This window comes from Solanum stenotomum, chromosome 2 (genome assembly GCF_019186545.1).
Source record: "Solanum stenotomum isolate F172 chromosome 2, ASM1918654v1, whole genome shotgun sequence".
Lineage (NCBI taxonomy): Eukaryota > Viridiplantae > Streptophyta > Magnoliopsida > Solanales > Solanaceae > Solanum > Solanum stenotomum.
In genome coordinates, this window is record NC_064283.1 from 36,863,030 (window position 1) to 36,928,418 (window position 65,389).

The following is a 65,389-nucleotide window of genomic DNA, read 5'->3' on the forward strand; positions in this document are numbered from 1 at the left end:
TCCACTTCCCTCCATTTAATTCCACAACTGTTTCATAACCTCCCAAACTCCTTCAACCACTCAATAATCACTCCATCACTCCCCAAATTTAATTCCCTTTCCTCTACAAAAATTCCCACAAGGTCTGGTGTTCAGTAACCAAGAGGTAGTTCTTTGGTCTTGAAAAGCCTAGTGTCGTCACGCAATCACCCCACTTCTCGTTGCTTTTAAGGTAATAGACTTTCCCCTCACTTTGAATTTCGGTTCATAGATTGAATATAGAAACTCGGGAGTCGGGTCTTGACCTTGGGTAATTGGTAGATGTAATTGCATGACAAAATTGGAAGTTACAATACCCTTGGAACAATAGATAGTGATTGTGTTGCCTTATTGTATGTGATTATAAGTCTAAATGTAAGTTTCGACTTAGGGTTCCAAAGTTTGTCTTAAATACTTGGTTAAAATGATTAATCGGAATCTTGAGAATCACAAACTAGCATGATTCAATGTTGAAATACATAGTTAGACTAGGATATTATTGAAAATAGTCTAAGATGTGAACTTGAAAATAGAAAAAAATTGGCTGAAACCTGGCACAGTTCACATCCACGATACCCCGTCTACGGACCGTAGACTAGATTCGTGGTTGGATACATTTGTAAATTTCACCAACTGTGAAACCATATATGTGGACTACGGTCCGTAGATCAATCTACGGATCATTCTTCACATCCATGGTTTCCATCTGTAACCAATACTGTTGGTCCTCTGATCCACGGAAGGGTTCCACGGACTGTAGATCAATCTACGGACCGTAGGTCTCCTTCGTGGATGACCACTGTAGCCTCTGTCTGAAATTTTCATGGGACTTCGGTACTATTCGTTTATAGTTCTAAAAAACATTTTAGTGTGTTTATGGTTAGTTTTGGAACTAATATAGCTTCCACAGGTACGATGGCACCCAAGAAGCTAGTCACCTACTCAAAACAGGGCAAATCAAAATCTGTTGCCCCTAGCTTCAGGTTAATTGATGAGGACAGGGACATAGAAAAGGATCCAGCATACGTTCCTCCCAACACAAGGAGTTCTCCCACTATACCCCGAGCCACTAGAGGCACCCCCCGGAAGGTGGTTCCCGACATAGTCACTGTCCCCCAGTCTGATGAGGAGCACACACAGATTGGGTCACCAACTGGGGATGCTTCCAGTGCAGCTGAGGGGTCCACGTCTGGCTCTGAGTTTGTCCAGGCTTCAGGCTCTGAGTCTAGCCATGCTTCAGGGTTCGAATTTGCCCATGCTGCAGGTTCCAGTGCTAAATCAACCACAGGGTCCGGTGAGAATGATCAAGCGGCCTCGTCTGATGAAGCCACTAGCTCGGAGTCTATACCTGCACCACTGAATGATGATCCTACTCCAGTAGCTGGCGAGCTAAATAGATGGTATGTAGAGGGCCAATGGCAAATTTATCGGGATGCCAAGATGACAAATGACAAACAGAAGATGGCCCGACTTATTACAGAGGAGCGCAGAGTCCTCATGGGGAGGTTGCATACTGTCCCGGACATCCACCAGCTTTATAACCTTCACAAGTGTGACTGAATGGCTCGAAACCCAGGGACATATAGCGAGGAGATTATGCGGGAATTCTACACTTGTTATGCTGCCACTCTCTGTGGTTCAACTTCCAAGCGGTCAAAGCCCCTAGCCCAAGATCCTCTCACTTCCACTATGGTCCGAGGTTGTCCGGTGGACATATCACTAACCACCATCAGCCGCTTTCTCTATGGTCCTACCACGGGTCACCCTTGGTCACTAAACACAGCGGAGTTTGATTACAGATGGGACATCGTGAGGAGTGGAACTTTCCAAAGGAATGCTGAGCAGTGAGAGGTTGTTATATTATGGTTAGCTAAGTACATTGTTGCAGATGGCGAGCATGCGGAATGGGTCGCCACTCCACGGTTGGGTATCCGAAAGGCCACATTAAATTTTGTGGCCAAGTTCTTCTGGTTGTTGGTGCTTAACAGGGTGTCACCTACAAAAGATGACAACCAACTCACATGGGACAAACGGTCATGGTTGCAACATTGGTAGCAGGAGTGGAGATTGACTTTACCCGTATGCTGCTGGCAGAGATTCACGAGAGGGCATTCAAGACCTCCACTACTTACCCCTTTCCATGTTTGATCTTTCAATTGTGCAGGGACTCTGGAGTGTCGATCTGGCATTGTGATAGGTTGATCCACCCTACAGGGACTTTGGATAAAGGTCTCATTCGTGATGAGGCAAACGTGGCGACACCTCACAGAGAGCCCCAGATTGAGGTACCTCCCTTGGGTGTTGATCTTGCAGACACGGTGAGGCAGGCACAGGGTGGCGATCCTAGTATACCAGATCACGCCGATACTGTCCCGGCCTCCTCTTCTCAGGCAATTAGTATGGCTCCTAGCTCATCCTGGTCCATACCACAGTTCGGGGCTTCTGTTGTCCCGTTGGCCAGAGTACAGAAATTAGAGGCTCAGATGGCCACACTGTTGCATCACATCCAGCCTTAGATGCAAAAGTCGATAGCAGAGTCCGAGGCCAGAATCGAGCGAAAGATGGAGGGCATGATGGACCGGAAGGTCCAGGCCATCAATAAGCGTCTTGATGCCTTTGAACTGAGAGTCCTTGAGCGACCAGCCTCGACAATAGATCTATCCTCTTTTCAGTGTGAGTTAGCCAGTCTCCAGGCCGACATTTATGCCATTCTTGCTAACCCTACAATTGAGCTCACGCTACACCTACTCTATTGGCTGATGAAACGTACTGGATGTTTTATTCAGTGGAACCGCTGAGAAGGAGCCTGAGCCTACACATACTAAAGGTAAGAGGCACCGTTCTAGCGAAGGCAGGAGAAGGCGGCTAGGAAGGCTTCGATTTTAGATGAAGAGTTGCGCCAGCGGAGGGTGCGTGAGAGTGTTGCAGGGGCATCGAGCTCTGCCCCAGTTGTAGAGGTCCCCCCAGTTGTAGAGGTCCCGCCTGTTGTGAGGGACGTTGTGAGCACCACTGATGGTGCGGTGAGAGTGATAGAGAGCACTACTGAGGTTGTTATGATGGATGATGTGGGGACTACTGATGGGTGACCCAACTATTGTTCTAGCGGGCTCCGAGAAACTAGACCTACCCTCTTGTTGATGATTCACCGGCGCTATGCATCATAGGTTTGCTTCACCCAATCCGTTTTCTTTTACTACTTTTGTATACATTGGCAATAATCGCATCTATTTTTGTTAGGGGTGGGGTCAATGGATTGTGAGTGATAGGGTGAAGTCTAAGTAAACCAACTCACAAATCCTCTCTTGGGGTTTTCTTTCCTGTGTTCTTTTTGTGCTAAGAGACTGTTTAATTTATGTTGAACCGGCATGTGTTAGGATCATATGTGTAGAAGCATGAAAAAGAAAGAAGCATGATGGCTTGAAAAATGATACCCGTCAGATTTTGTGATGTGTGCTAGAATTTGTAGGCTACGATTAGTTGAATGTGTTGGCTCTGAGTATTACATAATAATGAATCAACTTAATGGCATGACTTAAGCTAAAACTTGAACTGGGTAATCTGATAATCTGATAATGAAACTATGTGTCAAGAGTGTGTAAGAATAGTTGAGTGTTCAAACAGTTTTGTGTAAAACTAGAACTTGCCCGGTTAGTCCTGCTAAGACAATTCAATCTAGAGGTTAGGAAGTGATCATAGGCCATTGTTCTGATAAGTCCACAAATTGCCTAAAAGAAGGATCCAACCAACTGAAAAAAATGCTCCCTTTGATCCAAATACTTTGAGCCTAAAATTAAACCATTTCTTTCTAAACCCCGAACTCACCTTCCTATAATCGGCTATGTTGGCCCCGATCCCTCCTTGGACATGTGCACCTCGACTTAGGCCAAAAGCCTAAGTTGAGGGTGGCTAATGTAAAAAGTAACTTCAATCTTGGCCCTGACCCGACATCGTGTATTGTGCACCTCAACCAATGGAAAATCCATAAGTTGAGGGTGGCTATGAAAGAGGAAACCGAAACAAAAATGGGTATGAAAAGAGTTTGATGTTGAAAAAGAGAGGAAAGGATGTGACTTGTTGAAAGCTAAAAGAAAAATAAAATAAAAGTAAAATAAGAGCTACAAAGTCTGAAGTCACATCCGTGGTTGAAGAAAATCAAGGGAAAGAAGGTAAAACGGTAGGATGGCAAAAATAGAGCAAAAAGAGGTTGAAAGCCTAGTGTAATGTCAAGGAAGGAAGAAAGTCACTAAGAACTACCCAAATGTACCATACCTGACCCTGAGCCTACGTTACAAGCCAAGAAAGTCCTATAGTGATCCTAGAGTCTAGTTTGGAAAGTCTAAGCAGTGAAAATAAAGGCAAGCCTATGGTACTGGGCACTAACTGTACTTGAAGTTATTTCTGAGTGTGAGTGTTGAATGAATCCTTGTACTCAAATTCATAAGTCATTCTGCGAAAGAAAAGGGATTTCGTTTGAACTAAGGGCACTTAGTACATTGTTGGAGAGTTGATACTTTGGTGATAGTGAAACAGTGTATGTTGTGTGTTGGTTGCTCAATCGTTCTCATGGGTTGATCCGCATGAATTAGCTTATCGAGTCTAAGAGAACAAATTTTGTACCCACAAAGAGAGTGGGGTAGAAAGCCATGTGATTGTTTGTGCTTGAAATGCTTGTTTCTATACAAGTGTCGTTTAGAGTCTTAGTGCGTCCCTTGAGGACAAATTACGAATTTAAGTTGAGGGTGTTGATATACCGTGAGTTTACGATATTTCTAATACATTTCACTTACAAGTTGTGTGTGTCTAGGGCCTTTTTGTATTGGTTTTGATGTGTTTTTATCATATTTTGCAGGAAAGATGTTCAGGCGCAGAAATAAAGAGACAGCTGAAAGAAATGCAGAAAAAGTGTATTCACGGAAGTGATCTACGGACCATAGGTCCATCAACGGTCCGTAAGTGATGGTCGTAGATTAGAAGGCAAGGCATGGAAGGCAAATACGGACCGAACTGTTGATCCGTAGATTGATACTGCGAGAGTTCCAGTACCTAATTTTTGAAGATTCTAAGTGTGGAGCCACGGAGGGGGATTGACGGACCGTAGATCGATCTACGGTCCGTACTGCAGTTCCGTCGTTTGCTTCAGAGAAGTTGATTGGTGGAAGCTGAAATATTTTCCAAGTGCTGGCTGACGGAAGGGACTCACGGAAGGGACTCACGGACTGTAGATTCATTGACGGTCCGTGAGTCAGTCTCGTGGAATGAAGACGCGTGCCTGAACAAACTTTCCTTAATTTGTTTCCTTTTTAACTTAGGACTTGTTTTCTATAAATAGGGTATGTAAACCTTGTTTTAGGGGGTTAGACATTATTATTCTAGTTTTACTTTATAACTGGGGAGATTAATTTGCAAACCTAGCAATTATTGATTTCCTAAGTTCGTTTTGAAGATTTTGGTTTTGCAATTCAAGTTGAATTTCTGGGTTTATTATTCTCCTTACATAAGTTCATGATTTCTTCGTCTAAAACTATGAATTGTGTTCTTACTAATATGGGTAACTAAATCTACAGCTAGGGTTGTGTGAACCATGCGGGATTAACAAAGTATGAATAGTAAATAAGCAATTCTTGACTTGTATTTTGCATGCATTGATAATTCTTTCATTTAGAAGTCTTCTTAAAGGTGGCCAACGTTAGAACTCGCCTTGTTACTACTTGCCGGACCAAGGAGGAAATTAACAAAAAAAGAATTATCAACATAGATTTAGTGTGATACTATCTAATTGTCTAATGTCGATTGGTGGGAAGTAATAAATAAGCCAAACATCGATTATGATGGCTAATATGAGGTATAGGTAAGGGTTAGTAAATTATACACACGTAGTTGGACCAAGGTGCGGGGTGAAATTCTCTAGATGTCGGACCAAGGATTAAGAGATACATAACTTACCACTTTGCATGTGATATACTACGAAAGGATTGTTATTACTAGGATTACTGCGTTATGAGCTTGTGGGAAACACGTATACCCTAGTTAATTCTCTCATCTTGATAACAAAAAAGATTGACTTTTGTGTATTGATCACTTATTGAATTTTTACAATTTGTTTCACAAACCCCCCCCCCCACATTTAGTTACTTGTTTCTGGAAGTAATTGACTAATTGAATATAATTGTTGGTTAAAGTAAGGTCTAAACCATTTTCCTCGTGGGATCGACCCCAACCTACAAGTTGGGTTCTTTACTTGATAACGATCGCTTATGCTTCTTTAGGGAGGTGTAATTTGAGCGTATCAACCATGCCTATACCATGTCTACAAAGGTGTAATTGATGTAATTGGGTTTAGGCCATGAAAGAGAAATGGTGGATTTAGATGTATTCATATAGAATTGATATGGTACACTAGAATTACTTGTAATTGAAGCAGATATGTTGAATTATGATTAGTAGGGCTTTGAGAGCAAAGCTTATGTTAAGATTTGATGTAATTCTTGTGGAAGGGAGTAGTTCCCATACAAATTGCTTAAAGTATGAATGTATGAATGTGAAAGGCTTTCTCCCATTGAATGATTCTAGGTTGAAAGGATTGCTCCCCTAAAATGAATCTAGACTAAAAGACTATGAAATCGCATGGCTAGAGGCGACTACCCTTGACCTCTATATGAGAAGGATATGAGGTGCTTTCCCATACTCCTTAGAATTTAACAAGAGGCGACTCCCCATGTTTTTATTATGTAAACTTGAACTAGAGGTAATTATCCTCATTCCTATTATGATGATTGGACATGGAGGCAAATCCCTGTGTCTTATGATGATGGACATGGAGGCGAATACCCGTGGGCCTAAAGTATGTAAGGCAAGAGGCGACTACCCATTCGCCTTTAGAGCAAGGAAAAAGGCAACTCTCATTAGCCTTTATAAGAGGCAAAGAGGCGAATCCCCATGCCTTTAAAAGTAACTATGAATAAAGGGAATGATGTTATGAAAAATGAATAAGATCGGATTGTTGCTTGAGTTGCCTTCCACGATGTAGGTATGACTAGAGGCGGATGACCCAAGTATTGACGAAGGATAAGTTGAGATTACTTAAGGAAGTGTTCCTCTTTTATTATGATGATTTATATGCATTGATTATGCTTATGACTCATATTGTCTTACCCTTATGTTTATGTTGTTTATGCAAACTATCATATTTAGTACATTCTTGTACTAATGGATATCCTTGCCTACATTCTTATCAAATGTAGGGTCAGGGGATATCGACGCTCACTCTTGTGGCTAGGATCTTAGTAGAACAAGGATTTGAAGATTGGTGAGTCCTCATAGGGTTCGAGAATTTGACCAATATTTTCCCTTATGTCTTTTATTTTTATGTTTTGAACTCATGTATGCATTATGTCCCAAGGATATTCATGTTTTAGATTGTTTGAGAAAAAGTGTATTAGACCTCCACTTTATCTTATAAAGACTTTGATTTTGTTGAAATTTTTTAAATTTCCGCTCATTTCTATTACTTTATGTTATGATATGCTAAGTGGCTTGTATGAGGCCTCTCGGAGTCTTGTACACCATCTTACATCTAGGAGGTACCCTTGGGTCATCACAATCTTGGTAATCACAGAACAAGGTCTAGAATGGTTCTAGGATGTCTCAAAACCACGTCTAGTAGAGTCTAGTTCATAAGTGTGAAGCGCCACATTTATGAATGAGAAGCTACTAGATGCTTAGGAAACTTCACTTCTTCATTTCTCTAATTTGTGCCATGGAGTTTAACTCTATTAATTCTTCCTCCTAATCCTTTGGTTTACAGGATATAACTACTAGAAGGGCAACTACAAGGAATGAGGGAGACAATGTGGGTCAAGAAGCTACTCCTCAAGCTGCGATTAACCCTTTGGCTTATAATGTAACAAATACCGAGTTTAGATCGGCTTTCCAAGTGTTGGCTCAAGCCCTGACGGCCCAATCCAATAGAGAGGTGGTAGTCCCGGGAACCCAAATGTGGGTACGGAGGCATCAAGAGTGAGGGACTTTACAAGGATGAACCCTCCTGAATTTTATGGCTCCAAAGTTGAGAAAGATCCTCAAGAGTTTATTGACGAGGTCTATAAGGTACTTGCTATCATGGGAGTGATGCATGTAGAGAAAGCGGAGTTGGCCGCTTATCAACTCAAAGGGGCTGCTCATATTTAGTTCAATCAGTTGAAAGAGGCAAGGCCGATAGAAGCGGGGGCCATAGAACGGGAAAGGTTCAAAAGTGCTTTTCCTGATAGGTTCTTCCCTCTAGAAATGAGAGAAGCTAAGGTTCTTGAGTTTATTAATCTTAGGCAAGGAAATATGAGTGTGAAGGAATATGCTATGAGGTTTACTCAATTGTCAAAATATGCTCCTTCTATTGTGGCTGATCGTTGGCTAAGATGAGTAAGTGTGGATGTCAGGTGTGTCTGATATAGTAGTCAAAGAATATTGTACAGTTATGCTTGACCATGACATGGACATCTCTCGTCTTATGGTACATGCCCAACATATTGAAGAAGAAAATCTCAATGACAGGTCAAGGAGACTTAAGAGAACAAGAAATGATAATGGTAACTCTTTCTATCCTAGGTCTGATGGACGTAGTTGTTCAAGGTATCGACAAAAGTTTCTTGGGCAAGGTTTTTCCAATGCTCCTCCGAGGACTCACAAAGAAAGGGTGTCAAACCCTAGGCCTTAAAGAGAGAATAGTGGGGTTTTAGTACCCATTTGTGGTAAGTGTGGATCTAAACATGTGGGTGAATATCTAACAGGCTCTAACGCTTATTGCGGTTGTGGTAAAACGGATCACAAGATAAGGAATTGTTCTTTAGTTACTAAGAATGAAGGAGACAATCGCTGTAGGGCTCAACCGTACCCTTCATCCGGTCCAAGTGGTTCGGGTGAAAATGCTTCAAATAAAAATAAGTTCTATGCTTTTTAGACTAGAGGTGAACAAGAAGATTTCCCCGATGTGGTTACCGGTATGTTAAAAGTTTTCCAAATAATGTATATAGTTTACTTGATCCCGGTGCTACTTTATCTTTTGTGACGCCATATGTGGCTATGTGATTTGATGTGTCACCCAAAGTTTTATTAGAACCTTTTTTTGTCTCTACTTTGGTTGGTGATTCCATGATGGCTGAGAAGGTTTATACAGAATATCTTGTCTCCTTACCCCATAGAGTTACTCTTGTTGACTTGGTAGAGCTTGATATGTTAGACTTTGATGTTATTCTTGGTATGGATTGGCTGCACTCTTGTTATGCTTCTATAGATTTTAGAACATGTGTGGTCAAGTTTGAATTCCCTAATGATCCTTTCCTAGAGTGGAAGAGGGGAAATTCTATACCTAAGGGTCGGTTCATTTCTTATCTAAAAACTAGATTTGAACCATTTAGTAAGGGTGAGAGATGTAGATTCTGAAACCCCTTCCCTTGAGTTGGTCCCCGTTGTAAATAAGTTTCCTGAAGTGTTTCCAGATGAATTACTCGATATTCCTCTCGAGCGGGAAATAGACTTTGGTATTGACCTTCTCCTAGATACGCAACCTATCTCTATTCCTCCTTACCGTATGGCTCCAGTAGAATTCAAGGAGTTGAAAGAACTGTTGAAAGATCTATTGGAATGTCACGACCTAGGAGTACCCCTAGATGTAACAAGGTGTACTCAACCCCGAAAGGTCTCATACAATCCCCTTAGCATATCATAAACATATGATAAAAGAAATGATGTGGAATTTAAACTTTCATCCATACAATCGAAGTCTTTTATAAAATCAAGCAGAAGTCTAACTTGTCTCAATTAGCCATCTAATACAACCTTTGAATAAAAAATAGGGTCACAGCCCTTTCAACATAATCCAAAAGTGAAATAACTAGAAAGAAACTACAATTGACTCATACGTCCTCGAATCTTGAGGACACACCACAACCTAGGAGAATAGTCGATCCAAGCTTGAACCAATAGAGAATCACCTTAAGAACCGGAACCTACACTTTGTGAAAAATGTAGAAAATATGGGTTAGTACAAAAATGCACTAAGTATGATAGCCATGCATAAAAATCCTTGAAAACATTCTAAAAAGGACATTTTAGTTGAAAAACATGCATTTACCAAGTTTGAGAATCATCGTGCACTTTTGGTATCAAAGAATAAGTTACATGCATATTCAAACTATAAATTATCATAGCATAATCGAACCATTCATCAATAACCCTAAGTTATACTTGTGCAATGTATAGATAAAGATCCCATAATCCCATCTACACTAAGTACCACTTTTAGGCCACTATAATCATGCTTACCATTCTTTATTATCATCTTTAGTTCATACTCATAGACAAGGAACATTCAGATTTAATAAGTCATACCAAGGAAAAGAAACCCATAGGAACAGTCCACAGTAAGCATACTTCATTTTTTTTTTCCTTTTATGTCAACATACTTATTAGCATCATCATAAGCATATTCTTTTCATAAATCATCATAACATTTAAGGAGCACACCATAACCACTCTCAAAGCCTACTTGTGCAATGCATGGAGGAAGTCACATACCCCTACCCACACTTCATAGAGCTTCTTGAGTAACCATAGTACATAACTCATATCCTTGTTCATAGTGGGAATAAGCCCTAACCGACATAGACCATGAGAGCAAATCATGGAATCCGGTGTCATGTCCCACACCGAATAGAGTTGGTCTACTTACCTAAGGTAGAACTGGTAACACTTTAGCTTAGGTGGATCCACTAGCTAATAACCTAGTTGGGCACATAGTTATTGGATAAGGAGGTTGTTACTAGAAACCCGGAAATACATAGGGAGAGCTTTCACCTCACTATATCCACTCGGTGCTAAGCATTAAATTCCCATGGAGTAGTTAATTCTCTTTTTAACATCATTACACATGAAAAGGATGCCATTGGCCTACCGGTTCAAGGTACATCATTAAGATAGCTCATTGAATCATCATGAAAGGGGTACCATTGCCGATTCAAAGTTCATCATTATAATAGTTCCTTGACTCATCATGAAAGGGGTACCATTGGCCTACCGATTCAAGAAAAAGCCTTAGAATACTTCATCAGACACTCTTGAAAGGGATGGCATTGGCGTACCGATTGAAGGTTCATTAAGTCAAGATAAATTTTAATTACACATGAAAAGGATGCCCTTAGCCTACCAATTCAAGGTATATCAATCAAGATAACTTTTATTCACACATGAAAGGGATGCCATTAGCCTACCGATTCATTTAGGTGAGGAAAGCCTTTCACATCATGGCATCATCATTCATAAGTGTATAATTTAGAATATCCTTTCAACAACACCACAATTACATGATAGTCATAATCAACTTACTTTCAAAGTATTCATAAAACATGTACATAAACATCATGATCATACAAAATTCTCATAATTTGACCTTCAAGTACCATGGATCACACTCAATAAACACACCTAGAATTACTACATTAGGCATGGATAATGACATGATTCAAGTAATCAATTCATAATATTCATAATTCTATAGCATTCTACAATCATCAATCAATACCCACACTTTAAGATCCAATTTGGGAAAATAGGGTAATACATGGATTCTAGAGTAATTCACTTAAAATCATATAAAATCATCAATATATTCATAAACAATCATAATTCAATCATTAAAAATGAATTTGAAAGAATCCATGAGATTGAAGTCAAACCCTAACTTTTGGGTTTTCTAGTTTTGAAATTGGGGGTTTTGGAAGGGCTCTATGGGTGAAGGTTACACATAGATGAAAAGCTACAATACCTTATTGAAGATTCACCACGAAATGGAGGAGAAAATCTTGATTCTTCAACCCTAGATTCACCTTTCTTCTTCTTCTTCCTTGGAATTCTAGAGAGAGTTTATTTGGGGAAAAGTTGGTTATGGATTTGGTCTTGAGATTTATGAGGAGTATTAGTTAGTTAATGACTTAAAAATTCTTATATAGGTCTATTAAAACAATACAAAATGACCCCACATCAAATTTACTAAAAAAGGAAATTACCTAAAAACCCTTACCTTGGCCGAACCTTGGGCAGATTACAAGCCCCATCCACGACCATGCCTCACGGACCGTGAGTGGACTCACGAGGCATCCTGCAGGTTTGTGTATTGCGGTTCTGTAGCTTGAAACTTGGCCTTGACCCACGAGGCGTGGACGGACCTATGCTCCGTAGGTCCCATCTGTGGTTCACCTTATTTGGGCAGCTTGGAGGTTAGGCTTTAGGGTCATCCTCAAAGACCCTTGGTTGGTCCTGGGGAGTTTTACCTTGACGTTTAACCCCAAACCCTTCATTCTAAGTTCTATAAGGAAGTTTTACGACTCTAACACTTATGACAAGCTCTAGTTAAGCCTACTAGTTTCTGGGGTGTTACATGGATAAGGGTTTTATCCGACGGAGTATCTATCCATGGGGTGTTCTAGTTTTGTTCATTAGGAAGAAGGATGGTTCTCTTCGTATGTGCATTGATTATCGTTAGTTGAATAAGGTGACCATTAAGAATAAATATCCTCTTCCGAGGATAGATGATTTGTTTGACCAACTTTAAGGGGTAAATTATTTCTCTAAGATTGATCTTCGATCCGATTATCACCAATTGAGGGTTAGAGGAAATAACATTCCGAAGATGGCTTTTTGAACTCGGTATGGTGATTATGAATTTTTGGTAATGTATTTTGGGTTCACTAATGCTCCAGTGGCGTTTATGGATTGATAAATAGAGTGTTTAGACAATACCTTGACATGTTTGAGATTGTGTTCATTAATGATATTTTGATCTACTCAAGGAGTGATAATGAGCACATTGACCATTTGAGGATTGTGTTGCAAATCCTTAAGGAACAATAACTCTTTGCAAAGTTAGAAAGTGTGAGTTTTGGCTGAGGTACATAGCTTTCCTTGGTCATATTACAAGTGAGGGTATAGAGGTAGATCCTAAGAAGATGGATGCGGTCAAGAATTGGCCTAGACCATTATCACCTTCGGACATTAGAAGTTTCTTGGGTTTGGACGGTTAATATCGATGGTTTGTTGAGAGGTTTTCTTCTATTGCCTCTCCATTGACGGCTTTGACTCAAAAGAAGGCTAAGTTTATGTGGTCCGAATTTGTGAGAAAAGGTTCCAAAAGTTAAAAGATAGACTTACTACCGCTCCGATTTTGATTGTACCGGAAGGAGCGGATAATTTTGTTATATAATGTGATGCCTCGAGAATTGGGTTGGAATGTATGCTTATGCAAAATGTAAAGGTTATTTCCTATGCTTCAAGGCAACTTAAGGTCAATGAGAAGAATTATCCGACCCACAATCTTGAATTAGAGGCGGCGGTTTGTGCCTTAAAGATATGGAGGCACTACTTGTATGGTGTTCATGTAGATGTGTTCACCGACCACAAGAGCTTGTAATATGTGTTTAGCTAGAAAGATTTGAATCTTCACCAAAGAATGTGGCTTGAGCTATTGAAGGATTATGATATGAGTGTTCTCTATCATCCGGTAAGGCGAATGTAGTAGCGGATGCTCTTAGTAGGTTACCTGTGGGTAGTGTTGCTCACATTGATGACGATAAGAAGGAATTGGTACGAGATATACATAGATTGGTCTGTTTGGGTATTAGGTTGATGGAATCTACCAAGGGTAGTGTGATGGTTCATAACAATTTCGAATCGTCTTTTGTGAGTGATGTGAAAGCTAAACAATGTCTACATCTGACTTTGGTAGAATTGAAGGAAGCGGTGCTCAACAAATCCATGGAGGCTTTCTCTCAAGTGGGAGATGGAGTACTTAGATACCAAGGTCGATTATGTGTTCCAAATGTTGAGGATATAAAGGAACAAATCTTGACGAAAGCCCATAATTCTTGGTATTCCATTCACCCGGGAGCCACCAAGATGAACCATGACTTGCGGGAAATTTATTGGAAGAATAGGATGAAGAAGGATATTGCGAGATTTGTGGCTAAATGTCCAAATTGCCAACAAGTGAAGGTTGAGCATCATAAACTGGGAGGTTTATCCCAAGATATTAGCATTCCTACTTGGAAGTGAAAATATTTGAATATGGACTTTATAGTAGGGTCGCCACGTACCCGACGATAATATGATTTGATTTGGGTCATAGTAGACCGAATGACGAAATCGGCCCATTTCATTCCCGCCAAAGTTTCTTAAGCAATGGAAGACTATGCTAAGTTATATTTGAGGAAAATGGTAAGGTTGCATGGGATACCCTTGTCCATTATCTCTGATAGAGGTACTGAGTTTACTTCTCAGTTTTGGAAGTCATTCCAAAAGGGACTTGGCACTAACGTGAAGCTTAGCACGACTTTTCACCCACAAACAGATGGTCAAACGGAGCAAACTATCAAAAATTTAGAAGATATGTTGAGCGAATGCATCATCAATTTCAAGGAGAAGTTGGGATGATCACTTGCCATTTATAGAGTTCGCTTATAATAATAACTACCATTCTAGTATTGGCATGGCTCCCTTTGAAGCTCTTTATGGCAGGAGGTGTAGATATCCTATAGGATGGTTTGAGGTGGATGAAATTGCTTTGGTAGGACCCGAGTTAGTTCATGAGGATATTGAGAAGATTCGGCTTATTAGAGAGAGGTTGAGGACAACCCAAAGTCAACAAATGTCTTATGCCGATGTTAGAAGGAGAGACCTTGAATTTAATGTGGATGATTGGGTTTACTTGAAAACCTCACCCATGAAGGGTGTAATGAGGTTTAGTAAGAAAGTGAAACTTAGTCCCCGTTTTGTAGACCTATATCAAATTTTGAGACGTATTGGTAAAGTTGCTTATGAGCTTGATTTTCCAAATGAGTTTGTTTCGGTGCATCAGGTTTTCCATGTCTCTATGCTAACGAAGTGTGTTGGAGATCCGACATCCATAGCCCCCTTAAGGCTTGGGAGTGAAAGAGAATCTTTCTCATGAAGAAGTTTCGGTTGAGATCTTGGACCGACAAGTTAAGAAATTAAGGAACAAAGAAGTTGTTTCTACAAAAGTGTTATAGAGGAATCCTTTAGTTGAGGGCACTACTTTAGAGGCCGAGGCTGCTATGATGTCCCGATATCCTCATCTTTTTGCTTCTCCTACTCTAGCTCGAGGTAATGAATTTCCTCATCATTGCTCTTTGTTGTGATGTCATGTCTGTTTTAGATATTCCCATGATTTCCTTATGTGATGCATGTTCATGAAAAACTTGTTTTTTGAAAGAATACTAGTTAGGTGCTTTATTTTCCTCATGTTGTAGTGCATTGATTATGAGTTGCCTATAGACTTCATAAGAATAATTGTCGAACATGCTTTAGCTTGGAGTGGAGATTTCCTCCCTGGTTATATATGTTGTGAGTGTTGATTGCATATAGGCTCTATGAGATTGTATTAAGCATGCTTGTAATTTGGAGATGGTAGTTCCTCCTAGATGATAAGAAGTCTTAAAATCTCATGCATATCGGTTGCTAGATGTAGTTGCTACCTTCCTTAAGATGCATTTAGTAAGTATAGTTAGGGGTTAATGTTTACTCCTTATTTGTGTGCATTTAAAAGAGTTGCATGCATGAGGGATTGCTAGTTTAAAGTCCTTTTCTCCTAGTAATGCCTAGAATTACATTCGAGGATGAATGTTCCCAAGGGGGAGATAATGTAACACCTCGAAAAGTCAAAGGAAAAAATTTCCTTCCTTATCCAACTCTGGGAAGTGAAGTTCCATCGCCAAAGTGACTTGGAGATCCGCCAAGTGCAACCATCTTGCCCAGTGGCTAGTCTCCAAGGCCTTAGCTACTGGAAATTTGGGCGAGCTAGGTCAGGCTCACTGTTCTAGTCGGTGTATCGCCAAAGGTCCCTCCCCATCGCCTAAGTGGTGTGCCTCCTATGGTGGCTTACTGGAAAATTAAGTGAGCCAAGGGCTCACTTGGCAAGTCGCCAAGTGCCTTTGGGCGAGCCTCAGCGTGCAGCAACCTTAGGACTTAAGTTAAGGTCATTTTTGTCTTTTCAAGATTTTCCCAAGACTATACTACATCGTTTTACCCTTCACCTAGAATCGTATATAAGCATTATATTCCCAAAATCCCCCAAACTTAAATCATTCTCCTAAGAATTTAAAAGAAAACCCAAAGCTCTTCTTTCAAATAATTCTCTCTCTAGAACTTGAAGAAGAAGAAAGAGGTCAAGATAGGATCAAGTTCAAGTCTCAACTCCTCAAGCAATGGTGGGAATTGTGATTAAGGTATGATGGCTTTTCATCTATGGAATCCTTTATTCCATGGACTCCCATGATTCCCCAATTTAAATGATGAATTTCCCCAATTTGAGTTAGGGTTTCTTCCAATGTTACGGGTATTGATGAATGTTGATCCAATTGAGTGGATTATGATTATTTATGCTTGAATTGAGTAGATTCAATGATTGAAGGATGAATTTACATGTACACATGCTTATCCCATGTTTAATAAGGTGAAATTAATGTAATTAGGTTTAGTCCATGAAAGGGAAATGGTGGATTTAGATATATTCATATAGGATTGATATGGTACACTAGAATTGCATGGAATTGAAGAATATATGCTGAATTGCGATTATTAGGGCTTTGAGAGTAAATCTTACGTTAAGATTTGATGTAATTGTTGTGGAAGGGGGTGGTTCCCACATAAATTGCTTAAAGTATGAATGTATGAATGTGAAAGGTGTTGGGTTATGAAGGGTGATTAGGGCGTCATGCGGAAGCTTACAATTTACAAATCATATAGTTGATAAATCACATAACAAAAACTTATACTAAAAAATCAAAATATTATTATATCAAAACTAATATAAAGAAAAACATTGAAACTTTAGAGAGAATAAATCTCCCCATAAACAAGACTCTTAGACGACTACATTGTGGATATTATTGTTATTGTATTAGAAGAAACAAACCTATATTTATAGAGTCCTAAAACCTTTCCTACTAGAAAAGGAGTCCTAAAAGGAGAGAATAAACCAAATATAAAATAATATTATATTTTCCTTTCAAGAAAAGTAAAAACATTTATGGTAATGTTTTGTTTTTTCTTTAAGGAAAAATAAATCTTTAATTATGGTAAGAAAATAAGGGCAAAACTCTAACAAATCTCCCCTTTTGGCTGGATTTTCTTGACAAAACTTGATCTGTCTTCTTCATTGCATGATAATCTTGTTCTTCACAAAATCTCCATCACTGTTGCTTTCCATGGTTAAAAATAAAGTTTAAAATATATGGGTTAAAAATATTTTATTTTTATTCTTAAAAATTGCAGCAACAGGAATGTTGAAAATATGTTGAAACTTCTTCTCCACATGTAGCTGGACAAAAAATAATCTTCATCATCAACAAATTGATTACAAATTGATTTGAAACCATCTTGAGCCTGTCTTCAACCTTGTTGAACCATAGGACCACCGGATCTTTGAACCATGTACTCTGATACTACTTGTTGGGTTATGAAGGGTGATTAGGGCGTCATGCAGAAGCTTACAATTTACAAATCATATAGTTGATAAATCAGATAACAAAAACTTATACTAAAAAATCAAAATATTATTATATCAAAACTAATATAAAGAAAAACATTGAAACTTTAGAGAGAATAAATCTCCTCATAAACAAGACTCTTAAACGACTACATTGTGGATATTATTGTTATTGTGTTAGAAGAAACAAACCTATATTTATAGAGTCCTAAAACTTTTCCTACTAGAAAAGGAGTCCTAAAAAGAGAGAATAAACCAAATATAAATAATATTATATTTTTCTTTCAAGAAAAGTAAAAACATTTATGGTAATGTTTTGTTTTTTCTTTAAGGAAAAATAAATCTTTAATTATGGTAAGAAAATCAGGGCAAAACCCTAACAAAAGGCTTTCTCACATTGAATTCTAGGTTGAAAGGATTGCTCACCTAAAATGAATCTAGACTAAAAGACTATGAAATCGATGAGGCTAGAGATGACTACCATTGACCTCTATATGATGAGTATATGAGGTGCTTTTCCATACTCCTCAAAATTTAACAAGAGGCGACTCCCCACATTTTTATTATGTAAACTTGAACTAGAGGTAATTATCCTCATTCCTCTTATGATGATTGGGCATGGAAGAGAACACCTGTGTCTTATGATGATGGACTTGGAGGCATACCCGTGGGCCTAAAGTATGTAAGGCAAGAGGAGACCACCCATTAGCATTTAGAGCAAGGCAAGAGGTGACTACCCATTAGCCTTTGTAGGAGGCAAGGTGGCGAATCCTCATGTCTTTAAATTAAATATGAATAAAGGGAATTATGTAATGAAAAATGAATAAGATTGGATTGTTGCTTGAGTTGCCTTCCACGATGTAGGTATGACTTGAGGCGGATGGCCCAAGTCTTGAATAAGGATAAGTTAAAGTTACTTAAGCAAATGTTCCTCTTTGATTATGAACATTTATGTGCATTGATTATTCTTATGACTTATATTGTCTAACCCTTATGTTTGTGTTGTTTATGCAAGCTATCATATTTAGTACATTCTTGTACTAAAGCATACTCTTTCCTACATTCTTATCAAATGTAGGGTCCGGCGATATCGACGCTTACTCTCATGGCTAAGATCTTAGTAGAACAAGGATTTTAAGATTGGTGAGTCTTCATAGCATTCAACGAATTGACCATTATTTTCCCTTATGTCTTTCATTTTTATGTTTTGAACTATTGTATGGGTTGTGCCCCAAGGATATTCATGTTTTAGATGATTTGAGACAAAGTGTATTAGACTTCCGCTTCATCTTATAAAGACTTTGATAGTGTTGAAATGTTTTCAATTTACACTCATTTCTATTACTTTAGGTTATGATATGCTAAGTGGCTTGTATGAGGCCTTTTGGGATCTTGTACGCCATGTTACATCTACGGGGGTACCCCTGGATCGTGACACCGGCCTCCTTCTTTCCATTGGTTAAACCAAATTTGAGCCACACCCTTAAGTTGATAAGACGCCAACTCCGCCTTTTCCACCGGGGTAACTCCCATGATCATCAAAACCTTGGCTTGGGCCGCTGTGAAGTCCAGAGGATTCATCCTAGTGAAGTCCCTCACTCTAGAAGCCGGTCTGCCAACATTTGGGTTCACGGAAACCGCTACCTCCCTATTGTCTTGGGTCGTCACGGCTTGAGCCAACACTTGAAAAACAGCCCTAAACTCCGCATTCATCACTTGTTCGGCCAAAGGATCGACCGAAACTTGAGGAGATTGGGGAGGAGCTTCTTGTTCCGTATTTTCCCTCACATCCCTTCTAATAAAAGCTCTTCGAGTAGCCATATCCTGCAAAGCATCGGATAAGAATTAGGAGAGAGACCTTATAGAGTTAAACTTTATCACACGGCTTAAGAGTAATGAAAGAAGTGGAGTTTCCTAATCATCTTGTAGCTTGTCATTCATAAATGTGGCGCGCTTCACACTTATGAAAAAGAATCTACTAGATGTGGCTAATGAGACATCCTAGGACCATTCTAAACCTTGTGCTCTGATTACCAAGTATGTCACGACACAGGGGTACCCCCTAGATGTAACATGGCATATAAAACCCTGAAGGACCCCATACAAGAAACTTAATTTTCATAAAGGGAAAAAGGACGGATTTACCCCCGAACTTTAATAAATAGTATGTATATGCCCTCCGTTATACTTTGCGTCCACATAAGCCCCTGCCGTCCAATTATAGGTACACATATACCCCTCTCACTAACGGGCCCCTAATTTCTTACACGTGTCTTAATCTTATTGAACTATCCGTTTGACCCTTTTTTTTAACCCATAACCCAACTATCCGCCCCATAACCCAATACCCACCAAATTTCCTCTAAAAGGATCCTAATTAAAACACCCAAATTAACACATCAAAATCCGTCCCTTTTCCCTAGTCGGAGGTCCCCGCGTATAAATTTTTTAAGGCTGAATCCATAAATAATCAGTAAAAGAACAAAAATTTAACAAAACCCATTTGAATTCCAGATCACAAAATTCAAAACAGCACCAATAATCTCCAACCCTTTTCATCATTTTCCAAAAATTAATTGAAATTTATCAAAAATAAGAAAGAATTGAAACTAATCTGCAAAACCCATTAAACCTTACGTTGCAGAGAGGTAATGGATGAAAAGTCGAGCACTTTCAGAGAAAGCAAGGAGCGAGTCACGAAGAAGTGAGATATCAGTATCGATAGATAGCTGAGAAAGCTTTTCCTTCACAAGCATGCGTACAATAGTCTTGGGAAGAGGGACGGATTTTGGTGTGTCAATTTGGATGTTTTAATTAGGATCCTTTTAGAGGAAATTGGGTGGGTATTGGGTTATGGGGCGGATAGTTGGGTTATGGGTTAAAAAAAGGGTCAAATGGGTAGTTCAATAGGGTTAAGACAAGTGTAAGAAATTAGGGGTCCATTAATGAGAGGGGTATATGTGTATCTATAATTGGACGGCAGGGACATATGTGGACGCAAAGTATAACGGAGGGCATATACATACCATTTTTTAAAGTTCGAGGGTAAATCCGTCCCTTTTCCCTTTCATAAAATAAGAAATAAAATAATAAGAGTAAAACAATAATCCAAGTCCAATAGTTTTATAAAAGAAAATTGGAAGTCTAAAACACTTGTCTCAATATAGCCATCTAGTACAATAGAATGAAATTGGGTCTAGCCCATACATCATGTCCAAAGGAGAAATACATCAAAGAAAATGAAATAATGAACATCCGTCCTCGAAGCATGAGGATTCACCAAAGCTCGAGAATCTCGATATCAACTACTAGCCCAAAATTGATAAACCTGACTTTCGGGACCCTACATTTGGGGAAATGTAGGCAAGAATATGCGTTAGTACAAAACAATATATCAAGTATGATAGCTATGCATAAAACATTTAAATCATGCTAAAAAGGGACATTTCATTTCATGACATGATATTGACCAAGCTAAAACATGATATAAGAGAGTTAGAAAACATAAGTCATAAAACCATGGTCAATGCAAGCTAACATCATTTAGAGCCTTTGAACACATATAACATACTTCTTGAAGTAACCTTAGTTCATTATTAATGTGGGGGAGTAGCCTTAACTGACATAGAGACTGTGTGAGCTATAACATGATCCTCCGATGTCTCCCACACCGAAAAGTGTTGTCCTACTTGACAAGGTAAGGAGCATAAATCTATGCTAAAGTGGATCCATAAGATAATGTCTATCTAGAAAATCATCCTATGGGGGCACATAGGTAAGGGATAAGAGATTGCTACTAGAAACCTCGCCTCAACTAACGGGAGAGCTTCCATCTCAATATCTTCTCGGTGATAAGCATAAATCCCACGGAATAGTCATTTCTTCTTGTTCTTACTATGCATGGAAATGCATGTCACCTTGCCTATCCAAGCTAAGTCATCATCAATGGAAGGGTATCTTTCAATAACCAATCCAAGCTAGGTTCATTAGGATAGCTCTTAATCTTTTATTCAATTTGATGAGAAAGCCTTACAACCTTAGAATCATTATTATGTGAGAAAACATTTCACATCTTACTTTGTCTGTTTATGAGAATGTCCTTTCAATAACACAACAACAACATCATTGATACTTTACTCTCAAAGCATCCTTAAAACATTTGCATATATTTCATAAGACAATGCATAAATCCAGAATTTACTTTTCAAGGCTCAAGACCCACTTCCAATCATCAACATTTAGCAATCATAAGTTATATATGGATTTCATCATAAATTCATCTAAAGCTAGCAATACATGCTTAATTTCATAAAACTCTTCCTTTATAGTTAGAATCCTATATCATATGATTCATAACTTGAAAACATGGTAATTGCATGGGTTCATAGGGTAAATCATCATAAAATCATAGTACTTCATCAATTCAGGCATAAGAGATCATAATTCAATCTTTTAAATCAATAATGAAAAGAACCCATGACAAATTAAAGAAAACCCTAACTCAATTGGGGAATTCTTGAAAAAAAGGACTTTGGGAACTCCATCTATGGAAAGAATCCATGGATGAAAACTATCATACCTTAAAGCCAAAAGCTTATCTTCAATAGTGAGAATGGAGGCTTGCCTTGAAACCCTAGGTTGAACCCTTCTTCTTCTCAAGTTTCTAGAGAGAGAAATATTTTGGAGAGGAGAATTGATCTTCTTTTGTGAATTTGGAAGAATGACTTGAATGGATTGAATTTGAAGGTTAAAAACACTTATATAAGGGTCTTAGTAAAGGGTAAAATGACCTATTATAGGAGATAATTAATTAGGAAAAGACCCAACTACCATGAAATAACTGTCGAACCCACCACCAATGGATCCTGGTCGACGGACTGCGGACTGACCCATATCCCATCCTGGTGGACTGTTGGCTAGGTCAGAGACCTGATTTTTAGGCCATCGAATGATGGGCCCTAACCACGGACCGTGGTCTGACCAACGGTTATTGGTCAAGCCATGGTTCTTGCCTTCATGGTCTGTTTTGGAAAGCCCATCCACGAACCACCCCTACGGACCGTGGTCCCATCCACGGACCATGGGTGGTCCTCGTGGGTTGGCACCTACAGCTCACTAAGAGTGTTATTTACCCTATTTTGGATCCGGGTGTTACATTGGCGCATAAACATAGGAAAAAAATTTCTCGGGCCAGGAAGGCGACATGCTGGCGCGTTTTGCCTATCCTCAAACTACAAAACACTTGCCCTGGTTCACTGTAGGCACGCCACACCAGGGTTTCCCTAGGTTTTTGTACTGCAGGCACACTACTCCAGGCCTGCAACTTCCATGCGTCTTCATTGGCGCACTTCAGGTGCGTCGCTCCATGCCTGAAGCTTATAGGAACTTTTCCTAGCTCCATGTAAGCACAATGTTCCCCAAACGCATCAACCAGTAAAACTAGATGGGTTTGGGGGCCAACCAAATTAAACCTTGAAAATTTTACCCTCAACCCTTCGAAACCTATTCCTATCAAACCATTTTCCCCCACATTAAAAAAAATAGCCGCTCCACCATCGTCCTATCTCTCCAAAGAAAATATTTCTTTCTCCTCCATTGGCATCTTCTCCAATAGCTTCGACACTCACCTGTTCAAACTTTATTTCTCCATTTTCCCCTATAAAAACACCCCACCACCCTTTCTTTTTCCTTCTCTCCCAAAATTTTTACCCATTCTCTAAAAATGGCACCAAAGAGAAAGCAAGTAGAGGGTGTAGCGGTTAGCAAGAAGTCCCGAAAAAGTGATGCCACCAGTTTTTCCGACCAAGCAACTACTCGGTTACCACCTTCCCCCTAAAAATTCAGAAAGCAAGTCGTAGGATATTATGAGGAGGACATGTTTGAATAACTAAAGAAGGCGAAGTACTTGGGCGATAAGCATGTATATGAAGGTCGGATGCAGCGGAGTTTCCCCAAATTCATGAGATGGTCTACAACTTGGGCATCTAGTATATTTTTCTGAATTAAGAATGGCCTCGACATTTCAAGAGTCGAAGGATGATAATGAGCCTATTGTTCATGATGCTTTTGATGATGAGAAGGATTTGGATGATGATTGTACATCGCTTATGATAGTTGATGGAGCCACTGATATGGCCGATGAGAATGTTGTTGATGAGGACGACGAGTCCTAGAGGCCCAGGGAGTTCTTTCTTTCACTCTTACCTTTTGTGTCAAATTGTTGCACAAAGGACAACGCTTTTCTTAAGTGTGGGGTGGGAGATTGAATTATGAGTATGTTCTTCAATTTTATTGAGTCTTTTTATTTTTTAGGACGGGTTCCTCACCTTTTGTTTTCAGTTCTTTTCCTGAGGATAGTCCCTTGAACCGAATATATTTTTTTTTCTTTGTTTGGGTGAATCTAAGTCATATAGTAGTGACTTGTCTCGATGATGGATGTATGACAACAGTCTTAAGGGAAAATTATTCATAGGTTTGTTAGAATTGGAAACCCGACCTTTGGAACTTTGAAGCCCCACTTGGAAGTTAGCTAGACATCATGGGTATTTTATGCATAATAAAGTAGAGTAAAGAAGAAACTCTTGAGAAACACATAGGTTCTTTAACTAGACTTTAAAAATAAAGAAGTTGGGTTTAATTGTGTGATTTCACTCAATGTATTTGTGTATGAGTATGCAATAAGTGTATTCATGTATATGTATCATGGTGCCATGTCTAGTGAGCTTTTGATTGGTTTCTTGCATAGAATAGCATCTACAACTTGCTCATGTGTGTGTGTGAAAATTGAGTTGCATAAAATTGTAAAGCATGATTTAGGCATTTCCTTGTATAGCATGTTCAGTTCTAATTTATGCCTCTTTGACATTATCCCTAGTGAAGCCCATTAAGCCTTAAAGTTTATTTCATTGTTAGCCGCATGATAAGCCTAATCAATTTTTTTGACACCCTCTCTCAATTTGATCCAAAAATATGTCATTAATTCACTATGTGGTGAAAAAAGGTTGAGTAAAAATAAGAGTGACTCAAAAAGGAAAAGGTGAGTGTAGTGAAGAATAGACGTGGAGAAAAGATACCATGAATTGATTACCAAAGTGTTGGCAGCATATAAACAACATAAAAAAATTGATGATATATTGAAATAAGTGAAGTGTGTGCTAGCGGTAAGTGCTTTGACTACCTAAGGGGGGAAATCAAAGGATATAGAGGCAATTTTCTAAGGGTGTGAGCAAAGGATAAAAGTATGGATAAGAGAGGAGAAAATGGTAAAGTGTAGTGTTGTGAAACTACTATATTAGGGAGGAAAGTTACTATAATATATATACCCAAAACTGTCCTCCCGTCCCGAAGCCGACACTACAACCAAATAAAGTCCTTTTGATTTCATGGTAGAATTCACAAACCTATGGCATGTTGTGATATGTTAAAATATTCTTTTGTCAGAGTGAGCGCTTAAATGTCAAGAAATTGTCCCTTTGAAGTGAATGCTTATGAAAATAAAGTGTAATGAGAGAAGGGTTTTACCAAAATAGTGAGGGGACTATTGATGCATGCTTCGGTTTATTGTTGCTCACTTTGTGAATACATGATCACATTGGCCTGATAGATTTATAAAGAGTTTTTTATTGAGGTTATGTTGTGTCTTGTGGAGTACCTTGGTTCTAAACGAAAATGTGTATTATTTCATGAGAGGTGAACTAAAACATGATTAAAATAGTTTGGTTGACACAAGTGCAGGTGGACTAGTCTTTAGGTGTTAATGGTGAAGTGATATCAATTTTGTAGAGAATTGTTCGAAGACGAAAAAAGGTTTAAGTGTGTGGTGGTGATCATGGGCGTATTTATATGTCCATTTCTTTTTCTTTTGCCCGCATGTACCTTTAGTTTAAAGAGCATTCTTTATTCTAATTGTTATGTTTTGATTGGTATTACAATGATTGTGCACTAAGACATGTGATTAGACGATGCAGGGAGTTTCAAGGGAAATTAATCACTTGGGAGCTGAAGTAGAGGAGGAAAGTGTGGAAGCAACTCAGAGGAGCATGCGAAAGAAAACACAAGAAAAATTTGTGATGGGATGCACTACAAGCGCGTCGCCCAGACCCATGATGCGTCCATGATTTGGACTCATTTAGGGCTCTATTTTATTAGATTTAGTGTCCTCAAATGCATATTTTGTCTCAATAACTGATGTAAAACCTTGAATTTCGGGTATTTGGACTTCGGGACAAAGCATGGACACTATTCAGCAACAAGGAACAAGGCGGCTCAAAGAACGAAGAAATGAAGGACTAAGGATCACCTAACCCATTAGGCTAGTCGTCGAATGGCCTTGGTCTCGCCTAATGTTCCAGTGTGCCAAGACCTGAAGGAGAAGATCTAGTCGGTGAGATAAAAAAGTAGTCGGCGTTTCGCCGAATAGTTCCACAATGCAGTGCTTTATCACCCAAAGGTACAAGACCTCAAAGATGCTACAGGCAAAAGCAAAACGGCGATACAAATGACCAAAGGGCGGATCACCGAGTGGATCGGTGATCCCCACTTACTGCGCCGAGTGATCCTTCGAAGCACACTTTTTGACAACTATAAATTCTTGTTAAATTTTTAGTTTAGCATCAGTTTTATGCAATCAGAAACCATTTTTAAAGTTATTTAGTTTTAGAACTTGGTTTTTGGAGACAATTTTCCTTGGCTTTGGAGTTTTTGAAGATTCCCATTTCGAAGAAATTGGAAGTGGGTATTGAAGATTTTTCATCTTAGACGTTTGTAAAGACCATATCAATCGTACCCAATTGATGGAAACATATTTCGGTATCAATCTCTACCTTTTTACTATGTCTAGCTAAAACCCCAATTCGTGGAGTGTGATTATGCGATTATGGGTTAAATTAACTGTTGGTTATTGCTAATTGATTGTTTATTCGATGTTTAAAAGTGATTTCGCTCAGTAATTGTGGTTGAATTTAATGGGTTGTAGTTGCAAATACAATCTTAACTTTGTGTTTTTGGCTTGCTCGAGAAGAGGTCATAAAACAAAATTATTGAATCGATGGTCTGTGGGTATTGGGTTGGCATGGGTTCAGCTCGAGAGAGTGAATCCTAAACTCTTTCCCACACATTCAGCTCGAGAGAATGAATGGACTAAAGTGAAGGTTGTGTTTCAATGCGGCTTATTGGTGTTCGAAAGAAACCAATTCGATTCGAGGTAAATTGTTCGAGAGAAAGTTTACCCCCACTAAAGTCTAGCTTATTTACTGATTTACAGCGGTTTACTATTAATTGCAATTACCCATTTGTTTACCTTATCCCATAATCCTATCACATCCCAAGAATTCCGTCTCCATATTCGTGTTTTCATGTTAACTGTTGTTTTTAGTTGCTAGTTGACTACAACCCCCCCCCCCCTTTTTGATACTTGACACTTATGTCACCCTTTTATTATCATGTTTTTCTTCATAAATGTTTTTATAGATTTGATTGACTTGAACACATTTATGTTTTTCTATTGATTCTCAATTACAAACCAATCCCTTAGGACTCGACCCCAACTCACTAGTTGGGTTATATTACTACTCACGATCGTTGGAACTTGATATGGAAGTAGTATCCTGATACATGAAATCAACCCAAAACTGTTGATGCCCAAGATGGACACAAGGTTGGTGAGTTGTGCCAAGGCCAAAACTATTGAAGGTCAATGCTAGCGCACAGCGCCAAGCTCCAATCTATTGAAGGCTAGTGCTGGTGCACCACGTCAGGCCCCCAACTAATGCAGTCCAGGTCAGGTGCTATGGTGGTGCACCACCCAATTATTGCCCCGATGAAAAATCTAAATTTTAGGATTTCGAATCCAAGAAGAAAAGAGATTATTTTCCCTAACCCTATAAATAGATCATTATGCCTCTTTTGTAGGGTTCCGTCTTCTTTTTGAAGTGTATCAACAAAGGAATAGAATTCACGTAAGGTTTCTTTTCTTCTACTTTTTCTTAATCATTAATTTGGATGAAAACAATTCTCTTTATGTTTTTTATTAACATGAGTAGCTAGAACCCTTGTTCTAGGGTTGCGACTATGAATGATGGTTGAATGTTCGTTTATTGGATAAAGTTGGTTATCAGATAAAACTCTTGTGTTCTTGAATTACTATTTTCATGCTTTATCACCATTAGAATAAATTTATTTTCTTTTTCTTGAACTCGGTAGATAAATAGAGGGATAGAATGTGAAATACAAGGAGCATTATAGTTTCTTACATAAAACTAGAAGTGATTTGTATCTAGGATAGGTAATACCTAGTTGTCATGCTTGATTATGAAACAAGAAGAGAGCTTAATTTTCCATAGTTTATTCAATCTATTACTGTTCAACAATGTAGTTAGACTGTCAACTAGGTAGGTGAATAGAGGTTGAGAGATCATGATCATAATATTTACCTTGTAAATCAGTAATTTGATAATCATTTGAAATCCATAAAAGTAATACGAAGCATGAATTCTTAGTTATGTTACAGCTCTGGAATTGTCCCAAACTATTGTTACCATCAACTGTGAAGTATGCTAATTCTTTAATTCTTGTCTTGTTAATTTACAAATATAAATCAAACTTTTGTGGCACACTTGCATTTAATTGTGGGTTTAGTGGAATTGAATATAAACTAATAAGTCCTTTGGGTTTAACAATTTGGCTCCGAAAGAGTCACTATATTACTTGCGTGACCATGTACACTTGTGTATAATTTGGGAGCAACAAGTTGGTGAGGTCTTTAATATGAAAAAGCTAAAAGAGTTATTGTTTTAAATTAGTGATGTCATCTTGGTCATTACATGTGATAACGATATCTTTAACATAAATTACCAAATAAATACATAGATCTGTAACATATGCCAACAAAACAAAAAGTGATAAGCTTTACTACAAGTCATGACAAGCTCTTGAATAATCGTGCTAAAATTTCAAAATCAGACTCGAGGATAATGTTTCAAACCATAGAGCAGTCGACATGCAAGTTCACTAATCCCCCATACACAAAAAAAAAACATGTAGTTGTTTCATATAAACGTTTTCTTCAAGGTTCATGTCTCCCAAACTACACCCTTTTACAAAATTAAAGCAGTCGACATTAACCCAACTAGGTTGAGATCGAATCCCACATAGAGTGTTGTTAGAGATATTTATAACTTTCTATTAAAATTCTATTTTGTAACTATTATTGGAGAATTGAATTTTTTATGAGAATTTACTGACTAATTTAACTACTTAGATTCTTATCAATAATACATGTGAACTAGATTAAATTCTTAGATATCGGGACCCAAGAAAATACTTTAATATCAACTCTTTAAGGTGTGTTCATTGTGCAAAACTAACGAATATATAAGTCTCCTAAAGCTTTTTGGCCCAATGAAAACAATATCACCCTAAGTCCTTATCGACACTTGAGTGTCGAGTTAATTTTTTCATTCATCAAAAGTTTTTAGTTATCCTCTCTCAAGCTCAAGCTATTAGATGGAGGTTGATAGCCCCAACTCACTGTTAATGATCCTTTTTTTCTTATCTTAACATCATTTGTCAAACATCTCTTCATCCTTCATTTTTATCTCTATTCCAACCTTAATCTCTTTGTCCTTGCTGCCAAGGTTCTTGGTTAGGACTTTGATAGTTTGAACGGGAACCCCCCATGTGATTTTTAACATAGTGAGCCTCTTCCTCATAAGTTTGGAAAGCATCCTTGATCTATATCTTTCCACAACATTCATTTTCTGTGTTGAGGTACCCATCACATGCTTCGTCAATACCTCCATTTGTGTCATCAACTTTGTCATCATTTCTTCTTTGGCCTCTTCTCTGAGTATCTCTTCCTTTGACAACTTTTTAGCTGATGCACTACTTATCTTTCTAGCTTATCTGGTGTGCCAAACATTGTTCGTCTTAGTCACTTGGTCAATCATAACATTGTCCTCGTCATAAGTGTGGTCCATCAGTGAACCATTTACATCATTGTTGCCCACAGACTTGTTTATTGCATCTAGAGATATGTATAAGATTTCTAGCAACACTTCATTTGGTAGCTTGTGATTCAAATAGTAACTACCTTCTACTAGATCTAATTCAAGCTTTGTGTAGTGCTTTACTTGGCGCTTGTCTGAAGTTGTGGTCTCATCCTTAAGCTTGATGTGTCTACTTGGAGGAAAGAACCTCTTCAATAATGCACTATGAGCTCTGGCCAGGTAGTGATGGATGCCTTTGGTAATTCTCCAATTCATGTAGTTGCTTTACCAAAATCACACACAGACAAACACATGGAGGCCCATAAAACCCAACAATAATAGACTAACAAATATACGTGACATACACTTCCTATGTGAAGTTTTGGTGCGAGAGTAAGATGCCTTTTTTTTAGCTCTTCTAACTATGCTTTCGAGAATGAGAACAACCTCATATGATTCCTTCTTGATAGATACATAGGATGTTGTAATGCAGACAAACTCCAACAAAGTCCTTAAGATGTTTTGTTAAGGTCTTCCAGAGGTAGATCATTGGACAAGCCTTTCATGTCTGGTAAGTATAACATCATACTAGTGATGTTGAAAGTTGCATTTCTAACCGGTGGTGGAGGTCTAATGGTACTAGCATGGCTCACTTGTGTAGTAGCTTCTGCAGTGGCAACCTTCGCTACCAACCTATGGTAGTTCTCATCACCCATTACAAAAGTTAACCTTTGACATCAGAATGTTCTTTATATTTCTGAGTTAATTGGAACCAAGGGAAGATCTTTGACTCCTAGTGGGACATAAATTGTGGAAAGTCCTGCAATGGACAAAAATTATCAGTGTAATTTACAAAAGAAAATAATAGCTACTTATTGAATTTATACAAATTATAAAACTCTAAACTACACTCCCTTGCAACGAGACTAGAATTCTAATGTCGCCCAAACTACACTTTTTTACTGAATTAAAGCCACAGATTATAAAATACTATAATCCAACTAGGTTGAGGTCGAATCCTATAAGAGAGTTTCTAGAGATCTTTATAACTTGCAATTGAATCTAATTTGTAACTATTATTGAAAATTTAGGGGTGTTTATGAGAAATTACTAACAACTTTAAATAAAGATGAACTAGGTTTACAATCCTTAAATATCGAAACTCAAACAAATACGTTACTGTCAACTCATTTAGGTGTGTTCATTGTGCAAAACTAACGAATCCATAAGTCTTCTAAAGCCTCTAAGTCTATTTAGACCACAAGTAAAATTAATGCCTCTATTTAAAATAAGAAAACTAGTAATTTGAGGGTAAAATCTCTATGAAATTGAAATCCAACAAAAATGGTACAATCTTTCGTAAAAATCCAGTTTAATCAATAAAGTAGTAAACGCTCCCTAAAAGCCCAAATCAAGTAAAAATTGAGGCATATTAGTTTTAAACTCAAAAATTCATATTTTTTTGTCTTTAACCCATATTATGATCAACTATCAGTGCAATGCGTGTGAATGCATACCAATCATAAATATAAAAACCATAATACATATTTATCCAGCATGATAAGAGATAGACACCATCCAAAGTACGAGCGTACTAACTTGGAACTCCTACTAGTCCAACTCCAAAGTCTCAGTCCCATAATCACAATATAAAGGGAGATAAAACAATGAATGAAAACAAATATGACACAAAATTACTAATCCAGAACTCACCTACTTCTACCACCAACTTTAAATTCCCCAAGGCATTCTAAGGATTCTATAATCTAGTCTCAAGGCGAAGAACGACCTAATCTAAGTCTCAAGGCTAAGCTACTAATTTAAAGTACCAAAAATGTCAAAAGAGTATAACTAAGATCATGAAAGCCTAACATCCACTCTAAATCCTTCATAACGATCATAAAACTCATAATATATAGAATTTTAACTAAGATAAAATCTAAATAAATTAAGTCATAACCTACCTCGAAGATAATTTGCAAACACAAACTGTCACTCGAAAGCACTCCACTTTTGAAGAGCCTCGAATCGTTGCACGTATAAAAATAGAATCTACGCATCAATATGGGACTAACAACACTCATATTGGCAATATGAAATTTGTACAAAAAATGAGTAAAAAATTGACCCTCAGGCTCGACATCAAAAAAGAAAATAACTACATCATCACGTTCCCCTTGAGATTCGGATCACATCCCCCGAAATTGGGCAAAGATGGGAACGAACTCAAACCTCAAATGGTCTGAAAATGTTACTTTAAAGAAATGGAAATCAAGGATTTTGAGACCCCAAATGAGAAGAAATTTCGAAAGTGAAGCCTAAATACGTAATAGGAAGCACATGGAAAGAATCTAACCTTGAAATCACTTGAAATGATCAAGATATAAAGAAATCCTTCTTTGTCCAAGCTTACTTAATTATGTTTAAGTCTAGGATGTCTTAGGAAAAAAATGAAGAAGAAACTTAAAACACTCAGTGATCATTGCTCTTGTGGAATGTTGTCGCATGTGTAGATGCCACCACTTTCCTTGGGCTCCATCAGAGTGGCCATAATCTCGTAGCGGTGGCAAAGCTTTGCAGGTGCACTATCGGCGCAGCGCCAAGGCTCTACAGCTCTGGCTACCTACTAGTGTCATCAGGCTTTGCTGGTATGATTAGCTCATTATAGGAGTGGCTATGAGATTCCATCCAAGCTCCGCGGGGAGTGAATGCCTTAACAACTTAGAGTAAAATACCAATGTCTCGAATGGACCCTCAAGATTTATCCACAGTCCTGCAAACACAAACTGAATATTCTACCTAACCATGTATGACATTTTGAACTCAAAGGAATTTACAAAATAACCAACAAAGGTTATCTCAATGAAATGTTGATCGAAGTCAACACTACAACAAAAAATAACTAAAAAACTAGTAAGCAACCAAACATTACAATGGGACTCAAACCAAAGGTCTTACTAGATCAAAATCAACGTTTTGGAGCTAAGGACACTAATTTAAATCTCATTCCAAGATTGTTTACCAAGAATGTTGACTGCAGTCAATCTTTTTCAATTCATAATCCCCAAATAGGCAAAACAACTCACCCAAAACTCTTACAAACACCTTGGGGAGAAATCACACTCCTCGACAAACCACACATACAATACATATGCTATGAAGAAGGGAAATATAGTAAGAAAATACAAAAGCAAGAAAATAACCACGAGGGTCATTATATTATATCCTAAGAAAGTAAGCCTTTCGAGTATACAGAATATTGTGGTAGACTTGAAGCCCACAAATTTGCAGAATTGCAAAAGGTTTGATCAACTTATGTTGCGTTACCTTATTTATATCTAAGCTACCGAGATGAAGGTCACACAAGATATAGTCCTTGATACTAAGACTTCTGATGAGGATAAGTGAGAGGTTATAACAACTCAGAAAATGATAGGTTAAACTAGAGCCTCATCGTGTGGGTTAGTGTAACCTTAAGTTGATGTCTAGGCAGTTATAGAAATAATTTGAGCAAGGAGGAAGCCTAGGGTGCAAGCAAGGGCCTAAGCTAGAAAGATAAAGTGGAAGAAGCCTTGTTCTTTGATGGGCCTTTTGGTGATAGGGCTACTTGATCGCCCAAAGGGTTGGGCGAGTCGCCCTTGTGCCCTTGTGATCACCTAGTGGGCTGTCCCATTGGCCTAGATTCTGGAGCAAAGGGCGAGCCAAGTCGTAGCTCGCCAAGCAAGCTGGCGAATCGCCCATTGGTCCTCTAGATCGCCCAAAGATCTATCTATTTTGTGAGCCTACTGGAAAAATGGGCAAGCCAAGGGTGCACTTGGCGAGTCACCTAGTGCCCTTGGCGACCCATGAGGTCCAAAGGGCAAGCTTAGTTGGGTAGGGTGCAGAATTTTAAGTTTAAACTTTGTGGGTCCTTAGTTCTTTTACAAAGATTGAGTCCTCATTATTCTATTCTTTTCCTAGAAACTATATAACCCTTTTAAATTTGAATCCCTTCAATTAATTCACACCAAATAGAATTAAAAGAAGACCCATTTTCTCTCAAATATTTCTCTCTCTAGAAGAAACCCCATTGAAGAAGAAGCTAGGGCTTGAAGCTTGGGTCAAGAACAAAGTCCACTAATGAAAGCTTTCATTAGGGCTTTGATAAAGGTATGTGAAGCTCATTCATCTATGGGTTCTTCCACCCATAGATCCCCCTTAGTAATCCCCCAATTGTGGATCAGAAACCCAATTCAAACTGGGGTTCTTCTTACATTGTGGGTAGGGTTTGGGTATGATTCCAATCTAGTGAATAATACCCAATTATGATTGAATTAGCTTTGTTTAATGATATTATGATGATTTCATGTGATTGCTATGGTAAACCCCAATCTAAATTGATGAATGTGATATTTGTGGGTTTATGCCATTAGAGGTGAAATTGAAGGTTCATGAGTACTCTTCCTAATTCAATGTTATGTGTGGTAATCGATCAAAGTTACGATCATATAATCATGAATTGAAATAGACTTTATTGTATATGATTGATCTTGACTTGTAAAGTTAGAATTGAACCTTTATGATCAATTATGACTAAAACCACCTAGTAATGATGAATATGATTAGATTTCCTTGAAATCTAGGTATGAATGAAGGTTACAAGAAGTAAAGCTTGAATGTAAAGCTTGTAGTAATGAATGTTGATCAGTAGGGTTCGAAGGTAAATCCAATATGATTGAACTATGAATGTTAAGGCTTGAGAGTAAAGTCTAAACATGAGATAGATGATTAAAGTATAGAATTGTGGTAGAAGTCCTATACCTACTTAGTTTACATTATGAAGGCTTAGACACACCAAGTGATAGACTCACTTGAGTCATGACGATACCAGTGTCTAATGTAGAATTCTAGATATGGTTTTAGGCATGGGTATGCTATGACATGAAGGGTTCTGTCACATAGAATGATTCTAGGTTGAAAGGTTTTTCCACCTAAAATTAATCGAAGTCTTAGGACTATTAAATGTGATGAGTCTTGTCGTGACTCCCCTAAATGACCTTTACATGATAGGAATGTGTGGTGAGATCCCTTACTCCTAATTAATTAAGAATGGGGGAGTGTGGGGTGATTACCCGTTTGTAGGTGTGACTCCAAGGCAAGAGGTGATTACCCATTAGCCTTTATATTGATATGGAGGCGAATACCTATATCATCTTAATATGAATATGGAGGCGAATACCTATATTCTTCTAATAAAGAATATGGAGGCGAATACCTATATTCTTCTAATAATTAACATGGAGGTGAATACCTATGATTCATTGATATGTATGACTAGAGGTGAATACCCTTGACTTTATGATTCCATGATATGCATGCCTTGAGGTGACTTTCCCCTTGCATTTATGAACATGAGCATAACTAGTTTGGGATAGTAGGTCTAGATACCTCTCCACTTCATGCATGACTAAGAGGTGATTACCATTGTCTTTATGATGTTAAGAGATGATGAATATGAATGATGAACCTAAGTGTCTAGCTTAGCATGGGTAGGATTATGGGGTCTTGTTCATGCATGGCACAAGCTTGCCTTAAGATGACTCATGAGATGTTTGCTCTTATAGGATGTATGTTTATATTGGATTGTGCTATAGTTGCCTTCCATAACATGATATGATTGAGTAAGGTGGTAGTTCCCTTGTCTATATGAAGTAAGCTAATAGTAAGACCAAAATGAGGGTGAATGTGACTAATATGACTTCAAGGCTATGCTTTGTGTGAAGGGTAGTATGGGATGCCTTGCATGCATTGCACAAGTGTGTCTTAAGGTTACTTAGGAGTATGGTACCCTTGTGGTAGAAAAGCTTAAAGACTTAGACCATGTATATAGACTATGATTAAGATGACCAAAAAGGGATACTTGGCTTGGGTGGTATTATGGGATGCTATTCATGCTTTGCACTTGTACGCTTTTGAGGTTACTTGAGAATGGTGCTATTATGGTCAAGATGACTAAGAGTCAATTATGCTTATCTGATGACTATGATGAAGACTTGGCTTACTATGATTATGATTTATCTCTTATTCTCATTAACCATGTCTTATGTTGACTTATGTTTATATGATGCTTATGTTGGAGATTATGCTATGACTATGATGACTATGCTATGACTATGATGATTATGCTATGAATATGTTACTATCTCTTATGCTTATGACTTCTGTTGACTAACCATTTTGAGATGCTCTTATGATGTTGTGCTAGCTTTCATACTTACATTTTGTACTAATGCATATTGCCTACATTCTAACCAAATGTAGGGTTGGAGACTTGAGTTTCTTTGGAGGCTAGGTTCTAAGGTTCAAAAAGACTTGAAGATTTGGTGAGTCCTCATAGCTTCGAGGACGAACCCACATTATTCCTTTATGTCATGTCTTTATGTTTTTAGACTTTGTTGGGCTGCGTCCCAAGACTTTTATTCATGAGTTTAATAGATGGTTTGAGACAAAGAGTATAGAAAGACTTCTGCTTTCATTTATGAAAGATGACTTCGATTGTAAAAGTTTTAAATTTTTTCGTATTTTTCTATTATCTTATGTTCAGGATATGCTAAGGGCTTGTATACGACCCCATCGGGGTCAAGTACGCCATGTTACGTCTAGGGAGTACCCCTGGGTCGTGACAAAGGTGGGGTTGTCTCTCATGCTAGGGCGTGTAGTCGGTGGCTTAGTAGTACCTATTGATGGAAGGGGGGGCTCTAAGCGATCAGAAGTGAAGACGTGTTGAAGTGAAAGCCAAGATATTTCCTCATACTTGTTGGCATCTTTGGAATAAGTTGGAAAAAATGAGATGGCAATGGAGACAAGGATGCAATACAAGTTGGGGAATAAGCAAAGTATGAGCCTAAGGGACAATCACGGGAGATGGGGAAGTTGGTAACAAAATATAATACTTTCCTCTTTGTTCTAAGAAACTATTGTGAGGATTGGAGAATACTGAAATTCTTGAAACAAGATATGAGTAACAATGCTAAAGGTAGAGGAGTATTTATAGGAAAAAACTATAATATCACCTAAAAGGACGCAATTTAAGTCGAATGATGTATTAGAAGATGAATGAACAAGTCACAAATAATGAAGAGACATATAAAGTAAAAATAAGAAAAGATGGAAAGTAAATATTTTGTTAGGATTTTCAGCTTCCCTTAAGATGCTTTAAAAGACAAAGTGAATATTTTATAGGGATTTGTTATCATCATTATAATGCTTTAAGAATTGAACCACTCACAAGAACAAATTGCATGTAGCCACATATTTCTAATAAGACGAAAATGAATGATTTGTGTCAACACAATAATGAGAAATGATATTTCATTTCCTTCTAAAACAAAACACATTTCATGTTTCTGAGAAGAGGTTAATACTTGAGATTTGTCGAACAAAGAAGAAAAATCATTTATGCTCACTAGACAAAAGGAAAATTTTGTCTAAAGAACATGGGGACTATCTGTATTGAAAAAAAATAGACAAGAACATGGTAGAGTTATACGCTAACACTTGGAAGGCCAAGTCAAGAATAGTCCTGAAGAAAGATGACACACTTGACTCTGAGACATGAAATCAAAAAGACTCAAGTGAATGAAGGACGAGTCAACTGACAGTACTAGCTGTTATGAAATAATCATAGAGACAATGTCATACTTTACTTCTTTAGTCTTAAATGCTATTTAATTTGTCATTCAATGAGAGTTACAAGGGAATAATTCTAGTCTATTAGATCTTGAGAATTTCTCCCTGTAAAAGGGGTCAGCTCTTCTTGTTGAAGGACACTTGATTTTTACTTATTCAATACTAAATTCTTACATTTAGAAAACACATTCTTACTTATTACTTACTTGTCAGCTCTTGTGTACATCAAACTCATCTGCAATCATCTTGATCAAGGATATCATCGAAATTGGGCTAACATGCTCTAATTACTTTATATTGTTAATTTATTGAGTGTTATTTAGCTTATCAATTATTTACAACATTCTTATTTATCATTTTGTTATTAATCAATTCAATGCATGTGCTCTTTAAATTTCACATATAAATTTAACTGTACCTTTTTTGGGTAAATAGTACCACAATTTACTAGCAGAGAATCAAAGAATTGGATGTTGGTACTAACATTTGTTGTAACATGACTTGAACTTAATGTAAAAAAATTTACTAAAGATTTTAGGAGAATAATGGATTATTTGTATTTATTGGTGAGAAAAAAAGCCTTATAAGAGTTGTTGAGTTTTTGGTTATATATATGACTTGTGCTTGTAATGTAAGAGAATGTGCTTGGGAATTAATATGACAACTAAATTATGACAAATGAATAAAAACATGAGCTAGATCTCTGATAAGAATTGGGTTGCCAGAATAAACAAGAAAATAATGCAGAAGCAAAACTATAAAGATTAAAGACAAAAACCGAAAGATATGCAAAATTCAAGAATAAAATCCCCAATTTCAAGATAAAGTACTTAGAACCCTAATTGATTTTAGTATTTAAAATTAGCGGATTAAGACTAATTATGATACTAATAGAGTCAATTCAAGAACTTAGATCAAAAGTGATCTAGACCCCTATTACGATGAAATTAGAGACAACAATTAGTATAAGACTAATCACCTTCTTTAATTTAGAATAGAAACCAAAGATATCAAATTAAGAATTAATCTTACCACTTAAAAAATTGTTCTTATAAGGTTGTAAGATAAATCCATAATCACCACACACAAAGGTGTAAAGAAGAGAAACCTCTCAAATAATATTAAGCATGTATGTTTGTCTCTTAAAATAATAAAATCAACCCCTATATATAGGGAAAACCTATCCCAAATAGAATAGGCTTTAAATCCTACTTCTATGAAAACTTTAAACTAGGTAACTTTTAAACTAGGAAACTTTAAACTAGGAAAACAAGAAAACTTTAAACTAGGAAACTTTTTAAACTAGGAAAATTTTAAATTAGGAAACTTTTAAAATAAGAACTTTTGACTTTAAGCATTCAACTCTTAGGACTCTTTTATTGGGCTTCATGTAACCCAATCTTCTTTCTTTTGGGCTTGAATTTGGACATCTCTTTCGTGATAAACATATTCTCGATTTTGTATTTAAGCCTGTCAACTTTAGTACAAGTAGGATGACATGGATGCTATCATTCCCCTCTTCTTGAAAACAATTCGTCTTCGAATTTAAATCTCTCAAAATCAAGACGACATGAATTAGCAAATAACATCCATTACTCGAATGCAACAATGGTAGGAACAAAACAAGATAGTGACCATGTGTCCACTTAATCCAATTAATCTTGACATGTATAAATACACCCCTATAAAGCATGTGAACATCATTATCCCAATAGAAAATTCTCCTACTTATATAAACACAATGAACTCCTTGTCTAGATGACATTGTGAATGATACATCCAACTTCAATTTAGCTCTATCAATAAAGTTCTCCAACGGGCATGACAAAGACAATATAAAATTCCTATCAAATTGAACACTTTTGTGATATAACCAAGCATCTTCAATTATACCTCCCAAAGATTCTTCCACATAAATAGTAGTCACCCATTCTTCAATATACATTGTATCCAAATAAGCATTGAAGTGCTCATAATCATGAACCTCATCATCACTAGTAGCAAATACTCTTTTCAACTCACAATAACCAACACTTGAAGAATTATGACTCATTACATATATAGAATCATATTCCAACAAGTTATCACACAAAAACACTTGAACAAGAGAGGAAGAATCCTCAAACTTATTCACACAACACACCCTCTTCTTTTTCCTCTCTTGGAATGTCAGAATGATCTCCCTTTCTCCTCTCAATCTTTTCTCTCTCAAATTTCTTCATTGCCTCGTTCACTTGTTTCTAATCTTCATAAACTTGGGTTGGAGTTAAAGGTGCAAGTGTATATTTTATTTTATTTAGCTCAAGAGAAATTCTATTTTTCTCCTATCATAAAATTGCCTTCCTATTAAATTGTCATGGCCGCCCAAGCATGATGTGACAATTTTGCATTGGAATGACATCACATTGAATATTATCGAAATATCTCCCAATAGAGAAAGAAATCATGCAATGCTTAGTCACCTTAATCTCACCAAAATCATTCAACCGTCATCGCTTATAAGGAGTAGTGTGTTTAATGCATGTAAGTTTCAACTTCTCCACAACGTATGAACTTATCACATTAGTACCACTTTCACTATCAATAATCATAGAGCAAATATTACCATTTATCCCATACCTTGTATGGAAAATAGTTTCTCTCCTTAAATTAGCTATGGTGACATTCTTCTCCTTCAACCGTTTGGTCAACACATCAACACAATTAATATCGTTTTGAGTTCTAGCTTCATTTTTCTTACCTTTTTTAAACATCTCAAAAAATATCAAAGAAACAAATATCTCTCAATTTGAATTTTTTGTCTCTATATTGATCTCACTCTCTCTTGCCTTTTCCACTCAAATTACTACCTTTGGATGGATCCTTCAGAATTTATATATAAACCTTATTAGTAACAACCTTTTAGAAATAAGATGTAGAAAGAAAGGAATTTATCAATACCCAGATAAATTGGGATTGATGAGACAAGAAAAAAGACCACTTTTTAAAGCAAGAAAACAAACTTCAAAAGTTCCCCTCTTCTTGATTTTCCTTTCTGAAGTAGAAAATCAAGAATCAAAACAAATATGGAGTTTTTTGAAATAAGTAATAGAATTTTCTTTTTCTTTTTTTTTTTTATAATTTTTTTTTTTTGTAATTTTTTTTTGGTGAACTTTTAAGCAACTAGAAAAGATTTTTTTTTTGAAACTCCCAAGATTATCAACAACAGAACCTTGATAGAACCGCTATGACACCACTTGATAAGAATTGGGATACCAGAATAAATAAGAAAATTATGCGGAAGCAAAATTATAAAGATTAAAGACATAAATTGAAAGATATGTGAAATTCAAGAATAAAATCCCCAATTTCAAGATAAAGTCTAAGAACCCTAATTGATCTTAGTATTCAAAATTAGTGAATTACGACTAATTATAATACTAATAGAGTGAATTCAAGAACTTAGATTAAAAGTGATCTAGACCCCTATTACAAAAAAATAGTGACAACAATTAGTATAAGATTAATCACCTTCTTTAATTTAGAATAGAAATATCAAATTAAGAATTAATCATACCTCTTAAAGAACCGTTCTTATTAGGTTGTAAGATAAATTCATAGTCACCACACACAACGGTGTAAAGAAGAGAAACCTCACAAATAATATTAATTATGTTTGTCTGTCTCTTGAAATAATAAAATCAACCCCTATATATAGAGAAAACCTATCTCAGATAGAATAAGATTTAAATCCTACTTTTATGAAAACTTTAAATTAGGAAAACTTTAAACTATGTAACTTTTAAACTAGAAAACTTTAAACTAGGAAAACATGACAACTTTAAACTAGGAAACTTTTTAAATTAAAAAAACTTTAAACTAGAAAACTTTTAAAATATGAACTTTTGACTTTAAGCATTCAACTTTTTGGACTCTTTTATTGGGCTTTGTGTGGCCCAATCTTCTTTCTTTTGTGCTTGAATTTGGACACATCTTTTGTGATAAACATATTCTTATTTTTGTATTGAAGCCCGTCAACTTTAGTACAAGTAGGTTGACATGGATACTATCAACCTCTTTTGTGCAAATAGAGAATCAAAAGGAATTTCAAGTTAAAAAAATGGAGAAATGATTTAAAGACGTATTTTATGTGAAGGTAGGATTTCTAAATTTTGTTTTGTTTTAACCCAACATAAATCAAGTTTTTTTAAGAAGAAAAATTACATAAATACATAATTTAAGATATCATAATTTTTAAAATTTTCTAACATAGAAAGAATTACAAAAAAATCCTCTCTCAGATAGAAACTCTATCCCTTCTCGAAAACATCTCTCCCCTCTCAGATACATCCCTCCCATTAGGGGTGTTCGTGGTTTGGTTTGTATCGGTTATTTGTTATGACCAAAACCAAAAAATATAGTCAGTTTTTAAATTTCTAAAACCAAACCAAACCAAACCAAACGAATAAATAACCGTCGGTTTGGTTCAATTTTTTTGTTTTTTTGTTTTTAAATTTGAAAGTAATATGTTTTACATTTGAAAGTAATTTTTTTAGGTCATACGTGTCTCGATAGACACAAACACCTAGTTCATGAACAATCCACCGAAAAGCTACTGTGGATTCAATTAAGAAATTAAGTAATACTAGAGTTATTATTATTTATTTATTTTAGTTTCTAACTCGGTGTCTGGTACCCACATTGGAGCCTAGCTAAATTCAGATTCACGCCGAGAAGTCCCACATTAGGGGGTAAAGCGTTCCCTAACAAAGGCGACTTCGTAGCCAAGGGAGCTCGAACCCGAGATCTCTTTGTTAAAGATGAAGGAGCACTTACCATTCCACCACAACTCTTTTTATCTGAGGTAGGGTAGGTAAAGACTAAAAATATGAATTTTAATGGACTTGGGCTTAGGGTTGTAACAATTCGATTAAAATTTGAGTGTTGGATTTGTGAAAATGATATTAAAGACTTAAGTTAATAAAAATTTAACAAAATATTTATATTTTATTTATAAATAATTATAAAATTTATATTTCTAATTCTTGGTTCAGTTTGATTATTTTTGCGGTTTTTTTTTTTTGCGTAAAATCAAAACTAAACTAAATAGTATGATTTTCAAAATTTAAAATCAAACCTAACCAAACCAAATATCATTTTTTAAATCTATTTGTTTTTTTAACCTTAATCATAAACAACCCTACCTCCCATTAAGTAATGTATAATTTGTAATATATGAGACACGTAAAAAAATTGCATGTGATAGCAATGAAAAATCGAGAATTTTTGTATGCAATTATGAGATTTCTGTGAAATGTCCTTAAATAAATAAAAAAAAAGGTCATTAATTTCAACCCAAAACCCATGAATAATTTTTTCTTTAATTGAGAGGGGAGGTGCTTTTTTTCACTACACTTGCCCGTCTTCCATCCTTAATCTTCCTCTAATTTGTAAACTTTGAAGAGAAAAAATGGAGAAAATGAACCAGGCATTGGAGAAGATGAAAATGTTGGTGGGAATGGATGTAGAAGATGAAGAAGTAGCTCCTCAACAAGAATCTTCCTTTGCTTTCATGGATGATTTGAATCGCAACTGCACTTTGTCAACCAAACAGGTAACCCTTATTGGGTCATTTCATTTTCTCTTCAATCCCAACTTTTTACTTATTCTATGATCTTTGTCTTCATTGGCTACATATACTATTTATCTCTTTCTTTGCTTGTATTTTTGAGCTAAATTGCATATAAATTCATTATTGATATGAGTATGCGCAATACATACTTCAAATCGATCCCTTAAAATAACCTAAATAGCAAAAAACGTCCTTATGCATTCCTGTATCTGATATACTAGGAGTCCAGACCATAAATGCATATTCAAACTGTGAAACTATTTTGTGACTAGCTGATACGACCCATATAGATCTGTCTTGGGGAAACCTTTTTGGGGGTCCAGGTAGAAGTTCCTTGGATTTCTATTTCATAGCAAAATGTTTTAAAACACATATTCAACTTCCACATACTTCTTTTCCAAAAAAATTTCATGACAACTTTGATCAAATATTGTCTTAACAGTTCCTTTAATGAGAGATAATTTTTTTCTTGGGATTGATAACTTGACATAAGTAAACCAACTTTTTGTTGACCAGTTTCTGTTTCAAAGTAGATGTACTCTAAAGGGGTTTGTACAAGTCACTCAATGCTATTAGGTTAAAAGAGCTATTGTAAGTACTTTGTGTATGATGACTTGAATTTTGAGCTAGAACTAGCGAAATTTAGAAGAATGGAAGAAATTCTAGAAACTCCAGCAATGGTAAAATCCTGGAATTGTGCTTTTAACTCACATGACCTATCCTGTTTGGTGAAACACTACATGCTAAAGAAATATCCTTCTGGCTACTGGAATGCTACTCAAATAACATAATGGGATGGTCACTGAAAATGAGTTAGTAGAGTTTTTCTAATAGACATTCCTGCTTAGCATATTGGAAAATGGAATATACTTGTTAACTAGGCAGTCTAAAAATGCTGTAGTTAGTACACCAATATTACTGAAAATATCTCTATCTAGGGATATGAGGAGCAGGTGTTTCTGTGACTCTATTTTAGACGACTTGATAAATAAAGCACTTGTATTGGGGGGAACAATAACTTTTAAGTTAAGAACTCAGGTGATCGTAATCCAAATGTGGACTCATTTGTTCCCCATTTACGGTTCAAGTTTGTATGGATCCTTGAGAGAACAAAGGAGAATAAATTCGACCAATGTAGAAAGTTATATACAGATGAATCTTCACAATCTTATCCCATCACCTTGAAGCTTTGTATGCTTCCCTTTCAACCTCCTTACAAGGTTCAACAATGCAAACTTTCCTGTAGGTTACTGAGAATGAATTGCTCAATTAGGATGGATTGTAAGTTAAAATAAAAAATGAAGTAACTAAATGATTTCGGAAGACACTACGACACAGTCAATTTGTTTGAATAACAAACTGTTTAATGTTGATCTCAAGAGGTTCAAGGTATCAAGAAATGATATGGTACTGCTGAATCCTGGTTTAATACTTTTATATTTATGGATGCCGATATACTTCCTCTGTCCCAATTAACGTGTCATACTTTTTCATTATAGTCTGTCCAAAAGGAGTGCCATACTTCCCTATTTAGGACCAATTTAACATTTAACTTCTTTTATTTTACCCTTTTTTTAATTTATAGCCATATCCCTCTCAAATTTTTTTTATAGCCATATAAATATCTAAAGCATTTTTTAGACTACAAGTTTCAAAAGTTAGTCTTTCTTAAACTCTGTGCCCAGTGGGATTTCACTGGGTATGTAGTCGTTGTTGTGTATAGTTGGCATTGAAGAAAACATGCAGTGGATGTAGTTAGTAATTTCCAGTATGAGGAGGCAAGGGGTGATAGAGAGGGAGAGAGCTTTGAGTTTTTTTTTTTGGATAAAGTAAGATTTCATTACAAACAATATCAAGATGATACTCAATTCTCCCCAGACCCACTTGTGGGATTACACTACACTGGCTATGTTGTCGAATCAAGATTGTGAAAGTACTGAGAAAATGCAGGCTAGATTACATTAGAATCCTAAGCAATCTAGCATGTCCACCTTGTTATTTAAATTCATAACAACATTTCCATCTTTCGAATAGTACAGGTGGTGCAAACAACTATATTTCACAGTCTGCAACTGCTCCTTTTGCCTTCAAAACACTTCTTATTTCATTTTTTTTTCATATAGTCCACGCTATGCTAAGATGAATAACTCTCCAGATCTTCTATAAGGATGCATCTGGACATGCAGTTTCCCAGCACTCTAACACATTCCTGAACGCCGTAGGACTTGTTTAATGGATGAAAAAGTTAGCTATGAACACAGTCCACATCTGCCAAGTAAATTTACAATGCACAAAAATATGGTTCACAGATACACAAGTAGCCTTAGTTGCTCGGACTCGGGTGCGGGTGTCCGATATGAGTGTGGATCTACAGGTTGCATCCTTCATGATCTACTTTTAACATTCGGGGATATGGATTCATGTAATGGATACGGGTGTGGGGATTTGCCTAAAAATAATTAAAATATCTAAAACTACAGTTATAAAACCTAAATTATGAGATATTAGGTGGAGAACTTGAGGAGAATCTTGGAAGAAGATTACAAGAAAAGGAGTGACATAGAAATTTCTATATAAAAGGTATTCCATTTTCTTCAATTTCATGTTAGCTTTTGTAGTGATAACAAAATTCATTAAGACTACCCAGACTTTCCCCATCAATTTTGGTCAAAGTACCCAAAATCGGTTGACCAAATCGGACACGGATCCTACACCCACACCCACACCCATGTCGTGTCGACATGGGTGCGGCACCAAAAGTGAAGAGTCCGAGCAACTTAGCAAGTAGCATCTGCTGCACAGTATCCAACCCTTTTTATTCAAATTTTCGTTTGTTAGACATGCTTCATGAGAAACTAGCCAACCAAAGAAGGCAGCTTTTGTTGGGACTGTAGTCTTCCAGATCATCCTCTAGGGCGACTTTTGTACTTGCACTGGTTGAATAACAGTTGGTATTTTATAGAATGGGCTGACAGTAAAAGAACCTTTTTTACTCACTTCCCAGACTAGGCTATCGTTTCTATTTGGAATTAACCCTACTAATTGCATCTTTTGGATAAATGAATCAACTACTTGCAGTTCCTGTCAAAGAGATTCTTTCTGTACTGGAAATTCCATCATGAATCAATAAATATATCAGCTAAGAGGACTTCCGGATTATAGGTCAATCTGTACAATTTGGGAAATTGATTTTCAGCAAACCTTAACCATCTAATTATCTTCCCAAAGTCTGATCTTTTTCCCGTTGGCTACCCTCAAACAACATACTTGTTGAATCCTTCCAGAGATTGCAAATCTGTCTCTAAACAGCTACTCCATATGGAGTCTTCACTGCTTTAGGTGCCCAAAAGCCTTATCTTCGATAAATCACCTCTACCACTGCTTTCCAGGAACCTTTATCCCATCATATAACCTCCATAGCCATAAACATTGCAAGTTTTGATAGTGAGCTCTAAGATTTCTAACTGTCAGATCCCCTTCCTTCTTGTGATTTGTCGCAATACTCCATTTTACTAAATGAAACTTCCTTCTTTCTGCATTACCTTACCATTGGAATCGCCTTCTGATCTTTCTTTTTTTTTTTTTTTTGAAATTGGTAACGTCGAAAATTGCCTTCTGATCTTATCAATATTCTTCTCCACACTAGCTGGCATGGGGATCAGAGACATTAGATAGGTTGCAATGCCATCAAGAACACTATTTTCTTATGTCAATATACCCCAAATGATAGGTATTGTTGTTTCCAAAGAGCCCACTTTTTCCATTTTACCTACTGTATTTGATACAACATGGGTTTTGATTATTTAACCAATTTTTGCATTAAGCATTGATGTGATGTATTCAGATTTTGGATGAAAACTAAAAAGTGAAAAACAGTCCAAAAATAAATGAAAATACTATAACATAGTAATTAGAGGTAGGTAAATTAGTATGTCAATCAGAAATGTTCATGTGAAATCTTAATATCAAATTGTCTAATATGATGAGCTCCTAAGTTGCTCGGACTCGGGTGCGTGTGTCCGATACGGCTGCAGATCTAGAGGTCAGATCCTTTATGATCTAATTTTTAAGATTCGGAGATATGGATTCATGTATGGATACGGGTGCGGAGATTCGCCTAAAAATAATTAAAATATCTAAAAATAGAGTTGTAAAACCTAAATTATGAGATATTATGTGGAGAACTTGAGGAAAATCTTGGAAGGAGATTAAAGGAAAAGTAGTGACATAGAAATTTCTATATAAAAGATATTTTATTTTCTTCAATTTCAGCTTAGCTTTTGTATTCATTACAGTAATCATTATAACTGTCTAGACTTTTCCCATCGATTTTGGTCAAAGTACCCAAAATTAGTTGATCAAACTGGGCACGGATCCCACACCCATGTCGTGTCGACACGGTTGCGGCGCCAAAAGTGAAGAGTCTGAGAAACTTAGATGAGCTCCAATATAAAGTTGATAGGATAGGGCTAAGTCAATAATCTTTACATAGATTAGGATTTGCCTTGTTGATTGAACATAAATGTATGTTATAGGGATGAGCCTTTTTGAGTGAACATAAATGAATGTTATAGTGTCAGTCACATGTGTAAATCCCCAAAGAAACATGTTTGCTATAAGCTTTAACAGTTGGCCATCTTTGGACAATTTGGGAACCAAGTACCGGTGGTAGTTAAAAATGAAAATAAGGTATAAGACATCTTCATATCTTCCTGACATGTCATGTTGGACATTGCATTGAAGCACGTTGCAGCATTTTAAATCACAGCATTGTTTTATGATGATGTTTTACGGATCTTTAAGTACTTTGAAGGACCTAACCATTTAATACTCATTAGACATAGCTATATATAGAAAAAATGAAGAATCCTTGTAAGATAGGCACCAAAGACGAGAGGATTCAGGACAATCTAATGGCCTTGGAAGATGATATGGAAAATTAGTGTACCTCACAAGGTGGCTTGTATCACCTGGTTGGTAGCTAGGGAAGCAGTACTATCTCAGGACAATCTAATGAAAAAGGGGAAGACTGTTATGCTCCAGGTGCTTTTTTAGTGAGATAGAAACAGAGACAACAAACCATCTCTTCCTCCATTGCACAGTGACTGTGGCAGGTCTTTTTGAATTTGAGGGGAATCAGTTGGTCCATGCCCATGCCAAGACACACCTCAGATTTACTAGCATGCTGGAATAGAGAAGGGAATACATCAGATCACAATGAGAGATGGAAGATTGTCCCCGCTTGCATCTGGTGGACAATTTGGAAGGAAAGGAACCAGAGATGCTTCGAAAAGAAGAGCATCCCTTTCCAGAGTTTGAAGTTGAACTGCCTTATAAACCTTTATATTTGGTGTAAGTGTGTAACCATGTCCTCCCCAAAGAGGTGGAGGTTATTACTCACTTTTTAGATAGTTTAGGAGGGATATAGATGATAGAGCTTTTGGTTTTGCTTACTGCATACTCCTGATGTAATTACTACTGAAATACACCATTGTTGCTGTCTATAAAATGTTAACTTAGAGAGGATTCACAAAGGCTGGATAAAGGGCCTGGAAATTCTCAATCCCTAATGAACGGACTTGTTAATTAACTTAATTTTATGCAGACACATGGATTTAGTGTGTATTGACCTGTGAACGGGATTTTCTCATCATTCAGTTTTCTTTATCGGGTTTCCATATTTCCTCTCTCCTTTTAGTAAGCCACCTATATGATCAGTAATGGGCTAAAAAGAATCTACTTTGTATTGAGTACAACATGAAAAATGTTCAAGAAAATATAACACATGCTTTTAGTGAGATTTAACCAAGAAGAACTAACTATGGTGATCAGTGGAAATGCACACTGTCCGTTGGTCTGTTAAATCTGCTTTATTCATCTTAGATGTGAGGCTTCTGTACACCTACACTGAATTTTCTTGCATAAATTGAATTGGGAAACTAACTGCACTATGATATATGTAACCAGTGACCAACTATGCTCAACTTTTTTCTTTTCAACAGAGGCTTTATGGTTTTGCTATATGCTTAACAACTGGTATCGCCTGTACTCTCTTGGTGAGTTTCACTTCTCTAATTCCTTTCCTGCTTTCATTGCCGTGTCTAGATTTTTTAGGATCTTGGAATGCATTACATGGAGTCAGTGATGCGTAACCTATTGGTTCAACTTTTTCCAGTCAAAAATAATTTATTGCTTTATTGGTGACTGTTGCAGTGAGCTTTTGTCGTGTTGTAACCTATCTTTATAGATGCTTGGCTTTCAGACTTTACATGCTTGTCGCTTTCAGCTCATTAGCTAAAACAGTATTTTTTTGAGTGATTCTGCTACATTTTGAATTGTGATGCAGCTCTAACCTGGCGTTGTTATACCTAATGGGCCTACGGAGGATGCTTCACTTTCTTTATATTCTTCCTTTAAAATTGTCATAGTTTTTAGCGAGAGTGATGATTAGACGGAAAGAGATAGCTAGATTTAAGACTAGAATCTATTGTCGTATACCATTTCTTATGTTGTCTGTGGGAGCAGGATGGATTTAATTCTTGGTAGTATTGATCTAATGAAGATATCTGGATTTGGTGCTTTACAAATGTAGTACAGGAGACAGGAGTAAAGGGGACTAGCCTTTTCTTTTCCAACTTCTTCATAACAATGATGAGGAATTAAGTCCTTGACCAATGTATTTCTTGCTTTGTTGACAAATTATATTTATTTTGAAAAGTTAATATTTTGCAGTCTGAGTTTTTTTGGTCATAATTATTGGAGATATTATGTGCACTACCAATGATTTCTTGTGTACAAATTTGTTCAGAACTAATGGTTAAATTTAACTGGACATTAATCTGAAGGATTTTTTGTTGAATAACATCAGCTTATCAGCAGTCAATTTTTTTTTTTTATAGTTAGCTTATTAGTTCTTTTGTTCTTCAATGAAGTGTTCCCTTGCTAACTTATTTTCTTGTTAGTGTAATTTTTTTTCTATTGTATAATCTTTTTCAGTTTTTCAGTATCAGTTTTTATAGAATAATCGCACGGTTGACATAAGATCTCATGCATATGTAATTGTTTTCTTTATGACAGTCAATGATGGTTTTCTTCAATCCAATCAAGTTTGGAATAACATTTTCTTTTGGGAATTTGCTTGCTCTTGGAAGGTCTGTTATAACATTCTCTATTTCCATTTGTTTTGTATGATGCATGTTTTGATTTTTGTTGATAATGACATAAAATTTTATGAAATGAAGGGCGAAAAGTTCATCCTGAGCCAAGATCGAACTTCCCATCAGATTCATAGTTGCATTACTTATAGCTTCCTTGTTTGTAGACTTTGTGGATTCAACACCCATGTACAAGAAGTATATCAAAAAGTAGAAAATGTGAGCTTCTACAAACAACACCCAATGTTCTATACAAATAGGAACCTTGTGGGTGCACCAAAAAGAAATCAGATTTCAACACCCATGTACAAGAAGTATATCAAAAAGTAGAAAATCCATATAGAAAATGTGAGCTTCTACATACAACACCCAATGTTCTATACAAAATCTTGCGGGTGCACCAAAAAGAAATCAGATAAGAGGCTATTCTTCAAGTATACCAGGTCCTTCTATATTCCATCATTCCCATCAAAAGCTTCCCTATTTTTCTCTTTCCGTACAATCTACATAAGCGCTAGTGGAGCAACATCCAAAGCCCTACATCTTCTCTCCTGTCTTGTACGGATACAAAGCAATGTTTCTTTAACTGTTCTTGACATCACCCATTCAAGTCCAGATGTCAGGAACGGTTAAGTGAATTACTGTTGAAATCCCATCAAAGCATTTGTTATTTCCTTCTTTCCAGATGCACCAAAAAATTGCTGCTGGACTCAATCACCAGATCTTCTTGATTGATTTGTCAACTCTCCGAAAATTCCAGCTTGTCAAAGCATCCTTGATAGTGTGTGGTGTGACCCATTGCAGACCAAAAATAGGCAGAAAAGAATTCCAGATATTCTGTTGCAAATGGGCAGTGTAGTAGGAGATGACCGACTCTCTCCGAGTCCTATAGCCACATATAACATCTGTTGACTATGACAATGTTTTTTCATTTGAGATTGTCCTGGGTAAGAGTTACTCCATTTAGGTCCAGGTGAGGCAGGTGACCTTTAGTGGAAACAATCGACATGACTCTACATCATTTTCTTAGAGCGTTGATTCTCCAATAGAGGTTCTTATTCCTTTATCCTTTAAAAATTGTCTGCGTCTTCTTTGTCTTTGTACTAATTTTCTTGTGTGACAAAGATATTCTTTTTTTTAAGATGGTGGTGTCCGGGCCAATTTGTACGCATCTCGACTATTCTACTAGGTGCTTGCTATCTCCCACCAGCACATGTAGAGGGTAACTCCGCCGTCAAAGCTTAGATGGATGAGAAGAAATCACCTAGTGTTATTTTGCTAGGCTTCTTACATAAATGTACCATCAACCAATTCTTTTTTCCAACTAAATGGCCACATGTATATGTAATGTATCGATATTGTATAAATAGTGTATAACCGTGCATATATGATGTATAGCTATGTATAAGAGATCATAAGGGGATTGGCAAAGTCAACAAATCCTGATGGTTGCTCCATATACACCCTCTTCTGCAAGTTCTCTGTGAAGGAATGTATTTTTTATGTCTAGCTGGAAAAGGGGGCAATGTTTCATTGCTGCCATATAGATGAGAAGATGGACAAAAGCCATCTTGGCAACTGGTGAAAAAGTATCTCCATAGTCAATGCCATAAATTAGAGTGTATCCCTTAGCAGCTGTGTCTCACTTTGAGACAATCAATAGCTCCATCTGAACCTACCTTAACTTTGAATACCCAGTGACAACCAACAAGAGTTTTGCCTTTCAGTAATGGAACAAGCTCCCAAGTACCATTATCATGCAAAGCAGTCATTCCCTCAATCATAGCGTGATGCCAACCTGGATGAACCAATGCTTCTGTGACAATCTTGAGAACTTTGACAGTGGATAAGCTAATAATGTAGGCTTGATATGAAGGTGACAAGCGGTGATAATTTAAATAAGTATAAATGGGGCCTTGATTGATAGTAGTTCTAGTACCTGTGTGAAGAGCAATGGGAAGATCATTTGATGAGTGCTTGACCGAAGCAGGAGACATTGTTGGAGTAGGTAATGAGTCACCGAGAGTGCTTTGTTTACCTGTATTAGAGTTAGAAATACTAACTGGATTAGCAGGCTCAAGGAGGTTGAGGTCGTCGGGAATATACCTTAAGAGACAGAGGTGAAGCGGGGGGTGGAATAGTTGGAACTGGAAGGACTGTTGATATAGTCTTTTTATTTTCCGTATGAGGAGAAAAATATGGAGAAGACTCGAAAAAAGTAACATATGCAGAGATCAAATACTTATTAGTAGTAGAGGGGTCAAAGCATTTGTATGCATTTTGTAGGCAAGAATAAACGAGAAAGACACATTTAAAAGGCTTGTGCTGAAAGTTTATCTTTTCCGGGGGTAAGGTTATTAACCAAACATGTGCAACCAAACACACTTAGAGGAAGGGGGAATGAATTTTGGTCCAGATAGAAGATTGAGTGTGGATTCCTGTACTGCAAAACAAAAGAAGGCATATGATTGCTTAAATAACAGGCAATAACAATGGCATCACCCCAAAAACGTACAGGGACATGATTGTGAATAAGCAATGTCTGAGCTATTTCAATTAGATGTTTGTTCTTACACTCAACAAGTCCATTTTGTTGAGGAGTATGTGCACAAGAAGACAAGTGCAATATGCTCTGGTGCTCTGGGATGACATAAAAGAAGAGAGAAATGGAGAAATATTCTCGAGCATTATCGTTGATTAACTTGTTAATGGCAATACCAAATTGATTGCAAATTTCAACACAATATTTTTGAAAGATTTAGAAAATAACTCATAGCTATTTTTTATTAAAAATAACCATGTGCATAGAGAATAATCATCAATAAAAGTCACAAAATAATGAAAGCCTAAGGAAGAATTGACACAACTTGGACCCCATATGTCTGAATGAACAATTTCAAACGTAGAGGTGGCCTTATTATTGATGCGCTTTGGGAAAAAGGCACGAGTGTGCTTCCCAAGCTGACACGACTCAGATTCTAACAAAGATAAATTGGGAACCATTTTCTGCATTTTCGAGAGACTCAGATGACTTAGTTGATTATGGAGCAATTCAGAGGAAGTAGCAGAAGTGAAAGCAACATGTGATTGTGGGATGGATAGCAAGTACAATCCCTGTGACTCATGTCCTTTTCCAATTATCTGTCCTGTACTCCGGTCCTGCATAAGAACAGAATCACCAAGGTAGATTACAACACATTTCCGGTTTTTGGTTAATTTGCTGATGGAAAGAAGATTATATGGACATGCAGGTGTTAAAAAGGCTGATTTTAAAGGTATGGAAGGCAGAGGGTGAGCTATACCTATCCCTTCTAGAATAATCTTTGATCCATCAGTCAAAGTAACAGTAGAGTGGATAAGGGGTAATAAGAGTAGAGAGATAATTTTTGTTCCCAGAAATATGGTCAGAAGCACCAGCAAGAATACATTGTTCCTGAGATGAAGACTATGCGACATAAGCAAAGGAGTTACCGGGTTGCATTGTGCAAGCAACTGATGAAGTTGATGACTGTTGCCTTCATGCTTGGTACTGAAGGTAGTCATTATAGTTTGCTCCAGTTAATGTGATAGATTGAGATGATCCATCCCTAACATCAGGTGTGGGCAAAATATCGTCTTCATTATAAGCTACATTTGTTGCATATCAAAGGGCGGTCATTATTGCGTGGAGGCATTATTTATCACCAAAAAGATATAGAAACCAGCAGTAGCAGAGTAGAACAAAACTGACAGATTTTTTTTGTTTCTTTGATTCTGTTTTTGCAGAAAAAGAAGGAAATTAGAGAAATGAGGGCTCTGATATGATGACAAATAAAAAGGAGAATAGAATAGAATTTGGGAATTAGTGTCTTGATTATTCTTTCAAGTTAGTGGGATTAATTAGTGTTACAAAGAATGTAAATAAAGGAAGGAAACTAATAAGAATATTACATAATCTCCTAATTGCCTAATTATAGGGATTGATGATATTCTCACATCTACACTGTCTAATAAGATACCATATTTAACACAATTAATTTGGTACCTAATATAGAGCAGCTGATACAAATTCTGGGTATAGTAGGTGACCTGCCTTCAGTATACCTCGGCATGCCTTTGGAAGCAAAATCAAGGTCCATAGAAATCTGGAATGTAGTTCAGGAGAAGTGTGAGAAGTTGTCAAGGTGGAAATATACTATCCTTAGGAGGCAGACTTACCTTGATAAACTCTATAATAGATGCACTACCAACATATATGATGTCTGTATCATATACCCCAGGCAGTTACATAGAGGCTGGATGTAACCAGAAGATGATTTCTTTGGCAAGGTAATAAGGAAAGGTTTCCATTTAGTTATATTGAAAAAGTATTATTAGAAGGAAAAATCAAGGGGGGTTAAGTATCAAAAACGTCAAGCATCAGAGTAAAGCTCTCAAGGTGAAGTGATTATGGAGGTATGCCCATCAAAACTAAATATGGGTTTTGGATAAGTGGGTCTCTCAAGAAGTTACCACCCTGTATAGAGTTGGTCTCTGGAGAACCATTAGATCCTACTGGCCTTCTCTGGATAGTAGAACTGATATTAAGGTATTCAATGTAACAAAACACTTCTCTGGACAGACAGGTGGGTGAGTTCTACTCACTAAAGGCTTTTTTCTCAGATATTTTTACCCTGGCCCAACAACAGAGAAAGACAGTGGCTGAGATGTGGAATCATCAGGGTTGAGATTTATGACTCAGAAGACCTTTGAATGATTGAGAGGTTTCTGGATTGATTGAATTATACAAGTTTTTGGAGACATTTCAAGGATGAAGAAATGGAGGGGACTGCTTATGGTGGAAGGGACATGGCAAAGGTGTGTACAAGGTGAGGGATGGGTATAAGATCTTAAACCAGATTGAGCCACAAAATACCAACTGGCCATGAAAGCATATTTGGAAAATCTAAGTATCTCATAAAGTAGCATGTTTTACTTGACTTTTAGCCTATGAGGCTGTTCTTAGTCTTGATAATGTTGCGAATAGAGGGATATCTCTATGCTCAAGATGTTTTTCATGTGGAAGGGATGTTAAGACAATCAGCCACCTGCTTCTAATCCTGTTTAATCTTTTGACCGTCCGTCCATCTTAATGTTTACATCTCTGCAACACTTATCTTGTGAATATGTTAGGCTTTGTCAGCCCAACATTTACCATCATATGTATTTTTTGAAGACTTGTATCCGATGATATTTCGCTGTAACGTTCTTTATCAGCCCAACATTTACCATAAGACAATAAATTTGGTGTTGTACTTCTTTGTTTCTTGCAATGGAGTATAGCCAAGAAGCATCTCTGTACGTTAATTCCTCTCACCAAATGCAAACCAAAAACGAATTTCGGGTGTTGTAGGCAGGAAAACATTTTTCAGAAAATATTTTCCATTTCTCCATGCTTGGTTGATCAAAATATTTTGGAATTTTCTTTTAGAAACACAAGTTCCTTAAAAATGAGGACAACGATTTCTCTAATGGAAGTAGGGATAACAAGTCCCGTAAGTGACATTACAAGTTCATTGTCTTCTAATTTAATTTGGTGTTGGTACTTCTTTGTTTCAAGTATAGCCAAGAAGCATCTATGTATGTTCCTTCCTCCCACCAAATGTCAAGCCAAAAACAAATTTAGGGTGTGGTAGGGAGGAAAACATTTTCCATTTCCCCATGTTCGGAACTATTCTGGAATTTTTTTTTCTAGCAAAACAAGTTCCTTAAAAATAAGGAAAATGACCTCTTCTCATTCTCTGCCCCATCTCACCCCAATAGTGTTTTGCTAGACTGTTTTTGCTTACTTTCTGAACACAAGAAAATAAGTATAAAGTTTCTAAGAAATATTTTCTAGGAAACCATTCTTAGTTGTGTACCATACACACTTAGTTTCCATTCCCAACTAGGAGTCTCATATATGTTGAGAAGTCAGATACCCTTTCATTATTCCTTTCCACACACAAAACCCATGAGTTTCTTAACTTTTTAGTGAACCAACCATTTTCCTTTCTTCCATACTTAAGTGCCATCACCTCTCTCAATAAAGCCTCTCCCTCATTCTTAAACATCAAAAATTACTTCCGAAGGAGAGGTCTGTCCGATTTAGAAATGTTTCGGACTCTGACCTTCCTTAAAAGGAGTCACCACGTTCTTTCGTTCATATTTCCTTTCCCACTACTCCATAACATAGGAAACCTCTAATCTTACTTCCCTGATCTTCTGATGAGAGGATAGAATAGGGAACAAGGATATGTAGTACGCAAGGATGCAACAGAGTAGACTTGATAATGATAATTTCCTCACTTTTAAGATTTGTAGTGTAATATATAGCATCCAAAACCGGGATTTCTGCCTTTTTTTTATACCATTTTGTGTTTCATCTTCACTTGGATTGTTTTTGGGTGGCAGCACAGCGTTCCTCATAGGGCCTAAACGACAAGTGACAATGATGCTTGACCCAGTTCGTATATATGCCACTGCCATTTATATAGCAAGCATTATAATTGCTCTGTTTTGTGCTCTATATGTGAGTTACTGTATCAGTCACATTTTTTAGTTTCCTCATTTTGGGTTTCGACAAACTTTCCATTCTGTGTCTCATCTACATTTTGCTTGCATCAGGTGCGGAACAAGCTACTGACACTGTTGTTAATTATATTGGAGTTTGGTGCACTTATCTGGTATGTCAGACTGTAGTCATTCTGGTTCAGTCTTGAATAAACATTTTGCGTTAATAATTTTGAGAATTTGAATAAACTAGTATGTTGAGAAGTTGTATATGTAATTTTATTGATAAACATGTAACCCGCAGCCGTTACCCTTTGGGTGCGCACAGGGTAAAACCCCTGCTCCTATGCAATAGCTCGCAAACCACATAGGAGAGGTAACCCGCACTAGGCAAGCCTGGTGCGACGAGCTTGACCCATAAGGCAAATTCCTTGCTTTCGCTAGCAAGGGGTTTCAAGCCCTTGAGACCTCCAACATGAAAGTCTCAAGCCCAAACCACTGGGCCACCCCGAAGGGTGGTAATAATCTCTTATTTAGCAACTTTTGCATTTGGGTCAAACTTAGGGCAGATAGAAGCATTAGCTTAAAAATAAAAAGCTTTGCCCTTATTCTGGATCTGCATCTACTCGACTTTGTTATCTTTCTAAGATTGTCAAATTGTAAATATAATTTCTTTATACTTGAAAGTCGATGCTCTTTTGTTGCATTACAGGTATAGTTTGAGTTACATTCCTTTTGCAAGGTCCATGGTCTCCAAAGTGATGATGGCTTGCTTTGATACAGAATTCTAGGGTTGTATTACCCTGAGGGAAGAATTATACATGCAAATATGTACAGTGTACATTTGGCAAGTTTGCACCACTTGCAACAACCAGCAGGTGTTTTAATCCATAGAAGGGGGGTTAGGTGAGTGCACCTTTGGTCAAATGAAGGTCTTTTGATTGAAATGTGTTGTTTATTAAACGAGCTAACTTCTGATCCTATGTAACACCTAAATTTTTCTTCTTCAAAGTAAATGGAGACTATCGAGTTGGGTATCAAACGGTGGTTAGGTTGGTAAAAAATTTGGGCAAATGGGTTGCTATAATAAATGTGTTGCCAATGTTTACATGGGTTAGGATGGGCTGAGCAATGAGTTAGTTGTAATTCAATTCACCCAACTTTATTCAATGTTTCATTTATTTGGTTTTCCCATTATTCGTATTAAAACTTCAAATTTGTGATGATTTAATTTCCCCTAAATAAATTAAGTTGGCTTTTTAAAAATTATTGAAATGAAACTAAATCACTTAGGGTGTATTTTTCATTGCTACAGTTGTATAAAATATATGATAATGTACTTTGAATTGCCTGATTCATGTCATGTGTACAATACAAGACATTCATTTAAATTATATACTCATCATAACTATTATATAGGGATAACAGTTTGAAAAAAACCCTAACTTTGGTCGGATTTACTGTTGCGATACTAAACTTTCATGAGGATCTATTACCTCCCTAGACTATTTAATACCGTATTTTAAATATATATATTTGCACACCTGAACATAAAAAATAATGCAAAATTATAAATAGTAATGTGTTCACGTGGGCACATATATATCTTTAAAATACACTATTAAATAGTTCAGGAGGTAAAAAATACAATATTAAATAGTCTATGGAGATAATAGGTCCTTATGAAAGTTTAGTATCGCAACAACAAATTTGACCAAAGTTGGGGTATTTTTCAAACCCTTATCCCTATTATAAACAACTATTTTTAGTTTTTAAAACTATCAAATAAAGAAATTAAGTGCACCCTAGCTAATCAATTTGTCAAAAACAATAAATAATAAATAAGATTGGCAGGAATATGCGGATTTCTCGTTTTGTTTTTACCCACCAAACATCGTATCTTTTGGGAAGATCATACCTATAAATAAAAGATATGCATTCATTTGTTATAAGTATCTTTTTTTTTCCTTTTAAGAAATCGAAGAGTTATAAGACGTGAAACAATGATTCTTTTCAAATACAAGGTTTGGTTTTGTTCTCTTCTTTACTTTTAATTTTAGTTATTGTTTGAACTTATTAAGTTTGATTCCTTTCTATATATTAAAGTTGATTTTTTGATATTTGTTTGATCTAATAGTATATTAAGTTGTGCAAATTCTTTACTTTCAATATCGCACTCTTGTGTTGGATTTTTCAAAATTAGTATAATTTTAAAGAATTCGAACAAATATATTTTTATAATTATTTGAAAACCTCCAAATAAGTTTTTTTAAAATGTATTATCATGTTCTTTGGTTGAATTATTATTTAGAACTCAACGATATTTTTGAGTTTGATCTTTTCTTGAAGTATATTTACTTAAGAATTTGGAGAAAGCATGTGTGAAATTACACCTGAAGAAGTTTTACAAAGGAACTCTCAAATTGGTGTTGAGTTTGATAGTGCACTTAAATTTTACAATGAATATGCAAAGAGAGATTGGTTTTGGTGTTGGCAGAGAGTATGTCAATACAAATAAAAAATTACGAAGTTCAAGCTCATGAAATAGATTTAGCAGAGGCTGCGCAACATTTGATTGTATGAGTAGAATAAATTCAAGTTAGATCAGAAGAGCTATCGTCGTACAATACAAAGGGGAAGCAGGTAAATTAACTTACAAACAATATTTATTTTCTACTAAGTTCTAATATTGAAGAAATGGTAAATATTTTTTTTTGTTTCGTCCAGAAGTGTGTTAGAATATTTCGAGAAGAAGAGAATTGATGTCGGATGTTGATGATATGATGACAAATATATTTTGGACGGTTTCAAAAATGATAATTTTTGACCAGACGAATAGAGATTATAGAGCCTTGGCTAGTTTAGTTGGATTGAACAAAAAATTGTTGTTTTTGGAGGAGCTTTAATGTACGATGAGACTTCAACATCATTGTTTGAGACATTTTTCAGAGTAGTGTCCGAAAGAAAACCAAAAACATTTTTTACCGACCGACGACCAAGTTGCTGCTATCTCACTTGTGATACCTGAAGTCCATCACATTAATTCACAGGTTATGTGTTTGGCATATCGAACAAAATAATGCAGCTTTTCGTGGTGATTTTAGAAGATGCATTTATTTATGAATATGTAGTTGTTTGGAATACTATGCTTATGTTTGAGAAATATAACCGCGTGGTTCTATGCATTGAGGGAAAAATTATTTCAGGTGGTATCAATAGCTAGCACACAATTCAGTGAAAGTTTGAATGTCGATTTGAAGCCTCATTTTACATTTATATCCTCCAACTTTGGGTTTGCACACTTAAATTTGCAACACGTATGTCCAGCGTAATATTCTACATGGAAATTTGTGTCCTACTTACATGTATTATGACATGTAGGACTCATGTTTCTTCTTTTTCAACTTTATGTGTCTACTTGTGGACATCCAAAGTTGGATTGCATATATATAAAATAAGAATTCTCGTTAGTAGAACCCACTTAGCTCCGCCTCTGGATATATATATAAGATAGCAGTAGCATGTGGAAATGAGTTAGGTGCAAATTAAAGCTGAAGCAAATCATGAAGGTGACAACTCCGTCTCCTTAAACTAGAAGAAAATATTACTAGTAAAGATATTCTCACAATTAAGATCCAAAAATAATAAAATATAGAAAGCAACAGAAAAAGATCGAGGGTCAAAGGTTGTCTTGAGGTGAACTCAAAACACAAGAAAGTTGAGTTTGCTAACCAAAATGGATCGATATATAGGACACAATTTCATAATGCAAATACTTTCAATCAATTTTCTCTTTCCAATATTTAGAATTACCCAATTATATTTGCTATATCTGTTTTATTAATCGATAGGATTTAATATCAAAGGGAAGTGTTTTCGAGAATTCCGATTTAAGTGCATATCAACACATGTCTTGTGCTGACTTATCCCATAATTCATAATTTTCTCTTTTTATATGATGAAATGTCCTAGCTTTACTCAAATGCTAATTACGGTAACATTTTTTGATCTAAGGTCAAGAAATATGCATATCATTTTCAGTTAACTTCATTTTTATCACTTGTGCATGAACCTTCCTCTTATACATACTTTAGCACATTCACACAAGTCTTATTCACTTCCTCGTGATCAGGTTCATATTTGATGAATCCTTTTATTTTCATTTGTTAATGTACACATTAAACTGTTAACATTTTAAAATTATTTATGTTTTGCAGGCAAACCTTTTTGAGAGTCAAGGATAACAAAAGTTTCAAGATAATATTACATTATGATCTATGCTAAATACGTTTTCAGAACTTTCTTCTTTGCAGTAGTAGATTATTGCATTATTTCATTTTTGTTAATACTCTTTCTCTTTTTTGTTGTGTATTACTTTGCATTTTGAATTATTTTGTTGTTATTGCTCTCCTATATGTATCCCCTTTTTTCGAACTATTTGGTAGTTTTTATTTAAGGTTAAGGTCTAACGGAAACACTCTCTATCTCTACGAAATAGGAATAAGTTCAACGTACGCTTTACCCTTTTTAAACACATTGGATATGTTGTTGATGAGCATCATTTCTACTCAAGTTGATTGGACACATAAAGGATGCTTGGTACTCATATTTTTTTTCCAAAACTTGCAAAATGAGTGATAAAAAGGAGGGATGTTGTGAATTCTCAGTAACAAACTTGCAGCATTGGTATTGTCATACTTGTGAAAAATTAATGCATATTTTATATTGATAGGTATAATCTTCTCAAAAGGTACGAGGTTTGACAGGTAAAAAAGTCAGGAAGTCTGCATATTCCCGCCAGTTTTAATTATTATTTTTTTTTGAGAAAATTATTGGCTAGGATGATTAATTGCTTTATCTGATAGTTTTAAAAAATAATAATAGTTGATGGCTTTGTTGTTTTTAATTATTAATAATGCGTATATAATTAAATGGATCACAATCATAAATTATTGTATAGTACACATGACATGAATCTATAAGGCCATTGAACATTAATTGACCTAATTATACTTGACCAGAACAGTATGCATTATAATAACACTTGAACGTTTGGAAATCTTCCAAATCGCCAGCCTTCACAGTGACTGTACGTACTTTTTTTCTTGCTTTGGCATTATCCCATTAACATTGTCACAGTGTCCCACACAATTTAACACATGTATCAATTATCATCAACGAGTGAAGAACTTTATTTCGTATTAAAAGCATCATGCCTAATAGCTTAAACATAGGCATTCTTTTGGATGCAAGAGATTATGTCAAGGAATGTTGTACACGCGTTCAATTGAAAAGGATCAACTTCTTTCTTGTTTTAGTTGGAAATAGGCTGATTATTCCTCAAAGGAAATAAAAAATGGTTCATCATGGGTTCTTACATTACGAAAATTGTCTCCTGAACATGAATTCTATTGGTAGTGTGAAATGTGAGTTATTATTGTCTGGATTCTTGGATGAAGCTGTTGCGCCCAAATGCACATGCAAGTGTACGTGATCGTGGAAGTAATAATGTAGCTCTTTTTAAGACTCGGATATCGTACCTACAAAGACATAAGATTTGATGGTATTTAATTCTTCAAATAACTAGAACTTAAAGCAAGTGTTTTCAGAAATAGTGAAGTACTATGATTAAATTTCAACTTGGAGTTAAAACAATGACTTGAGAAATTCCACGGCTACAACCTGCTATGGATTCATGAATATTATCTTCTTTAATGGATGTCAATCGGTTATCGAATAACTGATTTCAGGGTTAAATGTATGATCATGGTCTCCCGATCTCTAATCACCTACGGTAACTGGCAACCTAACTACATCGTTGAGTGGGATAGACTGAATCAATTACTGAGCAATATGTTTTCATCCCGTGTACTATTCAAGCAAGGCTTCTAGGTATATCCCTATCCTAGATACAAATCAATCGTAAATCTTGAGATCATGCTCCATTTGTCCACGTTCTATCCTCTTATTCCTCTTCCGAGTTTAATTCGGACAATACATTTATTTCAATGGTGGCCAGACATGAAATACTAAATGAAGAACAAAAGAGAAATTCATACAATAACCAAAACCAATCCATCAAAGTCAATAAAATACAATCATCCCGTAACCACAACCCAGAACTAGGAATTTAGCTACTCATAATATGATTCTCAATCTTGAAATATTCAATAAGCATAAGAGAAATCGAATGAAGTAAATATTAGGAATGAACCCGAAGGATAGATGAAATAGCTCCCAAAGTCATCGTTCTTCAAAAACTAGAAAAAAAATAAATATAATAATAAAATCTGAGTCTATTTATAGTTTGGGAAAATCAACATAAAATTAGGGCACAGGACCGCGACACGCAGGGGCCAGGCAATTTCAACTTTTATTAAACTCCTCCTCTCCGCGACTGCAGAGGATACACAGTCTTCTTCCTCAACATCCTCAGTGTAAAAATAATTAATTCCCTCTCCTCGTCGTGGAGAGGATACGATGCTGGGATTTCTTCACTTTGAACTTCCTTTTCTCCTTTTTGCCTTTGTCCTTTGCGCCTTAGTGATCAAATCCATTTCAGATTCTTGTGCTTCCATTTTCTTGTACCTTTCTCTTCTTCTTTAATAACCTACAATCACTAATCATATTGGGTAATCTAAATGAAATATATGACTCAAATACTACCCAAACACAAGAATTTGTCCTCAAACTTGGCTAAAGTAAGGGTGTTATTCAACTCCTAGGCATATAAACAGACCCAAGATCACCACCCCCACATTTAGAGCTTTGTTTGTCCCTAAACAATTTTCCATCCTACACCCTAGAGCTAGATTCACTAACAAAAGCATTTGTGGTTCCGCAACTTACATTGAAGAATTTTTTATCAAATCAAAATAATCATGATTTCATTCACACTACACGATTTCAAGTATTGACTCAACAACTTTTAGCAACTTAAACATTAAAGCTTCATGCTAACGATCAGATATTGCTGATCTTTTCATCAAACAAGTGCCCCTCAAGAAAAGAAAGTAGTTCACAAACTCACTCAACGTATGGGTTTATCATCAAGACTCAAACCTCACATTCACAAGGAACATTCACATATATGCATATAGAATCATATGCTTTCCCATTATGTATATCTCCACTAATTAAGCATGCTTTCCAAAGAATCAAGTAGGACTTTCACGGATTGTAATGTAGGCTAGGGGACGAGTTGAAAGGCTATATAATAGTGACTTACACTTTTCTAAGCACTGTGCACGTTTTAGACCTCACTACCTCTTTATTTCCTTTTTGTTCATTTTGTAGCCCTCTCTTTAACAATCCTATCATAAGTAACTCACATCATTTCATGAATTCTGCCTAGATCTTTATTCCGTATACTAATTTTATTTTTATTTTTTATTTTTTATTTTTTATATCGGGGCTCATTCTTTCAATGAGGGATGTTTCATCACCTTGCGTCTATCAATGATCACCTTTTGACACTTAAACTATCTAATGACTTTCAATTCTACTAATTCCAATTAGTCTATGCTACAGTGCTTAGGTAAGAAGGATGCAAACAACTAGGGATTCAATAAAACTGTTTAGGTAAGAATGCGGCTACCAACAAAAAAAAAAAAGCTACAGGCTTAATGGGGATACTAGTGGGAGTATATCTGATAAGGCTAAAATTTCTGAACATATCAAAGAAGGCTTATTATCATTTCCTAAACAAAGCACACTTTCAATTTCGCTTCAATAACATGCAGGCCAAGTTCTACACTAAGATGCACTACATGGAATACAAAATGTCACAACTAAAAAAACAGTGAATACCGACCTAAAAATTTCCGACCTCAAATGGAGGTCGGTAATTTCCGACCTCCAGAGGTCGGTATTTACAAGTAGTCGGTTTTTATGCAAAATAAAGCGGGAAAACCAAATTCCGACCTCCGGAGGTCGAAATTTTTCCCGGAAAAAATGAATTACAATAAAAATACCGACCTCATGTGATCGGTATTTTTTATATTTAATTGAGAAAATAATACCGACATCAAGAGGTCGGTTTTTATTGTATTTCATTAAAAATTCCGACCTTAGGAAGTCGGAATTTTTTCTCAATTAAATATTTTATAATTTCGACTTCCGAATGTCGGTAGTATGTAATTAAAATACCGACCTCATGAGGTCAGTATTTTTATTTCATCTAATTACTATTAATTAAATCGACATCCGGAGGTCGGTATTTTTATTTCATCTAATTACTATTAATTAAAGCGACATCCGGAGGTCGGTATTTTTATTTCATCTAATTACTTTTAAAAGTGACATCCGGAGGTCGGTTTGTGAAAGCGGGAAAACCAAATTCCGACCTCTGGAGGTCAGAAATTTTCTCAGAAAAAATGAATTACAATAAAAATCGACTTCTTGATGTCGGCATTAAAAAAATCAATATATAACAATATTTTATTTTTTCTCAATAGGTTTTGTCTAAAATAAAAAATAAAAAAAATTATAATACCGACTTCCGTATGTCGGTAAAATTAAATAGTAAAAATAAATTAATATAAAATACCGACCTCAAGAGGTCGGTATTTTTTATATTTAATTGAGAAAATAATACCGACATCAAGAGGTCGGTTTTTATTGTAATTCATTAAAAATTCGGACCTCCTGAGGTCGGAATTTTTTCTCAATTAAATATTTCATAATACCGACTTTCGAATGTCGGTAAAAATTAAATAGTATGTAATTAAAATACCGACCTCATGAGGTCGGTATTTTTATTTCGACTATAAATTAAAGCGACATCCGAAGGTCGGTATTTTTATTTCATCTAATTACTTTTAAAAAGCGACATCCGAAGGTCGGTTTGTGATTTGCGGGTAAATCAAATTCCTACCTCAAGAAGTCGGAATTTTTC

The 65,389-nt window shown here is 36.4% G+C and overlaps 1 protein-coding gene across 1 annotated transcript; it reads left to right on the top strand.

The window, feature by feature from the left end:
• Positions 1–42,599: 42,599 nt before the first annotated feature.
• On the top strand, positions 42,600–57,674 carry LOC125854938 (uncharacterized). Its single transcript, XM_049534547.1, has 6 exons — positions 42,600–42,811; positions 48,832–48,885; positions 49,907–49,980; positions 56,395–56,512; positions 56,608–56,666; positions 57,206–57,674. The coding sequence occupies exons 1-6, from the start codon at positions 42,668–42,670 to the stop codon at positions 57,282–57,284; spliced, it is 528 nt and encodes a 175-aa protein (XP_049390504.1). The 5' UTR covers positions 42,600–42,667; the 3' UTR covers positions 57,285–57,674.
• The last annotated feature ends 7,715 nt before the right edge of the window (positions 57,675–65,389 follow it).

Excerpts from the sequence above, each read along its gene's own strand:
- LOC125854938 (XM_049534547.1), top strand. The coding sequence starts at position 42,668 with ATGGAGAAAATGAACCAGGCATTGGAGAAGATGAAAATGTTGGTGGGA. Across the intron at positions 48,886-49,906 it reads GTATCGCCTGTACTCTCTTG|TCAATGATGGTTTTCTTCAA; the intron begins GTGAGTTTCACT and ends TCTTTATGACAG. Across the intron at positions 56,513-56,607 it reads CTCTGTTTTGTGCTCTATAT|GTGCGGAACAAGCTACTGAC; the intron begins GTGAGTTACTGT and ends TGCTTGCATCAG.